Genomic DNA, 72,089 nt, shown 5'->3' with positions numbered 1-72,089 from the left:
TGAGGACAAGATCTGTTAAAAACATAAATTTCCCCTCTGTATATGGATTTTCCACACAGCCTCCACATTTTACATAGGCTATTTTTTAAGCTGAAATGTACATTATTTTCCCATGTATTTTTTTCCACTTTTCCCAAGCCCAGCTTTGCAGAGCCTATTTCTGCTAATTCCACACAGTCGTCTCCTGTTTTGGATGCTCCTTTGTATTCCCCCTACCTTTTCCCCACTCCCCATTAATCCATTGTGGAATTTTGTCATGTATGGGTTGAGACTAGACCTCTAACAAGCAACATATTTCTGGCACCATCAGCCGGGCTTGTGTATGGATCGGCCATAGGAAAAAAAAGTCCTTCTCTTTCGAAAGGCATGCAAAGCTTCTCGTTACTGTAGGAACATATGGAGTTCAGCTAGAAGCAATCACTGAGCCAGCCTTTGTGTTTTATAGCATTGACCTGGTGGCTGCACTGCCAGTGATATGCAGTAAGGCAAGAGAGAATCGAGGTACAAACACCAGCTTATGGCTGAAATGCAAAGCAAAATCAAATCCAGAAAAGCCTTGGGACCTACAGGGGCAAATATAAGAAGGACCAGAACTAGAAATCCAATGGTAACACCTCCCTCTGTCAGAGTTATCTGATGTCTGTATAGAGCCTTGTTGGAGGCAAGTTTCTTCATCTTGGGAGTCCGGTCTTAGGCACTCAGGGGGAAAATTCCATAGTTCTTGAGGAGTTTAGCTCTCAAGGGAGGTCGGTGTTGTGGAGAGGCAGGTGCTTTCTTTGGCAGCTTGGGCCAATTCCTTGGAGGGGCTCAGAGATTCGTCCTGGGATGTTGAATTTATCATGCTGTGGTAGGGGTGCCAGAGCAGTGAGGGGAGCACTGTGGTAAACAGTTCTCAGTGGTCAGGAGATGGGTTGCTTGGGCAGAGTCCACGTTGCCATCCCAATGTAGGAATGTTGGAGATGGACCTAAGCCACAGAGTTCAGCTCAGCCTCTGACTCCACTTCAGTCCCATTGTTATAACCACTATATTCCCTCCCATGGAACACGGCAGCCACACTTGTGTTCTCACTCTGTAGGAGTGTGTTCACATCCAGCAGTGCGTTATTGGCCAGCTGTTTCCTGTTCAGTGTAGCTTTCACCTACAAGGAGCAATCCATGGTGTCTGCATTTGCAGTGCAGTCAGGTCTCCTGGCTGCTCACAGCTGCAAGGACACATTTTGATGTCATCAGGAAAGCAGTTAACCCCCTCACTTCAATCCAAGCTGTGTGTCCAGTTCAAATCCCTCCCCTGTATCTAGGTGCTTAATACTGTAATAGCTAGCACGTTATTAGCAGTAACTTATTAACAGCAGTGGGACCAAGCCACAGAGTTTACATCCAGACCTTCTAGGGCTGGAGTGTTCCATTTAGCCCCTTCTTCAGCTGGAAGTTCTGAGCCAGACTGCCCCAAAAACCCATTGTGGTTGGTTCCAGCCCTAGCTACTACTTAACATCTCCATGAGGGAGGCAAGTATTAATATCCCCTACTTACAGATAGGTCAGCCATGACATACAGGCTAATTGCCTCTTTCTGTGGCCTTGGGCAAGTCAATGTCAGAGCCAGGATTAAAACTCAGGAGCTCCTGGTTCCCAGGCCTGTGCTTAGGGCACTAGACAACACTCCATAAATGTCACCATGCCCATCCCACTGCATTGGGAGGGCAGCCCACCATTTCTGGCCACTATATGTGTCCAGTCTGGATCTGAACTTTCCCAAAGTTGGCTGTGTTTGGCTCTGTTGTTTGAGCCCATCTTTAACATGATCTTAAGCGTGTCCGCCTGTGGAATGCAGCATTTATGCTACTGCAATATGCTGCTCCACAGGCGTGCCAAGGGGACAGGGATACAGACCTGCCACTGGCATCTTCACCCCCTGACAATGTAACAAATAGCTCAAGGACAAGTGAAAGCTGAAAGTAAAGCTTCTACTTCATTGTTTAACTAGATGGCTGCCAAGTAGCTTAGGGTCAGGGTATGATCTGCTTTAAAATCGCTTTAGTCTGGTGGGGAAACTCAATGGACTCTTAATTTTAAAGACGGAAGAAAAGGTAAGTCACTCAAGAAAGTTAAAACGCCAAATTTATGTAGGCCCTACTGAAAACACCAATATTTTGTATTGTACCTTATTCCCCTAATTGTGTGGGCATCATCAGATTATCCACAAGGAAGTCATGAGAGGGCCATGCTCTCAGAGGGGCTCAGGGCCTGTGGGCAGGTACCAGGGCTGCAAACTGTGTTCCAGGCAAACTGCTGAGTGTCCAAGGCCAGGACTATACCAGGGACCACCGCTGGCACAGCTGTATTGGTCAGGGGTGTGAAGAGGTGCAATTCCTGACCAATCTCGCTGAGCCGGCAGAGGCCACTGGTGTAGATGCAGCTATATTGGTAAAGCTGTGTTTTTACTGCTACGGATTGTTTGACTTGTGTGACTATACTGGAACTAAGCACAGCTTTGCCAGTATATCGGCGTCCATGCTAGCTGTATAGTAGACCTGCATTCCTACCTCAGAAAGGTGCTCCTAGTGTAGACAGGGCTAAGTGACCATAGCCAGTACAAGGGTGTGAGCTGTGAGGGCAATTGTGTGCACACACACGAGAACCCCCTTTTTGGACAAATAAATAAATAATAAGCAAATAATAATGGGCCCCAAACATTCACTTCAGACTTCATCAGACACACTGGCGTGGAGGGCAGAGAAAGGGGAGCCAATATTTGCCAAACACGTAGGAAGGACTTTTTAAACTTCCAAGAGGGTGTAACAAACAATAGTCCAGATTCCTGCTGGTGTTCATCTCCATAGGAATAAAGCGACACCGAATGACGCCTGCTGAGGATGTGAGCCAATGGGGATTAAAAGTGAACAACAAAAAGAAAATCTTTGGGGAAAGAATTCAGTGACCCCGTGATTAGTTAGCTGATCATCAGTTACTAGCAATAATATTTTGTCCGGAACATGACAGTGACTGTTCATCATCCCCTAGCTGCTGTCTTGGGATTATCACCGGCCAAGCTAAAGCTTTATTATGGTCATGCCTATGGGCCAACCAAGACTGAGGCTCCATTGTGCTGGGTGCTGTACAAACACAGAGTAGTAAAAGGTCCCTGCCCTAAAGAGCTCACAAGCTAAATAGACAAGACGGACCCAGGGTGAGGAAAGGGCTATGATACAACAGCAGCGTGAACAATATGCTGCCTTGCCATTGGGGTGGCAGTGATGTCCAGCAGTTAGAACATAGCACTGGCAGACAGAACTCCTGACCTCCATTCCTCACTCTGCTTACTGTGGGCAGCTCTCTGGCTTTGTCTTCACTAGGGAAAAAACGTGTGTTTTAACACACATTATCTAACACAAGTTGAACGCCGAGTATAGACAAGGCTGTAGTAGTTTTACCATGTGTTAATGAGTCAAAGTATACTCTAGGATCCCCATTAGGGTTTGCCTCAACCAGCTAACACTGGTTAAAAATACCCCTTCTCCCTTAGCGTTGACATAACCTCTGACCCCCCTGCCTTAGTTTTCCCATCTGTCAAATGGGTATAATGACCCTGCCCCCACAGGAAGTTGTGAACTTGGTCTATAAATGAGTATAAAGTGGCTCCTGAAGCTCAGCTGGAAAATGCTGTGAAAGGGCAGAGCATTCTTTTGTGGACTGAGTTCACAGTTTCACCTCCTTGCTTTGGGCTGTGGCTCAGGAATGTTGCTGAAATCCCTGACTGATTTTCTTCCTCCCGGTTTTGAACAGCCTTCAGAGCAGGGTTATTCAGACAGCCAGAGAAGCCCAGACTCAGATGCCACGGGACTAGAAAGTAAATCTATCCTGTCTGCTTCCTGTTTCCTTTGAGATTCCCTGTCCCCATCCAATATTGAATCAGACCCCACTCCCATGGTACAGCTGAAGCCCGTTAGCCAGTATCTCCTGCAGCCCAGCCCAGCTCATCTCTCCATCCTCCCAGTGACTGAACAGTTTGAGGGAGTCTCCTCTATATGGATGGGGTCGCTTTTAAGGCTTCATCCAAATCCCACTGAAATCAATGGGAGTCTTTCCATTGACTTCAATGGGTTTTGGATCAGGCCTTAGTGACTTAGGACAGTCCCAAGTAAGTCTCAGGTGGGTTACGGTGCCTGCTGGGAATGGATTCTGGAAATGTTCTTAGCTAGGGTAGCATTTGAGTCCTCAGTTTAATTAAATTCTCACACACATGCGCACACACACAGTAGGATTAGCCAGAGCTCTGTGACCTTTTTCACTGACTTCTCCTAAAAGTTAAATACAGGACTTGAGAGAGCGGCCCATGATGACTAATGCTTTGCCGAAAGCGAAGTGTAAATATATAAACCAGAATTAATCCTGCCATTGGTGTAGGAAGTTCTCCCCTTCTCATAAGCACAGATAAGGGCTTCATTGGGCTGGCTGCTCTCGCCTGGTCCCTAGAGAAACAGACTCCTTCATTCCAAACTGCACATCTGGAAGTTGGATCTATTAAAACAAAGCCTATTACATAACAATTGACATCTGGAGCCTGTTACCACTACATTTTTAGCAAAAATAGTTTGTGAGATGATCTCTCCGAAGAATGTGGCAAGGGGGCCCTGAGCCAAAGTCCTCTAAGAATGGCTGTAACTGCTTTTCATAAAACATTCCCTCCCCCACTTTTGTTCGAGGGTTATTGTTTTGTATCCATGCACGTACTGTACCTCTGTGCAAGCACTTCCAGGCAGACAGCTGCACTAGAGAGAGACTAATGCCGAGAAGCAAGAGGTGGAGAGTTATTACAAACCCTCAGGAAAGATTTCAAAGTAAAGGCAAGCGCAGTGATTGGAGTCAGGAGGAAGGATTCCAACCCTCAGCTCCGGGATTTGAATTCTGTACGTGTTTCATGCAACAATCAAGATCAGGAGAATAGATTTAATTAACCTGAATGAGTGGCACTCTACACTGGGGCTTCATTATTTTGGTGACTTTATTAGTGCAGGTGATTTTCATCACACAGGAATGGATACCGGACAAAGAAGAGGTCACTACCAAAAAGCAAATTTAGCTGGGAGTACTCAAATACCACAGTGATAGTCACTCTAGAAAACCCTCAGCTAGCTAGATATATTTTATGAACTATGGGGGATTGAGGAGTTCATAACATCAACGTTCATCAAATTCAACAGCTCAGGAGACACGGTGCATACCTTGCAGTGCACCGGAAGGTATCACTTTCTCCTTGTCCTCCAAACCACTGCCAATCAGTTTCCAATGCACTGAAAGCGTTGGAATGTGAAGGGATGTCGACTTCTTCTTCATCTACATCCCTTTGGTCAGGCAATTATTTAATTCCCCTTCAGGGAAAATGATTTGTAAAACTGGTAATTCATAAGGTTGTGGTGGATAAAATTGAGGTTCTGCTATAAGTAGATGGGTTTGTACCAGATCCATTTATTAGAAGCCTCCAAGCTTCCTCTCCTACTAATTTTGGTGACTTGGCTAAAATAGGACCTGAATTTGAACCACCTGGAGAGTAGGTGAAACTAAAATCTCACCAGTGACATTTTGAAAAACCATCCCCAGGTTGGCCTAGATCTGTGCACAGGTTACAATTACCTTTCAATGTACAAGACACAGATGGAAAGAATGGGCCAGGTTCTGAAGCTCCTGCTCTCTGCAGAGTACCTTAGGCGATGAGTTGTCCCATAAAGTCAAGTCAACTTCCTTCAACTAAATGCTTCAATTAGAAGTGCTCCTCATGGATACTTTGTACCCCCATCTCTGCTTTCTCTCTCCTTGCTTTGGATCTCCATTCGCCTTTGCTGTCTGTAATCTTGGCATCATCCCTGACTCTGAACTCTTCCCACAGCCCCTATATCTGCCAACCATCACCTCCTCAACACTGCCTAGGTTCTGGCTCTGCATCCTTCATCCCTTTGCCTTGACTATCACCTCTCCAAGTCTCTGTTGTCCAGACCCTGGCACATGCAGAATGCTGCTGCCCACCTTATTGCAAGGACAGGAAGCATTAGAGTAACAACACCATCCCCACTCCTGGACAACTCTGCTAGCTCCTCATTCATTTCATGATCCAGTTCAAAACTGTCCTCTCCTTGCGCTTGCTCCAGTCTGTTTCATGGACCTTCTCTGTATGTTCTCCTCCTCTCTGCTCATCAACCAGTGCCCTCTCTGTGTTTCCCACAGTCTCACCAGTGCTGGTACAAAAGCTTTCCTATCTGCCATTTAGATCAGCTTCTTATTTTCTGTCCCTTTGCAAATCTCCTCTCCAAATATACCTCCTCCCCCCTCTGCCACCTTGTTTCTGCTTCTCTAGCTCTCCCTCCCTTTGTTATGGGGCTATGACAGAATGCTTTCATTTTATTTGCCACAGGATCTCTTTATTACGCCATGGCTTTCTATAATTTATACCATACACGTGTCTGGTATTATTTAAGGTGACAGAAGTGTTTTGTCTGCAGCTGCCACCTCAGGCTGTGATCTCATCAGCTTTTAACCAGCTAAGCAAGGTGGATGGGAGATGGCTGAGGAGAAGCTGGAGCAGTGTTGGCCCAATAGCTTGCACTCTGGTATCTCTGAGTTAGTACAGAATCAGTGCCTGTCACAGGGTGCGTGGTCCCTTTGAGGCCAGCAGCCTGCTCAGGACAGGGGGTTAATTGAGCCGGGTAAGAGAGAGACCTGCAGCTGGTCATTTCTAGTCCCATCTGAGGTGGACTGGAAGTCCTGGTTCAAGGTGGAGTGTTGTCTGGGGAGAGGAGTTCTGCAGGCTCTGGCAGAGAGAGAGGAAGGCTGTCTGGGTAGGGAGGCCCAGGCAGTGACATCCAAAAGGGGCTTGCATTTGCTAGGCCTATGTGGAGAGGGCTCCATGCAGGGAGTGACTTAAACTGGTGCGAGGAAACCAGAGCAGCCCGGTAAAGGGGCTCGGGCCAGAGAGGACTGTGGGGAATGGACCTCTGGGTGAGAGGAGGAGAGGAAGGATGGCACCCGAGAGAAGGTAACAACTGGGGTTTCCCTGCATGTTTTTACCTATTTTGTTTTAAACCCTTTCTGTTGTCGTGTGTCTGGGGAGATGTGGGCCACCCTAGTAAAGGGTGGATATTTTAGTTGAGAAGTGTAGTGTGTGAGATTGACAGGGGGCTGGCTGGGGGGACTGGCTACTTGGGGGCACCAGGGAGGCAACCTGCCCCCTTACGGGTCAGGGAGAACTGTTAGTTCCCTCAGCATGTCAGCAAGCAGCCCTGGGGTGATTTAAGGGCGGCTATCTTTCATGCAAAATATAGAAGTGACGTCCTTTCAAGCTGTTAATGCTTGTAGCAAGAGCGAGGGCGCAAACCCTGGTGTTCTGGTCACATCCCGATTTCAACGTCTACCAACAATTCCCCCTGTACTTTGAATGGCATCATTTTCTTTTTAACTTCATGGCTGGGATTCTGGCTACCACAATGGCCCCGCAGCCAGCCCAACCCAAGCGCCCGCAGGGAGAAGTTTCTGTAGCACATGGGGATTCTGGGCTGCCCCAGGAGCAGCAGGGCACTGGAAGGGATGCACTGGCCACTTCGGCAGCCCAGAATTGGGTGAGTGCGAAGGAAGCTTTAAAGCCCCTTTCGCTTCCACTCCTGCTGGGCCGTGCTTCCTGGGGGTGCAGCACAGAATCCCAGCCCACGCGGTGCAGTATTGCTGCTGGCTGTTCTTTTCTGTTAAATAGGCTGTTGTATTCTGGCTAAGGCCCCGATGCAAGAAAGCACTTAAGTACATGGTTCACTTTTAAACATGTGAGTAGGCCTGTGGAAGTCAAGCTTAAATACTCTGCTGAATTGGAACCTGAATTTGCTCCAAGAGAGAGAACAAACTCCATAGACGATGAATATTGCTACAGAGGGAGAGTTCCTAAGCATCTGGTGATTGCTTGAGATAAACAGTGCTGTATAATGTAGGATATCCTATTTCTACTGGGAAGTTGCCATTCCAAAGGAAGTTGTCCCCTTTCATAGCCCTGGGTCCCCACCTCCCATGAAGGACGCATTTGGACAATTGCATAAGTGCTCACAGCATCAGGAGCAGAGCTGCAGAAGGACTCAGTGATGTCAAGGTGAAAAGCCAGTGTGACTTTTCTAGACCCCTCTTTTCTTGGGATCACCTCTCTCATCACCAAGAGAGATGGCTGCCGGGCCTCCAGAAACTCAGCGTGGTTACCTCATCCCTGAGGTAGGCTCAGACTGGGCCCTAAAACACTATTAGCCCTTAGCGTGTACTGAGCCACCACACCTCCTAATTCCTCCTTTCATAGAGAGCTGTGAGCAGGACCCTGGGAAAACCTGTGAGGGAAACATTCCAGATCACCCCAGAGAGTGGAGCTATCCATCAGAAACAATAAGGTTTAGCTCATAACTGGCAGGTGAGTCTTCTGTTACTTATTCCCATAGGAGATGCAAACATGAGCAACTGTTTGGCCATGAACGGCCATGCTTAGGGGGCCTTGTGCCTTTTTGGGTGACATCAGTTGGACTGATTCGACACTGACCCTGAGAAGACTCTTCGCCTATGGAGGATGGCAGAGCTCAGTCCACAGCTCTGCCACAATCTGGATTCCTCTTTGGACTCTTACATACATTGTTACCAAATTTCCTGCCTGCCACTGCCTCCCTTTCAGTACTCAGGGGAAGGCTAGCTCCATAACCGGCCCTCTAGCTGGTTCCCTGCGTGATGAGACTGCAAGATTTTGAATGTGCGTTTTAGGATCTTTATCGTGTACTGAACAACAGGAAGGACCTTTTCCTCCTCTTCCTGGGGCTTCCTAACCGTTCCAAGGGCAGTAATCACCCTCTTCCTCCTCGTCTCTGTGTCCCAGCAACAATCTGATGGGAAATCCCTGGAATAGAGCCCTTGCTCCTTAAACCTTACGCTCCAAACTAACACAGCAGGCCTCCATGCCACAGTGCCCTTCTGCTATGGAACTGTGATACCAACTAGGAGAAAAGTTAGTGCTGCAGAACAGCCAATAATGTTTTAATGGTAGCTGGACATGTTCTGTGCATAATTCTGTTCAAGGCCATCTGATAGAAGTTGCCCAGAATAGCGGCTGATTGTTTACTACAAACTCCTCCTTAAAAGTCAAAGCATGCAGCTCTCCAGGATACATGCAGCTCTGTCCTACCTATTCTCCATATCATGCACAGAGATTAATGTTGACCGGGTTCATTTCTGGCATTCAATCCCCAAGAGAGATGAGGTACATAAAAAGAAAACAGATCCCCTGTTGGTCTGGAATAGTAAATTAATTTCCATGTCAGTTTCAGTGAATATGTTACCATGGCCCCATGAAGTTCCGCTCTGTGGACAAGATTCTCTGGGGATGTGATTTCATCTCAGAATGATCACTTTCAGGGCTCAGAATCAGGCTGGAATGCGCTCTTCAAACTGATGTCTAAGTATTGGAATATAAGGAAAAGAGAGCTAAACCCAAGCCGTCTGCTGTCTGCAGACTAACTGCACACTCTGCGACAGAAAGCTGATCTCCCTGGCCTGATGGTTAGGGCCAGATTTTCAAAAACGCCTCCCTTTTTGTGTCCACAATTTGTGGGCACAGAGAACCAGGAGCATTTAATTGAGCCTCTTGTGGTTACAAAAAAGGAGGCCCAATTAAAGCTGGGCTGAGATATCAGGCTCTCAGTTTTGCAAGGATGATGTCCTATCATCCTATCAAGCTGGCCAGAGCTGTACAGCCAGGGAACTGTCAATTTTATAAGGGCTTGAAGCAAACAAAAGGTATATTACACTAACCTTAAAATAACGTAGTTCAGGTTGCCTTGTCAAGCACTCAAACATTAGGAAATGCTACAATAACGGTTGCCTATATAGGTTAATTGAGCCCCCTTTGTGCATATGTGCTATGGTACAGTCTTGAATTACATGATCACATGCTATTTTTCCACAGAACCCTGCCCCATTCAGTGCACAGACTGGATGGGGCTCACTGTTCAGTATTTTGTTTTATCCTCACTGTTCAGCGTGTGGCCCCAGGTCTTCTCTCCGGCACGCTATTCAAACCCTGCTCTGAAGACAGAATTATTAATTTCCTCTGGTGCTTTTCTATGGTGTCTGAGTGTGCCCCAAACACTAATTCATTTATCTTCACAGCACCCCTGAGAGGTAAGGGAGTGTTGTTATCCCCACCCTACAGATGGGAAACTGAGGCACGGAAACCTTACAGTCAAAACTATCCACTAATTTTGAGTGCCTAATCCGAGATATCTAGGACCTGATTTTCAGTGTACTTACCATTATATAGCACTTCATATATCAAGCACAGCTCGGTTACAGCTGTGAGTGCTCAGCACATCAGACCCCAGGCACCCAGAAAATCAGGCACCCAGAAAATGAGGTGCAAACAGTTAGAGGCCACCTGCAAAAAGTTAGGGTCAAATGACAACACAGTAATTGTGTGGCAGAGACAGAGAGAGACTCCAGTTCTCCAGCACCGCATTCAACTGTCTTAACCATGAGACCCTCCTTTCTCTTCCTGCAATCCCCTGCCTCATTCACCGCACACCTTCCAGCTTATGCAACAAATGAGGCAGGGATCTAACATATAATAACCTCTTTCCCTACACAGCCCTGATTCAGCCCCAGAGCAGATCATCCTGTGAACTGAATGAGGCAGGGATCTTATGGAAAAATACTAGGTGATCATGTAATTAAAGTATCAGAGGGGTAGCCGTGTTAGTCTGGATCTGTAAAAGCAGCAAAGAATCCTGTGGCACCTTATAGACTAACAGACGTTTTGCAGCATGAGCTTTATGTAATTAAAGACTTCATCACAATGCATATGCAAAAGGGGGCCAAATTAAGGTTGCACTGATGAGGAGCCCCCTGCACCCTGGCTCCTCATCAGATCTGTCCTCCCTCATCTCATCAATCTCTTTGCCCAGCCAGTTCCAGTCTCTCCTCACCCCAATTCACATTCCCAGTTTCCTCCTCGCCAGCTTCCATCTCTGTCTCCTCCTGCCCCCGCTCTCCCAGTCTCCTTGTCCCAATTGTCTCCCTACATCTTCCTTGCAGGTGTCTTTCTTGTCCCCTCTGCGTTCAAACTGGGCAGCTTCCTCCTCCACTATGCCTGAGCCCAGCTAGGCAGTCACTGGGAGCACAGCAGAGACAAGCTCCCTGCTCTTCATTCAGGTGCCCAGACCCAGCACAGCTGCAATTTTGGAGACAGACACAGTTCTCAGCCCGTGGCAGGAGCATGCCCAGTGTGGATGGAATCTTTGGGGATTTTCGCTATTAAAACCTAACATCTCCACTGAACATATGGGAACAGCAATTTTTTCAAAGGCTTATAAGTTGGCCAAATTATAAGGCCACGGAAGGCGAGTACAAGTGGGAGATGGAGCAAGGACAGACTTTCCAGAGCCTTGCTCAACCTTGATGTAAAATCGGTGCCTGCTTTCAGTTTAGTCTTTGGAGCCATTACCCTGGGACATGTTGTCCAGCTGCTGCCAGGCCGGAAAACAAAAGGGCTTTATTTTTCCTTTTTTTTAAATTAAAAAACCAATCATTAAAGGAGCAGATTCCAGGCCAGACAAGTGCTTTAATGATAGGAGCCGAGAACTCAGCCCGCTGGGGAGCAAAGCCTTTGAATTGCGTGTTTGGTTTGTTTTCCGTGTTCTTAAATGGCCTCTCTCTCCTGCATCACATTTCTGGCTCCCTTATTTATTTATTCTTATTCTTGTGCGTTCGGGAAACTGACATGTTGCTGCTGATTTTCTACCAATTATATCAAAGAAAGACTGGAAATAAATAGAAGAAGCTGGAGGAAAAACAGGCATTCGGATAAGTTTCAGTCCGCCATTATTTGCTATTTTTTCCTCTGCTTTTGTGCCACTCTTTTCTATTTGTCCAAGCATGAAAGTTAGTGGCTCTGAAGCTGCTGTACCGATGGCGAATTGTTACCCTGTGATCAATCGGGTCTCATGGGAGCAGCTCCTGGGATCTGAGGGTCCCTGCCCGTGTGACAAACGAGAAATATTTCTGTTTATAAGGGCTTCTCTCCTGCCTTTCTCTAGTTGGGATTATAATGTGCTCTCATGAGCTGTCTGAATGTCACCAGCGAGAGAAGGATGTTAGTAAGTGCTCAAATTGAAATGGAGAGTGCTTTATTATTAATCTAACTAATAATAGTACCAAGCTTTTACAGAATGTTGATGGATGAACAATCTTAAAATGCTTGACCAAGGTTACCCCCACTTTACAAATGGTGAAACTGAGGCACGGGGAAGCAAGGTGATGTACCCGACGTCACACAGCAGGCCAGCGCAGAGCCAGGAATAGCCTACGTCCCAGTCTAATGCCCAATCTACTGTGCCACAGCCAGGACTTCCCAGCTGTCACTAAACTGCCCCGCTGAACTGTACATTGGCAGCTGAGACCCGCCTGCTCCAGGAACACAAGCCCTAGTCCCTTGAGCCAAAGGGCAATGCCCTTAGACTGAGCCAAACAGGCCTTCTGGCACCCAGTAGGTTGGTTCTGGTTCTACCCAGCAGGAGGCAATTGTACACATTAGCCAGTTTGGATATTGTTATAGTGGTTCTCAGCCTCTTCCATAGTGTGACCACATGCTACGAAAGAGAATGGTTTGCTATGCTCCTTCCCATCCAGCCATAAAGAAAGGAAGGGTGGTTGACACCACTGGGCCGCCCAGAGAGGGTGGGGGGACAAGTGGGACAATTTGCCCTGGGCCCCACAGGGGCCCCCATGAGAGTTTTTCGGGGGCCCTGGAGCGGGGTCCTTCACTCACTCCAGGGGCCCTGGAAAACTGTTGCGTGGCCCGGGCCCCTGGAGTTTCTTCCTCTCCGGGTCTTCGGCAGCGGGGGGTCCTTCCGCTCCGGGACCCGCCGCTGAAGTGCACTGAACACCCGCGGCAGGGGGGTCCTTCCGCCCCGGGACCCACCACCGAAGTGCCGGATCTTCGTCAGCAATTCGGCGGCTGGGGGCCCCCGCCGCTGAAGACCCCAGGCCCCCTGAATCCTCTGGGTGGCCCTGCCGCTGGCCCTACGGGGTTGTGACACCCATGAGTTATTATTACTCTTGCAGACCTTTACAAGGTGCCTGTCACTCTAGTACATGGGAACAGTTTATATGGTTCTGATTAAGCACCACAATAATTCACAAGTACTCAAAGCAAATATACCACCACCTCCCACCATGTATTGAAACTAGAGATGGAGGGAAAACTCAGCAGTAGGTTAATGCCAGGGATTCTGGGGCCGACAGTTAGCAAAAAGTCTGGACGATGCTTTCTGAATAGGAATTGGTTTATGCGTATTTCTGCTGAAGATGAATTCCAGAATTGAGGGCCCACTGATGAAAATACCCCTTATGATTGCAGAAAGAAAGGCAGAAGAGCCCTTAGGAATATACAGCATAATAAGGTATTGAACTACAAGTTAAGGAATCTAGTGAGAAAGACAAATAGTACAAATGTTCATTTGTGAATATAAGCCCTGAGTTCTCCTTGCTCTCTGTTGTGTGGGGTCATCGTATCCCTTATTTGTGAATATCTGCATGAACACTTGACAGCAGGAGAATATTTGCAACTTCTGAAAGAACGCACATTTTAGCTCAAATGTTTATTCATGCCAAAATCCAAACCAGAAACTCACATTTCTTCTGCATTTGGTATTCTGGTTAGAAAAATTCTGTCATCCACTCAGGAAATAGAAAAAATACCATGTGGCTTTGGTGACCAAACACACACCATGAACAACTTTCAAACAACCCATAGGTTATGAATTAGTTAGTAAATACTTATGAATAAAGACAATCACAGAAATCAGGATCACTTTGTGAGTGAGTCAGTGGCCATAAAATGGGCTAAATTCATAAGGAATCTTTTGATCAATTTTACCTCTAATCCCCAGAGTCCCTGTGTGTTCCACTCTGGGAAAGGGATCCGGGGATCATAGTGGACCACAAGCTAAATGTGAGTCAACAGTGTAACGCTGTTGCAAAAAAAAGCAAACATCATTCTGGAATGTATTAGCAAGAGTGTTGTAAGCAAGACACAAGAAGTAATTCTTCCGCTCTATTCTGTGCTGATTAGGCCTCAACTGGAGTATTGTGTCCAGTTCTGGGCGCCACATTTCAGGAAGGATGTGGACAAATTGGAGAAAATCCAGAGAAGAGCGACAAAAATGATTAAAGGTCTAGAAAACATGACCTATGAGGGAAGATTGAAAAAATTGGGTTTGTTTAGTCTGGAAAAGAGAAGACTGAGAGGGGACATGATAACAGTTTTTAAGTATGTAAAAGGTTGTTATAAGGAGGAGGGAGAAAAATTGTTATTCTTAAGCTCTGAGGATAGGACAAGAAGTAATGGGCTTAAATTGCAGCAAGGGAGGTTTAGGCTGGACATTAAGAAAAACTTCCTAACTTTCAGGGTGATTAAGCACTGGAATAAATTGCCTAGGAATGTTGTGGAATCTCCATCATTGGAGATTTTTAAGAACAGGTTAGACAAACACCTGTCAGTAATGGTCTAGATAATACTTAGTCCTACCATGAGGCAGGGATTGGACTAGATGACCTCTTGAGGTCCCTTCCAGTCCTATGATTCAATTATTCTAAAACCCTAATCCCCACAGTATCATGATCTTTGGAATCAGAGACCTCCTTAAACATGAGGCATTTATTAAAGAAAATGGGGACAATGACAGACACAAACAAACAGGTTTCTACATAGCTTGAGGTCCAGCTTTGCCTTTCCTTGTTTACCAGGGGCCAAACTCCATCTGGAATGCTATACAGTGCACAGAGTCATCTAGTAGGTGAAGAACATACTTCAAGTAAACATATCTTTAACCAAGATTCCCCTCTGACCCATGCTGAGAGCAAGCTGTCTCTGTACCCATCATCCACAAAATCCTCCCTGTCAGATACTGGGGACAGAGCTGTCTGTCCCCTTTGTCCCTCATTGTCAATGTTAGTACATTAGTACATGCCTTTACAACCTGAAGAGTGGCAGATGAGGACCATGTTCTTCACCTTGTTAACACACTCATAGCCAAATATCTGTGTCAAACACCATTCATTCTTAACTCATGCTTCCACCAGGGATTGCTGCTGGTGAACTTCCGAGAGGAAGAGAATCTAGAGATCTACACGCCCAAGGCAGCCTCAACATCCTCAGTTCAGTCTAATTAGTGTCTCCTGCCCCACCTCTTTCTCAGAAAATCTTTCCATTTATAACCAAACAGGTTCTTTTGATTTAACAAGACTAGTCAGAATTCTACAGCTCTTGTGGTCAAATTCATCCTCTCCATTGAAGTAAGGGGATGAATTTGGCCCTCAGTGCAATCATCTTTCCTAGTGGCTAAGTACAGAAGTTGAAGAATACAGGCCATCTCCCAAGCCCCAAAAGAAAGAGGCAGGTGTCAAATGCACCTTGCTCAGAGTGAATCCACAGCAGTGCAAATACGAGAACATGGTCCAGCTTTGTAATGTGTAAAAGAGACACTCAGACAAGAAGGGGTCGCCACAAATATTCCACTGCACGAACTCTTTTATTTCGCTGCCCCAGATGGCTTCCTGCTCTGCCTGGCATGCTGGAGGTGGCCCTGATCCCATTGACCCTAACCCCCGGGGTCACACGAGTGTCCCATATAAGGGCAGGGTCTACAGTAGTTCTCATCTGTGGGGGGGGATGGTTCCATACTGAGCTGTATTAGCTAATGATTTCCTCCAAGCCAATGATCTGACCCATGGAGCCCCTCTCCCTGCCTGGCACTAGAGGAGATTTAGAGCTTTGTTTCATGCAACAATGGCAGGGCAGTCCCAGCCTGGTACTTCATGCTCCCTCCTTGGACCTTAGACTCACTGACAGTCTAAAATTGCTCCTATTTGCCAACGCCTCTGTAGTAATTAGTATCACTGGGCAAACTTCCACTGATTTCCTTGGGATTTTTGCCCGAGTACGGAGCTCCGGATCTGATTCATTATAAATAATAACAGTCGTGCTTTGCTCTTGCATTGCACTCCCCATCTGTCGGTCTCAAAGCACTTTAAAAAACTAGGCAGGTGTCACCCGCATTTTACAGAGGGGGGAACTGAGGCACAGAGCGGTGACGTGACTTGCCAGACATGGTCAGCCAATGGCAGAGCTGGGGATAGACCCTCGGGGTATGTCCACACTGCAGCGGGACGCCAGCCTCCGGACCCAGGTAGACAGAAATGCGCTAGCGGGGCTCGAGCAAGCGCCTTAAAAGTAGCAGCGTGGATGTGGCAGCTTGGGCGGCAGCTCAGCCTCTCAAGCCCAACCGACTGCCTGCGTCTGAGCTCAGGTGACTAACCCAAGCCCCTGCTGGGGCTGCAAGCTCTACAATGCTATTTTCAGTCCGCTAGCTCGAGGCGCGCTTCCCGCTGCCGTGTAGCCACACCCTAGAGTTCCTGACTCCCAGCCTGGGACTGGGGCCTGTGGGTGGAAAACACAATTTGACAATGGCAAGTAACTGGTTAACTGGATGCTGCCCCCTAAAATACGCCTGCAGTAAAGTAATGGGTGGAACCACTTCAGTGTTGTTCTACGGCTATAACAATTTTGGCCAGGGCTGTAGAAGACAGACTTCTGCTCAGGTGAGCAGGAAGGGGTGGGCTCGACGAATGGACAATAGGTAACCCCCCATTACCCTGCACTGCCCTGTGCAGTTGTGTGAGCCAGACTTTTCAGAAGGGCTCAGCCCCCACAACAAGGTGAGCTCAGTACACTGGGTGCATGCTGGGAGCCGAGCTCCTGTGGCTGTCCAGGCATAGAGGTCACAATGGGAGCTGCTTCGGGCTAGATTCTTTTGACAAATCTGACCCCATTTGAGGGTGCTGCTGAGCACCTGAAAATCTGCTGGCTCCCAATGCAAAGCGAGTGTGAAATGCCACCAGATCAGAATGGGGATCAGGATCAGAGCAGCATTTACATTCCCTGAGCCCAGGTGTACACAGTGAGTCAATCACGGAGTTATTCTTGGGGAACCTGGCATGCATCTCCATATCCTCCTCAGAGTCTGTCTGTCTTTCATCTAATGCACCCACGGCTGTAGTATCTGAGATCCACGTGGACACGGTTGCAATGAGAAACATGCAAAGAGGAGAAAGAAGAAACAAAGAATGAATGTAACACTCCCCTGTCCAGCTGTCCCCTAACCTGTGACAGTGAAACTGAGCTAGGCGTGCCCATCCCCACAAATCTCATGTAGTATGTGCCTTAAGCACACCTGAAAAGTGAGACTAAATCCTAACCGGGGATCAAGGCATTAATCTCTTTTCCCTCACTGCCTGCTCCAAAACAAAAAGTGTTTCAGCCACCTCTGACCCAGACAGGCTGCTACTGGGTGCAAAGGCTGAAATTCCAGAGAGAATTGCCAAAAACAAATCCCCATGACCGGCTTCCAGAAAAACAGGAAACTGATTTCCTCTCCAATCCATCAGCGCAACACAGCTTCATTTCCTGAAGAGCTTGGTGGGGAAGCCCCTGCCATCTCCTCCTCCTCCTCCTCCTCTTCCCTGGAAAGTTTTCTCTCCTTCGCACCCACCCCCTGCACTGCCACATGTATGCAGACAAGGCCTAGGCTCCCAGAAGGGGCCAGAAGTAGGAGAGGGCTAAGGATGCGGTTCTCCTCCTAGGGAAGGGAAGGGGTGTGAAAGCCGCCCTCAAAGGGAGACAATTTTCAGCCACTCAACCAGCAGTAACATTCCACTTTACATCTAACCCCTGGTTTAAGCTGCCAGCAAACAAAGACCTGGAAACCACAACAAAGATTGGAAAAGCCCTGCTTGTTTTGGCATTGGCAAGGGATGGAAAAAATAGCCGTTCGGTGGAAAGCAGGCCAGGTCTGGCTCTGTCATGGAAACACCTTTCTTGAGAGCCCAGCACCAGCTGGGGGTACAGCAAAGTGAGGAAGCCCAGGGAATGATGCAGGATGAGGAGGGGACTGTGGGGCTGCGACAGGTGACTCAGTCCCATGCATAAATAACCATTCCCACTGGTTTCAAGGAAATGGGTAATTCATCTTCACACCTCCCCTTGTGAAGAAGGCAGGGGCCCTGCCCATTTCACATGTGAGGGAACCACGGCAGAAGGTTTTGAGGCCCATGTTTTCAAGAGGGCTGTGTCATACTGGGTGTCTCTGTTTTCGGATGCCTAACTTGGGTCTGATTTTCAGAGGTGCTGAGCCCCCTTCGCTTCCATTCAGGGCCGTTGATGCTCAGTGCCTCTGCAAATCAGGCTCCAGGTGCTTTACCTTGAGAACTTGACAATGGAGACACCCAAACTTTGGAAAGGGTTGATCCTAGGGCTGGGTTTTTCAGAGAAGCAAAGCACCCATCACTCCAGTGCAAGTCAGTGGGGAAATCCTAGCCTATATTCTCCTAGACAACCAGAACTTTGAGCCCTTGAGTTCCCATAGATGTAGATGCCATTCCTCCTCCTCCTCCCTTGACCCTGTCCGTTGTTGTGTGGGCATCTCGTCGCTTGGTTGGCAAGGGTTCTGGGGATCGTGTCTCTGTCGCCCTCCAGCGGAGGCATTATTGCCCATGGGCTTAGTGACCTCCATCTCAGGATGCAAGCAATTGGCTAGTTGGAGAAGTATCCAGACTCCTGTCTGTTCAGCAACATCAAGATAACATTAAAAGGGTGATACGGTGGCTGTCTCCTGCCCCATCGGGTCTTCTCCTTATTGGTTGGGTAGCTCTGTTTAAAGTTCCCTATACAATCCTATGGGGAATAATAGCATAGGTCACCTCTAGGACTGTCTGTGTCTCAGGGCAAGTGAGCTAAAGACTAGATCTGTGACCCAAAGAAGAAGAGAAGTGGGGAATCAGGGGGCCTTTTCCCCCCACTGCACGGAAGTCAAGGGGAGTCACAAGTATCCCTCAAGAGGAAGATGAGATCTCAGCAGAGCAGAAGCAAAGAGTGGGGCTGTGGGTTTGTACAGTGAATATCAGATCCACTAGCTGATACCAGAAGTTGGGCCCAGAGCCGCAAAGATACTTAGGGTCCTAACTTCCATTGGAGCCTAACTACCTTTGCCGATCAGGACAGTCAGTGTCTCTTGCTCCCTTCCCTTCATTATTTCGACAGAGGGCCCTCCTCTATGATCAGCTGTTCTGGGAAGATGAACAGTTCCTCCTGCCAAACCTTCGGAGAGACAGACATGCCTATTTTCAGCCTGGAAAGCCAGGTGCTCTTTACTGACAGTCACTTAGGAAGAGAGAGAAGCACATTATTGGGAACTCACCCCTTTGAAGCCTAAGGCTCTGGGAAGGGTGAACTGCTCCATGGGCGCGCACATGCAGACTCTTGAACAACATGCTGGTGGTTCTCTAGGCGCCTCCAAAGAGGAGCTCTTCCTAGCCATCTTGTGGAACGAAATGGGCTGCTGCTTTTTGCTCATTAGGTCCCATTTGCATTGCCTTTGCTCAAAGGATATCAACAACATCCAGAGCTACAATAGTAAGTGGGGGGGGGGGGAAATCCAGGGGTTTTGGAAGGGGCATAAACCCTTAGGCTTCAGGGCATAAGCAAACCCCTATAATGGGCTAGGAAGCCCCTTTCCTTGTGGACAAGTTAGTCAATTACTGTCTAATGCAAGGTTTCTTGCATCTTCCTCTGAAGCAGCTGGTACCGGCCACTGTCAGAGACAGGAGACTGGATTAGATTGGACCATGGGTCTGAATCATAGAATCCTAGGACTGAAAGGGACCTTGAGAGGTCATCTAGTCCAGTCTCCTGCACTCATGGCAGGACTATTATCTAGACCAGTGGTTCCCAAACTTGTTCCGCTGCTTGTGCAGGGAAAGCCCCTGGCGGGCTGGGCCACTTTGTTTACCTGCCACATCCGCAGGTTCAGCTAATCGCAGCTCCCAGTGGCCGCGGTTCGCTGCTCCAGGCCAATGGGAGCTGCTGGAAGTGGCACAGGCCGAGGGACGTACTGGCTGCGGCTTCCAGCAGCTCCCATTGGCCTGGAGCAGCGAACCGCGGCCAGTGGGAGCCGCAATCGGCCGAACCTGCGGACGCGGCACGTAAACAAACCGGCCCGGCCCACCAGGGGCTTTCCCTGCACAAGCAGCGGACCAAGTTTGGGAACCACTGATCTAGAGCATCCCTGACAGATGTTTTTCTAACCTACTCTTAAAAATCTTCAATGATGGCAATTCCACAACTTCCCTTGGTAATTTATACCAGTGCTTAACCACCCTGACAGTTAGGAAGTTTTTCCTAACGTCCAACCTAAACTGCCCTTGCTGCAATTTAAGCCCATTGCTTCTTGTCCTATCCTCGGAGTTTAAGGAGAACAATTTTTCTCCCTCCTCCTTATAACAACCTTTTACATACTTAAAAACTGTTATCATGTCCCTTTCTGTCTTCTCTTTTCCAGACTAAACAAACCCAGTTTTTTCAATCTTCCCTCATAGGTCATGTTTTCTAGACCTTTAATAATTTTTTGTTGTTCTTCCCTGGACTTTCTCCAATTTGTCCACATCTTTCCTAAAATGTGGCACCCAGAACTGGACCCAATACTCCAGTTGAGGTCTAATCAGTGCGGAGTAGAGCGGAAGAATTACTTCTCATTCTTGCTTACAACACTCCTGCTAATACATCCCAGAATGATGTTTGCTTTTTTTTACAACAGTGTTACACTGTAGACTCATACTTACCTTGTGATCCACTATGACCTCCAGATACCAGTCTGCAGTACTCCTCCCTAGGCAGTCATTTCTCATTTTGTATGATTGTTCCTTTCTAAGTAGAGTACTTTGCATTTGTCCTTATTGAATTTAATCATCTTTACTCCAGACCATTTCTCCAGTTTGTTCAGATCATTTTGAATTTTAATCTGATCCTCCAAAGCACTTACAACCCCTCCCAGCTTGGTATCATCCGCAAACTTTATAAGTGCACTCTCTATGCCATTATCTAAATTGTGAGAGCTAGTTAGAGCTATTCAGGCAGCTGGCATGTCCTTCTGTGCTATTAGCAACACAGAAAACGCCCGAACAAAGGTACATTCAGGTATTTACTGACAGAAGCAATCGGCTTATCACTGCTACAGTTTCTATCAGACCATTTAGCCCCTGAACATGATACTGCATTTCTGACTATCATGCAGTAGGTCATGGAGCAAACTTGAGGAACATACCGATGTATTTTGCAGAACATTTGGCAGCATTCTCTACAGCAGAAATCTCATGGCAAATGTTAAAATCCATGTAGGACTGCTTAGATACTACACTGATGAAAGCCTCAAGATATAAATAGACCAAATGATCTCTCCTGGCTTCTCAAGGCTGTTCATCTGACTGTGTTTGAAACGCTTCAATGGGAAGTGGATCCCAGTAAGGAAAAACATACTGATTGAAACATTCTCTAGAGAGTCAGGACCTGTAGCCTTGATACATCACTGAACTACGGGACAAATGTATAAGGAAAATGAACTGAGGAATGACATCCAGTAATAGTTAATAACCAAGCGCTCTGTAGGACAGGAGAATTCAAGTCTGGAATAAGATGTTTTCTCTTAAGCTGTTCACTTGATGATGTGGAACTGGTTAGATTCTACTAAAAAAAAATTGTCGAAAGCTTGTCTGCATTTTGAAACTAACACACTTCAGCCACATTCATGTCCCTGACTGTTTTTTGTTTTCCATGAACATTTGTGAGCTTGCAATTTACAAATGCAGATAGCTACTGCTGAAGGATAGCAACTTTTAAGCTTGTGAATGTGAATAATCATGAATTGCAAAGTGAACACAAGCTTTTGCATCTGAAATCCATTTCTAAAAATTACTCGCATCCTATCACAAAATAGAAACAAAGACAGGTGTCATATTACAATTCATAACTAAGCGACCTGGCTCAAGTTTCAAACAGCAAGCTGCAGCATCCACTAAGGGTTTTGAAGACTTTTGTTGAATAACGCATGAATTTGGGAGAATGATGCTCTATTTGTAGACATTCTGCAACCAGGAAAAACAGGCAAAACTTGGTAGACACATTAGTTGATATTAACTCTGTGCACCTCAGTCCCAAGATTTAATGTAACCTTAACTGAGGCAGAAACATCAAAGCCTCGTGTGTGTATATATATAAGACCCCATTACAAATCATGATACTTAGCCCTTCAAACTCAGTCTGAAATGTATGGTCTTTACTTTAGATTGCAAGCTCCTTGAGAGAGATAACCTGCCAGATTATGAATCAGGTTTAAAACAAATAAAAGGAAGTTCTTCTTCATGCAGCGCACAGTCAACTTGTGGAACTCCTTACCTGAGGATGTTGTGAAGGCTAGGACTATAACAATGTTTAAAAGGGAACTGGATAAATTCATGGTGGCTAAATCCATAAATGGCTATTAGCCAGGATGGGTAAGAATGGTGTCCCTCGCCTCTGTTCGTCAGAGGATGGAGATGGATGGCAGGAGAGAGATCACTTGATCATTGCCTGTTAGGTTCACTCCCTCTGGGGCACCTGGCATTGGCCACTGTCGGTAGACAGATACTGGACTAGATGGACCTTTGGTCTGACCTGGTACGGCCGTTCTTATGTTCTTATGAATCCTTTACTCACATTGCTGAGCAGTTACTCACAAGAGTAGTTCCACTGAAGTTAATGGGATAGATTGCCATACCCTACTATATAATAGAGTCCCACTGATTTTTTTTTTACATAAATAATCCCATTCACTACCTTACACTGTGAGTAGTCTTAGTATCGTCAATGGGATTATAGTGCTTTACACCACAAGAAGGCTCACTGAAATCAATGGAGTCAGCCAGGTACTACTCAGTATGAGTCAGGGTATCATCACCTGGCCCTATGAAACCCGAGCACAGTGATCAGAACAGAAGGGCTGGGGTAGTCTTTCTATTACAGCTGAATGTTATTTGCAGTCTTGTTGTGGCGTTGGTGGTGCTGGGATATGAGAGAGACAAGGTGGGTGAGGTAATATCTTTCACTGAACCAACTTCTGTTGGTGAAAGAGACGAGCTTTCCAGCTCCACAGAGCTCTTCTTCAGGGCTGGGAAAGGTACTCAGAGCATCACAGCTAAATACAGGGTGAACCAGGTTAAACAGAAAGAGTTAACACATGTTGAACTATTAATTTCCCACTTACCTTGGAATGGTTTCTTGGGACACGTGTTAACTCTGCACACTTAACAATCTGTTCCCCCACCTTGTAGTTAGCTTTGATGGTCTGAGGACCTTTCCCAGTCCTGAAGAAGAGCTCTGTGGAGTTCAAAGGATTGTCTCTCTCATCTGTGCTCCAATAAAAAAATATTACCTCACCCACCTTGTCCAACTTAATGTTAAACCAGTTACCGGGAGGCAGGGGGCAACAGGAACATTTAGCACAAACCACCACTGGCTGGTAGAGCTAGTTTTGAGGTTAATAGGCCACTCATCCCACAAGGAGCAGGAGTTCGCTCCTCCTCCTCCAGCCTAACTTTGAGGCTGGAATCCCTTCTGTGGGAGCCTCAGCTCTAAGCGCTGTGTAACAGCTCTGGGGCTATAGGGCCACTTCTTGCTTTTCCTTTCCCAGCTATTTCCATACACAGTCAAACCTAGCCTTACCCCCTAATGGACTTTTGCTTTAGAATGAAAGAAAACAAGGATAAAGAACAAAAGCAAAGTCTCCAGGAGAGAGTACAGTGTGTGGGACTCTTCGGCTACGAGCTCATAGAACTAACTGGCTATGTTCTCTGTAGAGTCCTTGGGTATGGAAAGGTACATGTGAGGGGGTGTATACATCCCACACTGGGAAGGAATTAATGGATGCCTGTGGGCTCAATCAACCCTCTCCTGCCACACCTGCAATAGAGGTGCAAGCCTGGAGGGAGGGAGCTAAAAGGGCTGAACCCAGTGTGACGTTATGCCCCATAGCCTTCATAGAAATATTGTTATGATATGAATATGGCATAACTACAATATGTTTTATGTAATATGGGTCATGTGAGGTATCATAGGAAAGGTTATGATTTACTGAATGTGATTATCCAATTTGTATGCATGTATCATTTCTGTAGTTAGAAATATTGACTGTGTAATTACAACTGTGCTTGCACCTGGGGAATGCCTGCCAGACAGTAGGCAGTCAGCCTGGATGGGCCATTAGGAAGGACAATAGGACTTTGAAGATACTAATCTTCCTCCTTCCGGGGAGAAGTTTCTTGGGATGCTGCTTTGATGCTGCAAGGTCATGTGATCATGTCACCTGGTACTGGATATCATTTTGGACTTCTGGTATTTTTCCACTGGAAGGGGGGGGGGGGTTAAACAAAGGATTCCCACCATATGCAAATCCTATTTAAGGCTGGGGAAAGAGTTAATCTAGGCTCTTCTCCACTGCCTCCCTTCCTAAGAAGGAAAACTGCTGAAAACACCTGAAGAAACAAAGGAACTAAAATGAGGGAGGCAGGAGCTGAACCCAGGTGAGAAAGGTCAGTTTGTGACGGGTGTGCCTGGAGAGTTAAGCAGCAAGCAGTGCAGTTTACCTTCAAGAAACTCTGCAACTTGCCTAAAACAACATTTAGGGTGAGAAATTACTGTTTGTAGCCATTTTCTTTAATGTATTATGCCTAGTTTGTGTGGTTTGTTTTATTTGCTCAGTAATCTGTTTGCTATCCCTTATAATCACTTAGAATTTGCCCTGTGTAGTTGTTAAACTTGTTTTTGTTTATTCTAAAACCCAGTTTGTGCAATTCATAACTGTGGAGGAAGGTACAAAGCTGTGTATATCTTCCTCAACACTGAGGGGGGGGGGAATTTCATGAGCGTACACTGTGTAGATCTCTATGCAGCGCAAGGCAATACAAATTGGGGTTTACACTCTAGAGGGTGTGTGCCCTTGAGTGCTGGGTAATCCCTGAGCTGAGTCTTCCCACACAGAGCTGATTGTAGACACTGTGTGATTCTACAGCTGGGTGTGTCCCTACCTGTGTGTGTGCTGGAAGGGACTTGAGAGCCTGTCACAGCAGCACAGAGTAAGGGGAACCCAGGCTGGTGGGACAGGTGGGCTCAGTGGTGCTGAGCAGAGCGCTGGCTCTCATTCAGGGAGAGAAGGCTGGCTGAAACTAGGGAGCTGCATTGGACTACTGGCAGACAAAGCCTCCCTGAAGGAAGGCAGGCAGACCTGCAACTGGGAGCTGAAGGGAGTTTTGAAGGAAAGCTGGGGGAAATGCATTGGCCCAGGGTCCTTTGTGCTGGTGGAGAGGCCTGCAGGGAGCAGGAAGACTCTTTCAGGGGCTGCTCTGCCGGGGGACTAAAGAAAACTCCCTGAAGCAAAACCAGCTGGGTGGTGGAAAGTGTTAAGATGCTCTGCAATGAGCTGTGAGAGAGAACAGGGCTGATACACAGTAAGCCTGAGACAAAGCTGTGGGAAAGGCCTCAGACAGGTGGTGGTAGCAGGTGGTCCAGGGAGGCAGCAAGGGGTGTGTGTAGTCAGGCCTTGGCTGCTTATTATAGGGTCCCTGGACCAGAACTGTGAGGCCAGAGAGGCCCTGGACTCCCCTACTAGCCCACTAAGGAAGAGGGGCAGGAAACCCCTGGACCCCAGGGCTACAGACTATTGAAATTCCCTGACACACAGGGGTAGAGACTAGCAAATTGGGAGTCTGGCTGAAGACCCAATGTGAGGCTGGGGGACTGTTGTTTGTTGGACCCTTGGTTTACTGTGGAAGGGATGGGACTCTACGACCTGGCCAGAGGGCTGGGCCACCAGAAGAAGTGGACCACCAACAGGTCTAAATGGCTGTTTGGCAGAGGCAACCAAGGGAAAGGGCCTGCAATGCCACACCTGTCCATGAGGGGGCGCTCTGGGGGTGAGTCATCCTATTACATTCAGTACAGCGAAAACAAAGGCAAGGCAGTTTCAAGCCCTATACATCACTCATGCATTCTTGCTCCTTTCCTCCTTCACCCCCCACCCTTCTTTCTTCAGCAAAAAGGAAATTCCACCAAAGCCCTAATCCTCCCAGGAGAGGATGGGATTGTGAATAATCAGCGAGGGACAAAGGGGACATTCTAAGGAGAGACCGGCTGAACCAGCATGTGATCGACCAGCTGCTAACCTGATACATTTACTGGGGTCTCTGAGACCAAAGAGATCAGGACTGCTGGGGAGGATTGAATGGGGGAGAACGACCAGAAAAAAAAGCTGCTTTCTCCTCACTCCTCCCCTTCCCTCTAATGCAGCGATTCTCAAACTTCATTCCACCCCAACCCCTTTCTGACAACCAGAATTATTCCATGACCCCGGGACGGGGTACTGAAGTCTCAGTCTGCCCGAGTCCCACCCCCTGGGCAGTGGGGGTCAAAGCCAAAACCCAAGGGCTTCAGCCCCAGGCAGGAGGCCTGTAACCTGAGCCCCAGGGCTGAAGCCTGGGGGCTTTGGCCCCGGGCGGTGGGGCTTGGGCTTCAGCCCTGGGCTACAGTTTGAAAACTGCTGCTGAAATGGATCTTCAGTGACCCCTTACATACCCCCCTAAATCCATATGTTTATATGCCAGTGGTCTGATCTCTTTCTACAAGATACAAGTAATTCTACTGAAGCTAACGGCATGGGAATGAAACCCTTAGCAGGTGCAGGCACTGCCATCCCACTGACAGAACTATCTCTGAGACTGTTCTATGAGGGCCAGAACGAAGCCCCCGTCGCAATCAGATAGTCCCTACTTATGGAGCCACTTCCGCAGATCCTGCCCTGTAGCTTGGAGGGTACATGTGGGGATAGGCTCTCTCCTGTTTTTCCGAGCAGCCTCACAACCCAGCTGTGATTTCTCAGAGCGCCTTGCCATGTCTCTGAGCCAAAGCACAAAAGCCCAGCAGCTGGTATCGCAGGATGGAATTTATTGAATAGGCGTTATCTCTTTTCATGTCCGCTCGATTGTTCTCCGGCGTTGGGGGGTTGGATGGCAATCTGTGGGAATCGGTGTATGTGGCACGCTGGCAACCAGAAAATACTGTGCTGTACTGGGCTACCTAATCATCCAGAGATGAAACACCCTTTAGGGAAAATGCATCTATGCTGATCCAGAGAACTGCTCAAGCTTCTCTCACGCGCTGACAAGGCTTCCAGTCTATTAAGGGAAGAAGACCAGCCATCCCAGTCTCCTTTCCACTGCATAGGCCTCAGGAATAAAAGGGTGGCAAAGTCATCAGGTGGGACTGGCATTAAGGCCAGATCCTATAGCCTGGCTGAGCTGATCTCACCCCAGGACCATGGCAGGGAGGGGAGTCTGGCCACACCCTCCATTCACTCCAGACAGACTCCCTGCATTGGGGCCGGAGCATAGGATCCACCTAGGCAGCTATACCAAAGATTCCCAGTGTGGGGGAGGGGGCAGGACTAGTTAAACTGGCTCTAAGCCTGGAGCATCATGTAGCAGTCGGATCAGGGCTGACAGTGCAGCCCATCGGGGTATCCTCTGAGGCTCCTTCATTTCTCCCCTGAGGACATCTTATGCTGACTTTTCTTCTTGGGCTGTTTTCTATGCAACTCCCTTGTCTTCACTGGCATTGCTCCTGGCTTACACCGGCAGAGGTGAGATCAGAATCTGCCCCACCTGTGCACATGGCCCCACCCAGCAGCTGGCATGATCCAGCCTGAGATGAGTGCATGGGCCACCCGCCTTAGTGCTCTTCCTTGGTCTGCAGGCCAGTTCCAAGCAAGGCCATAGATTAAAAAGAGGGAGCTGCTGGCAGGGCGTCCTGTGACCTTAATATTCTCCCCCTCCACTTCTAACTCCTGACTCTGCAAAGGGACTGAGGTCTCTCTTCCCCCTCTCCCTTTCTTCTCCATTGTCTGAGCTGCAGGCTCTGGCCAATGCTGCAGTGAAGCAGGGAGGATTGAGGGGGCCGGGGATCTATTATTGGAATGATGCCATGATTAAGCCCCAAGAAGCTGAAGCCTCCTCAGAAAGGCACCTCTCATAAAGAGAGGTCAGGCTGCATAGCAGCTGATTCCCATATCTCCAGCAAGGATCATAACCATCCCTGATGATGATTTATTACAGGGAAGAGCTGCCTGGCAGACGGGGGAAAAAAAATAAATGGCCTAAATATTAGAAGAGAAATACAGAGCCCGGCACTTATTCTAGACAGATGCTGCAGACAGTTGGATGCAGTTGCAAGAAGCTGGCTTTGCAAAGACAGCCTTCTCCTCCCGAGCAGCCATCTGCCTGCTTTCCAGCCCAGGCTCGGCATTTTAAATAAATATTTAAAACAAATATAAATAAAGCTCTCGCACAGGGATGAGAGGGGAAAAGCACTTTCGCTTCTCCTGGATGCTTTTAAAGCTTCTACATGTGGCATTGAGCCTTAGCCAACAATTAATGTGCCCAGAGCTTCCCTAAGCAGCATCAGTAAATTGGAGAGAAGTTAGTCGTTCACCTAACTGATGCCAAGACCCTCTCCCACTGTAGCATGTGCTGCTACTTCCCCTCAACCACAATCATCCCATGCCCCAAAACCCACAATTTCGCCAGCCCCCCGCCCCAGACTGAACTGAACCTCCCCCACACCAACAGCCACTGTTCTGTGTACAGCACCTAGCACCATGGAGCTCGGATCTCAGCTGGCACTACTATAATAAACATGATTCATAATATACCCTAGAACAAGAAATCTGGTACCCCATTCTAACAGCCCTTTTCCCTTATAAGTGATGTCAGTCCTCGCCAAACCGAGCAGCCCTACTCTGCCTATAAAAGAAATCTCCATTTCCCCTAGCCTCCCAATCCCCTGTATCCTATAACAGAATCTCCCCTATTCCCTCAAACCACAGCCCTATGGTTTGAAAGGCAAATGGCCAGGGGATGAAGAGAAGGAAATCGGACTTACTGTAGGTTGTTTTTTTTAAAGAGGCTCTTTATTGCTCTCTGCATCTCTAGCCATGCTTAGAAAACCCATTTTTCATTCCAGCACGCAGCAGGACAACTTACTTTTTAAAGCAATCTCTTCATTTTAATGAGTCCCAGAGGGCTTAGGGTTATTACACACACACACGGTTAGGGTTTGGGGTTTTTTTTCTTCTTGATTGTGTCATTTATTTATGTATTTATTTACTTGCTGTATAGGATATTACCTAATCCCGTCAATTTTCCATTGCTGTCACATCCCCAATTGCATGTCCAGGACACGATGGAAAATATGTTTAGTTTTTTTTCCTGGCAAAGGATTTTTTTTGAAGTCCAGTGACCGTCCTGGTTTTCCTTCTCCTTATTTTCCATCCTGACCCCGTGCAATAGAGTAGTTGGCGGGCACTGAGCCTGCTTCCCAGTGATTGGGCCAGGGGTTGGGCCCATGGCATAGCTAGATTCTTTTGAGGAATAAACTGCAGTACTTCAAAATGTGTCTTAAAAAGGAAAGCTATTGTCTCCTGGTTATTGGCTGCATGTCTCAGACTGTCAAGACTCACTGCAGCTGGGAAGGGGCAATATGACCTAGTGGTTAGTGATTGGAAGCCAGGAACGACGTTTTCCCCCCCTCCTTTTTAATGAGATTATCCCAGGTAATTAAGTTTGTCTCATTCTTTCTGTATGATCAAAGAGGCAAACACGTCCGTCACACTCACATTCAGGCTTCCTCTCTTCAGCCTTTCAGAAAAAATAAAAAAACACTCTAGTATTTTTCCTGTTTCAGAGTAGCAGCCATGTTAGTCTGTATCCACTTCTCTTGTGCTGTCAATGGGCAGTTCTGATTCAACACAGAAGGTCAGATCCTCAGCTCGTGTGAATCGAGATAGCTCTAGTCGCTTCACCAGTTTACACCAGCTCAGGATCTGGCGCTGATGGCGTAATATGGGCCTCTGTTGCCACATTTTTCTATCTATGACGCTCCTGTGGCCCCCATGACCATCTGAGCATCTCAGTCTTTAACGTAGTTGTGCTCATCCCTCTGAGGCTGGGCAGAGTGGTTCTCCCCAGTTTACGTGAAGCAACGACAGGCTATGAGACTTGACCAAGGTCTGGCAGGAAGCCTGTAGCAGAGGACAGGCTTGACCCTAGCGCTCTCCTCCCAACCCCAAGCAGGCACCCTAACCACTGGACCATCCTTCCTCTCCTTTTTAAGGACATTGACTTTGAATTTTTGCTGTCAAACAATTTCACTCACTAGCTACCACTTTTAAATAGTTGTTGAGACTATAATGTAGCATCCATACTTCTCAGTTCCAGGCGGCATGTGAAGAGGGGCCTAAACCTGCACTCACTGATGTCAGTGGGGTTTTGTCATTGGACTGCAATAGGCGTAGGGTCGGGCTCCGAGAAGGCGTTGTTGTTTGTTTACCCACGCTAATTCTGAAATTATCTGGTGCTCTGGCTGAGAGAAAAGTACCTGCAATCTGCTCTTCAGCTGAAATTCACAAGCTAATGCTACTGAAAATTACTAATAAGAATACATGGCCAGATTGATATAAGTCATAATTCATGCCTCATGGGAGCATTCAGCTGGGAATCCACTTATGGTGCTCTGCTGTAAGACTCCTAATCAATGCCCTACCATGGCATTTAGGTAGATTTAAAAAAAACAACAACCTGGTATTAAAAATAATCAAAATGAAACAAAACCCATTCTATTATTATTATTTATTATGAGTGCCATTTTATGGCAAGTCTGATTTATTTTTTTCCTTCAAACAGTTGCGACGTTTGATCAGCCCTGGTCATTTCGTTCAAAAGTAAACAGAAGAGGGAAAAGCTGCTAAAAACAAAATCCAATACCTTGTTTTGGTTTTTCCATTTCACTTTCCCCCACCTTTTCTCCTTTCTTATAGGGGCCACTGAGTATGGGCTCCCCCACACCCCAGCCTTTGGGTGTAATATAGGGAATGTCTTTATCTCTGAACTTGGCAAAGTAATGGACTGAACAAGTAAGCGGCCCATTTATTTTGCTTTTTGGTGGCATCATGCGAAGAACCCATGCAATTAGGAATTTGTAAGCAAATAACTGCCAGATAAATGGCCAGAACTGTTCATCTGCTTGTTCATGACATACAATTGCAGTAATTGTTTGTACCAGTCAGGTGCAGAATTTGCTCACCTGCTACGTTTGAAAATCTGGCCCACACAAAGCTTAGACTTCCAGAACTGTAGCTTCGTATTTGGAAGCTGCATTGGCCCATCTAGTACAATGGGTACCCTGATCATTTGCACTAACTCAATACAAATAATCTACTATTGTCCTTGTCCTGTGATTTATCTGCTACCGCTCTGTGTGTCAACCAATTTATCTGTAGACTAGAAGTCACTTGGAAAGCCTTTCATGGCCACGTTGTCCAAAATACTTTATAATACAGGTCAGTAATTGAAGAAAAATGTAGCAATTGTTATATATTTGCTGCTGAATGAAAATCCACCTACAGCCTTGGATGTTAGGTCCTGTTCTGTCTGCTGTTTTATCTGCTCCACCTACTATCTAAGGCATTTTAGGGCACCCATCATATTGAATGTAGGTGCCCATCTCCCAGTTCATGTTGTCCTTTAACCATCTTGCCTTCACACATCCACATCCCCGCTTTGCTCCGAATGGCCCATTCGTTCATATGAGCTATTCACCTGATCTATCACCAGGTTTTTCTGACTTCAGAAATGCACTGATTCCATTTGTAAAAAACACTTGTAAATCTGTAGGGTGGAAGTCAAGATGCTTTTACAGCCTCTGATGAAGGGAGGTATCAGTGGCTTAAAGTCATGCCAGGGACCCTATCTTCTGACCACCAATTGCTTGGTACCTCTGCAGGATAACCTCAGTTCCAGCCTGGTAAATTACCAGTACTTTCTGGGCACATTGGTTTGATGGCAGCAGAGTCCCCAGGAACTGGATTCTTTTTAGATGCAAAGATTTAAATCTGATAGTATCTACTCCTGCTAAGGCAACTTCCTTCCCAGCTCCTCACCACACTCAGGAAAGCTTTAGGACAATCAAATCTTTGAATAAACCCCCTCAAATCTTGTGGGCTTTCCTTGTATTTCCTTTTCCATCAGAGCTGATTATACTAGATATGTATTAACAGACCCCGAGCCAGATTCTGATCTCAGTCACCCTGCCTTGATTCAGGAGTTACTCCAGAGACGTCAATGGAATTACATCAGTGTAAAACCAGTGGAAGGGCTGAGAATCTGGCCCATTCTTTTCTTTTCATTTGTCTGTGTCGCTCTTGAAACTCAGTCCCTCATGTCCTAGTGCATCCACTAGCCATTCAGACACAGGGCAAGCACAAGCACTGTCTGACATTCCTACTGAGGTTACCCCATCACAGTGCAAAGTGTGGGCTTCCCATCAGATTGTTCAGGGAGGTTTTCACTTTCAGACAATACCAGAATCTCTAATTTCTTCCCTTGAGCCAAACAAAATCCCAGTCACATCGGCCAACTGAGGGCTTAGGTTTTCATTCACAGGCCCCACTTTGATTCTCCAGCTGAGAATGTGGAGAAGGGAGGATGCAGGTGGAGGGCTTGTGTCTGGTTACATGCGAAATTCAGACAATTTCTCCACTGCTGATTGAAAAGCAAGGGAGGAACAGAATCACTTAAAGGGGAAGAATTGTCTGGGTGTTTAGCAGCTGAATGAAACCTCTGTGGCATTGCGAGACCTTGCCCCTTTCCTTCACTGAGTGAGTTATGCAGTGGGCTGTACTGGGAGATGGTTCTCCTCCTCCCACAGAAGTCAGGGGCAGAGAGAAGGAGAAGTAAGAATGGGGAGGGGGGAGAGGAGGGGACAAGCAAGAGGCAGCTTTGTGAGCTGCAGCAGCACCTGTTTTTCTAAACTCCAAGTGGAGAGTTTAATCCTTTTTTTTTTTTTTCCCCAGTCGATTGGGAACTGGGAGAGTCCATCAAGAGGAGGATGGGGAGGGGAGACAAAACACATTCCATTGCTGTGTCTGGGTTACAGGAGTCACTGATGCTCAACAGAGAGTTTGCAACTGAAAAAAAAAGGCGGAGGGGGGAGGGAGATGAGAGAGAGAAAAAAGAACAACAATGTCAGAAAGAAGAGACTGGGCTTTGGGTCTGTTTGGTGTGGGGTGTGTGTTTGTTTTGTTTAGTTATTGAGGGTTAAAAATTAGGCCTGGTTTGTAGACGTGGGTAGGAAGAGTAAGGACCGATCTTTACATTTCATTGCAATTGACAAAAGGCAAGAGTCAGGGCTCTGTGGATGGGGAATTTGTCACCCAATCCTTCCCTGCCTGCAGAATCGTGCAGGAGCCCTACAGCAAAACACTGTGCTGGGGAGCTGCCCTGCTTGTTGTACAAGGAACTTTAAAAATAAACGGTGTGCAAAGCATCCAGCATTGAGGTCCTTGCTCAGTTAGCAGCTGTGGCAGAGTGGGGAAGGCTCACGGGGTGGAATGCTTCTACCACAAACCACCAGTTCGCAGTGGGCCATCTGTAGCATCTACCTCTACTGTACCCAGGAGGCTCATCTAAATACATACACTGTACCACTTTACTGATCTAGTTCAATGGTCCAACCCACCTAAGGATGGATGCACCTTAGGGTGATCAGATGTCCAGATTTTTATAGGAACAGTCCCAATTTTGGGGGCTTTTTCTTATATAGGCACCTATTAACCCCAACCCCCTGTCTCAATTTTTCACACTTGCTATCTGGTCACCCTAATGCTCTTACATTGGTATAAGTGGTTTTAGCCCTGGTCTATGCTACAAATTTAGATCGAATTTAGCAGCATTAGATCGATTTAACACTGTATCCATCCACACGACGAAGCTATTTCTGTTGACTTAAAGGGCTCTTAAAATCAATTTCTGTTCTCCTCCCCGATGAGGGGATTAGCGCTGAAATTGACCCTGCTGGGTCGAATTTGGGGTAGTGTGGATGCAATTTGACGGTATTGGCCTCCGGGAGCTATCCCAGAGTGCTCCATTGTGACCGCTCTGGACCGCACTCTCAACTCAGATGCACTGGCCAGGTAAACAGGAAAAGCCCCGTGAACTTTTGAATTTCAGTTCCTGTTTGGCCAGCATAGCGAGCTCATCCGCACAGGTGACCATGCAGAGCTCATCAGCACAGGTGACCATGGAGTCCCAGAATCGCAAAAGAGCTCCAGCATGGACCGAATGGGAGGTACTGCATCTGATCGCTGTATGGGGAGACGAATCTGTGCTAGCTGAACTCCCTTCCAAAAGATGAAATGCCAGAATATTTGAAAAAAATCTCCAAGGGCATGAAGGACAGAGGTTAAACAGGGACCCACACCTGTGCTGCGTGAAGCCTACCAGAGAGGCAAACGGCCACTCTGGGTCAGAGCCCCAGACATGCCGCTTCTATGATGAGCTGCATGTCGTTCTAGGGGGTGACCCTACAACTCCTCCACCCCTGTGCTTCCCTCCTCCCCCACCCCTCCCGGGCTACCTTGGCAGTTATTAATTAGTCACACAAATGGGAGGATAACGAATGCATGCATTTGAAACAACAATGACTTTATTGCCTCTGCAAGCGGAGATCAAAAGGGGGAGAGGAGGGCGGCTGGCTTACAGGGAAGTAGAGTGAACCAAGGGGGCGGGTTTTCATCATGGAGAAACAAACAGAATTTTCATACCGTAGCCTGGCCAGTCATTAAACTGTTTTTCAAAGCTTCTCTGATGCACAGTGTGCCCTGCTGTGCTCTTCTAACTGCCCTTGTGTCTGGCTGCGCGTAATCAGTGGCCAGGCAATTTGCCTCAACTTCCCACTCAGCCATAAACATCTCCCCCTTACTCTCACAGATATTGTGGAGCACACAGCAAGAGTAATAACAATGGGAATATTGTTTTTGCTGAGGTCTAACCGAGTCAGTAAACTGCGCCTGTGAGCTTTTAAACATCCAAAGGCACATTCTACCACCATTATGCACTTGCTCAGCCTATAGTTGAAATGCTTCTTACTACTGTCCAGACTTCATGAGCCATGGGAGCAAGGGGTAGGCTGGGGTAGGTGCGACCATGTGGTGCTGCCAACGGAGAGAGCAGCCTGAGGCAGAGGCCTCCAGCTGGCATGATATTCCAGGCAGGACTGAATCTCCATTAGACAAAACTTTAAAGAAGAGAATGACCTGGAGTCATTCCCTTTTTTATCCAGGTGCCCCCGACCGACCTCACCGAGGCCGGCCAGGAGCACCTAGCCGCCGTCGTCGTCCCATAACAGTCGTATTGTACCATCTGCTGTCCACAAGGCAAGGAAAGGGGATGCTGCTGTGTAGTACTGCATCTGCCAGCAGCAGCCAGGAGACATACAGTGACAGTGAGCTGAGCAGGCTCCATGCTTGTCATGGTATGTCGTCTGCATGGGTAACCCAGGAAAAATGTGAGAAACAATTTTTTGCCGTTGCTTTCACAGAGGGAGGGAAGGAGAGAGGGGAGCCTGACGACATGTACCCAAAACCACCCGTGACAATGTTTTTTGCCCCATCAGGCATTGGGTGCTCAACCCAGAATTCCAATCAGTGGCAGAGACTGCAGGAACTGTGGGATAGCTACCACAGTGCAACGCTCCGAAAGTCAACGCTAGCCTCGGTACGTGGATGCACAAGGCCGACTTAATGCACTTAGTGGGGACACACACAATCGACTGTATCAAATCAATTTTTAAAAATTGATTTTTATTAAATCGACTTAATTTCGTAGTGTAGACATACCCTTAGACTGGTATAGTCATGGGTATGGGAATGGCGGGTAAGCTCTGAGTATAAGGCCGCAGGAGAGGTTGTACCAATAGAACTGTATCAGTAAAAGGCCTTGTCTACTCTACAAAACATTGCTGGTATAGCTATATCTGCAAGGACTGTGGGGGAAATAAATACACACACACCCTAGCCGATATAGATAGTCTGGCAACCCCCCCACCTCTTGGAGCGTAGACGCAACTATTTTGACAGAAGAGTATTTCTGTCAGCACAGCAGATGTCATTGAGGAAGGTGTCATTCAGAGCTCCTTCTGCCTCCTTATACTACATCTCCACTAGGGGGCTCTGCTGGTATACCTATACCAGCAAAAGCTGTGTAGTGTAGACATGGCCAAAACCCCACTCCCTAACTGAGAATTCTATGGTAGGAAAACTGTGTTGGCCAGGTCTAAGGCTGTACAGCTGCTTGTAGAATGAAGCAGACGCGCCATTTCAAAGGAGTAGGTGTGCCATTAATACTGATTAAAGATGCCAAAACACATTGCATTGAATCTCTCTCCTGGCTGATGTTCCCTCTAAATGGATATGCAGTTTCTCATGAGAGTGCTTGTGAAGGAGATTGCAGTGGCTCAGGAATACCCCATCCTGAGCCATCTGGAGCAGGGAACGTGACAAAGGTGGCAGCATGCCATAAGGGATTAGAGATGGCCGGCCTCATCTGTCCCATACTCTTCCCCCTGCCTCCGAAGGCTGGTTCGCTTAGAGTGAGCTTACACCTCCAGGATATAACGTTGTCCTTGGGCCCCAGAGAGCAGCTGTTCATGTATAGGGAGAAAGGCAGGGCTTATTGTGTTACTCAGACCAGTGTAAGAGCCCCTAATCCCCTGAATTGGTGATGTCAGGGCCCGCTTGGTGTATACTCTCCACTGTGGTCTGATCGGTGAAAGGGAAGTCAAGCATCCCAGACCCCAATAATGCCTTCTTCACATGAGCAGTCCTAACCACTGTCCCATTCAGACCCAGGCTCCTCTGAAGCAAAGCCTGACAGCTGCTTGTCTCTCCTTTAGAAGCCAAGCTGAGGCCATTGACCTATCGTCACTTGTGACTCTTAGATCAGCTTCTGGAGGCCTAAAATTGAAACGTCAAACAAATGTGTGGCTGAGGGCAGTTCCTTCTATTGATGAGATGCCCAGTGGCTCTGAGGGAAGAAGGGAATTTCTGGATATCTTTGTGATGTTGCACTCCATATGTTTTATAAAAATATGTTTATAATTGTGAATATAATGTAACTGGAATATGCTTTATGCAAAAGATATCTTGTAAGGTATCATTACAAAGCTTATGATCTACTGAGTGTGTTCATCCTGTTTGTATGAATGTATTTTTGTATCTGAAGCTAGAAATATGAAGTATTAACCTTGAAGTCCTATTGTAACAATGCAAAGTGTGGGCCATTAATGGTGGCTTGGAATCTTGATGGCTCCCATTGACTAGGACAATTGGTTGTGAATGGCTTTGTTTACCTGCAAGCCTTCCTGTGTACTGTCGGTCAGCTCCTAGGTAATGAAGAAGGAGGTCTTACAGTGACATGTGATCATGTCACCTGAACTGGAATCCATCTTAAACCTGGTGCTTTTCCATTTAGAAGGAGAGGTGGGGATCCAGAGAGACAAAAGATTCCCGCCTTGTGCCAAAGCTATAACAGGGGGTGGAACAGAACAAAGGGGGCTGCCAGTCATGAGAAATCCCCTCGTTACCACCTGAGATGGAACTAACAAAGACTGTACCAAGGGAAAGGATTGGGCCAAGACCAGGAAGGAGTCTAGTCTGTGAAAGAAGCTTATTGGAAAATCTCTGAGAGTGAGATGTTACCTGTATTAGTTTCTTAATGTATTGGGCTTAGACTTGCGTGTTTTTGTTTTATTTTGCTTGGTAACTTACTTTGTACTGTCAGTAAATACTTGGAACCACTTAAATCCTACTTTTTATACTTTATAAAATCACTTTTGTTTGTTAGTATACCCAGAGTAACTGATTAATACCTGGGGGAGCAAACAGCTGTGCATATCTCTCTATCAGTGTTATAGAGGGCAGACAATTTATGAGTTTACCCTGTATAAGGTTTATACGGAGTAAAATGGGTTTATTTGGGGTTTGGATCTCATTGGGAACGGGGTGTGTGGTTGCTAGAGACGGAAGTACTTGCTAAACTGTTTTCAGTTAAGTCTGCAGCTTTGGGGGCGTGGTTCAGACCCTGGGTCTGTGTTGCAGCAGGCTCAACAAGGCAGGGTTCTGAAGTCCCAAGCTGGCTAAGAAAATGGTCTCAGAGGTAATTTCAGCACATCCAGTGACAGTCACAAGGAGATCTCTCTGACTGAACCCATCACAATCTGAAGTGGGGAGGTGGTGTGTGGGTTTTTTTTGTTTTTTTTTTCCTTTTAGCAGCTCCTGGCCAACAGCTGTGCACCACTCCTCCAACATCTGGAACCTCTTGGATGGAGCAGCTGGAGTACTTCAACATACTCTGAACTATGCCTTCCCCCACCACCAAACTACAGCATTCTGGGTTAAGAGGTGACTGAAATAAGAAATGGATGAGCATGCAGCACACACGGGTACAGACACTGAATGGCAGCACTGGGGGTTAAGAGGGGAATGTTACTCCAGTGATAAGACATGGAGGAGCGTGCAGACAGATCCCATTTTAGACAGCTAAACAGCTCAAAAAGATTTTTCCTCTCCTCTTTCTGGCCCATTGGGCTCTCCTTATCTTTTCCACATGCCAGTGCTCTGGCATCAGCATGCTGGGTTGGACTGGAACACTGCTCAGCCAGAAAGCGCCTCTTTGAAGGCTTTGTGCAGAAGCAGCCTGCTGGAATTCCCAGTGGAATGAACCTTATTCCAGAATGCAGATGACAGGGATGAGTGAGGCAAACCAGTAGAGACGAGACTAAGTTTCCATTCCCAAGCTCCATTCCAATTGTGCACTCCTCCTTTTATGGCTTCCTTTCTTTCTTGTATATTGGCAGAGGGTGGCTGCCATATGTTGGACAAAGGGAGACTATGACTGTGTGTGACGAGCATTTGTGTACTTCAGGGCTTGAGAGCAGCACGAGATCTGTATAATACAAAGCATGGGGCGGGGACGGTGGGCCAGAGCGCTCATACTATTTATGGCATCCCCCTGGAGTGCTGCAGCAATTCTATGATGGTTCTGAGCTAATTGCACTTCAGGAACTGCAAGCCCCCTCTAGCGATTCCCCAGACAATCTAAATATTGGGGAGAAGGGGTCCTCTCCACCAACCTCTGGGCCTCCTCTGTTTTTCATTGGCAGCAGAGCTCTGTAAGTATCTAGTCATGTGAACAAAGTACAACATTCTGATAGACTTCTGCATAAGCCTAGGAAAATCCTCTGGTTCTAGGCAACAACTGGAAGAATGTTCCATCCCAGAATAACAGGCATAGTGTCATGCAGCACAAGCCTGCTGTGTGTGAGTGACGGGGGTGGGGCTAGCCAGCAGGCAGGGACTCTGGTTTCAAAAGCACCCCAATCCTATTGACTCTCTATGGGGGAGGAGCATTTAACTCTCTTAGGTGCCTTTGGAAATCCAAGCCTGAAGTCTGTAGCATCAAACTTGTGTCCCTTTGGCATGTGTCTGTGCAGGAGGCCACTGGTCTTTTGTTGCTCCATAGGAAACGTATTTCCTTGCCAAGGTTACAACTTGGTCAGATATCCATCCAAAGGACCATTGCTGTGCCCTGTGCAATGCGTGCTTTGATTTGCCCCATGGCAAATGTATTCTTTGGACTACACTGGTGCTCTTAAGAGCCCAGAGAGCATGAGGCTTGGAAGCAGGTTCCTCAGCCGAATGCTGTAGAGACAGGAGTGTTGCTGGCGTAAGACCTGATGCCCTGGGGGTACTGGAGGGAGTGCGTCTTCGATTCAGCTCCCCAGCACAGCCCTGCTAGCACTTGGCAGGGGTAGTGGGACATGGCCATACTCCTTTTCCCCACACTCAACCATGCTTCTCCGAGGACAGGAAGCATCTCCAGCAGGATTGGCCGACCTGTCTCCTTGTGCTCCACAGGGCTATGCAGACCTACCATGGGTGCTCCCTGTACCCAGGGGCGGCTCTAGGCATTTTGCCGCCCCAAGTACGGCAGGCAGGCTGCCTGCAGGAGGTCCTCCGAAGCCGCGGGACCAGCGGACCCTCCGCAGGCAAGCCGCCGAAGGCAGCCTGCCTGCCGCCCTCGTGGTGCTGGCAGAGCGCCCCCCCGCGGCTTGCCACCCCAAGCACGCACTTGGCGTGCTGGGGCCTGGAGCCGCCCCTGCCTGTACCTGCTCCTATGTCAGCCACACTCTGCCCTTTAACAGGGATCCCTGTAACCAGATGCTGTCATGCAGTTTAGGCCTACAGGGGAAGAGGTGGGCACAAAACCTTAAATGAATCCAAATGAGCCAGAAACTGCTGAGTCTAGTTTCATTAGCCAAGCAGGCTGAGATGTAGGAAATTATTGTGGTGCTGCTCTCAGTGGTCCAGGAGAGAACTCTCAGAGCAATGATTCTTACTGTGTCAGTTTCATGAGCTCTATTACACAGACCTCATTTGTCCTTGGGGTTAAACCCAGTCCTGCCCCAGTGGCTCAATAGGATATTTTTCCATTGGCTTCAACGGAAGCCAGATCAGAGCCATGAACGCCCAGGGTGAAATCCTGGCCTCACTGGTGTCAATGGCAAAACTCCTGCTGACTTCAGTGGGGCTAGGATTTCACCCCAAGAGGTCAGACAAACTATGTGCATCCACCATAGCCAGCACACAGGCACAGAACTGTGGAGTTCAGGGATGCAACACTCCAGCCTCAAACCTTACATGTGTCACATGTCGCCAGTGGCTCAAAGCTCCTTCATTGCACTGTTTCTTCTTTGAACATTTCTCTGAACTTGTGTGAACAAACTGGATTGTGTCCTATGAATAAGCCAAAGTGTCATTTGTATGCCACGGGGATCAGATGTGGGAGCAGCAGGAGAGCAACTAAGAGGAGCGCGTAAGAGAAGAGTATGGTTTAAAAGCACGTGACTAAATTTGGCCCACCCTGGACAGAACCATGCACATTGCTATCAAGAAAAAGGTCTGCATGAATCAGTTGCTCTGCAACCAACACTAACAAGCCTCAGGGAGCGTGGCTTGTTACGAAACCACAGAGCTACGGCAGGCCGAGCTGGCAGGACAATGGCTATCTACACTAACTAGTGCAAGCACCTCCTCTCTGTCTTCCCCGATACTGGTGCTTTCCAAGGAAACTTTTTGGCTACTTTAACTTTGGCTGGGGCTTGGGACTGGCTTTGGAAGCTTTCAAACCACCCAGGGAGGGTGGAAAGAAGACGCCCTTTTCTTTGATTCACAGATGAGATCGTTTTTATTTTATTTTTATTTGCAATGTAAAACTAGCTGAGCCGCTGTGAAAGCATCCGGTCGCACAGGAGCAGGGTTGGCCTCGCGCAGCTGGGCTCAGCTGTTGGTAGAATTAGGCTACTAATTGCCTCAGTCTGTGGCAGCCAGTTTGCAATCATGACAGGGACTTGTGTCTTTCTGCCATGAGACGGCTGTTCTTAACATTTTGCTGATGGGATCTGCCAGATGACAGGATTTGGCAGGGGATGGGAGAGGAGAGGAGACTAGGGGATCCTTTGTGGTGCCTTGAAATGAAGCTCTAAACACTACCTTTTTGGGCTCCTAAATAAGGACCAGATTTTCAGAAGTGCTCTGCCACTGTCCTGCTGCGTGACCTCGAGCAAGTCACTTCCCCTCTCTGTGCCTTGGGTTTGTCTCCCAGCCTTTGTCTGTCTTTTCTAGCTAGGTTATAAATTCTCTCTACCCACTGGTCAGGGACAGCAGATGGGGACAGATCTTCCCCACAGAATCGAGGGGCCTGGTTTCTGATCTCATGCTGGGGTAAATCAGGGGTATCTTAGTTACGGCCAATGAAATTACACAGAGGTAAAACTGGTGTCAAGTGAGACCGGAATCAGGCCCTAGAGGTTTTCCTGAGTTCTCCTCCGTGCACGTGCAATGCGTTAATAAACCACGTCGGCTTGAGTTGTTTACACACAGATGGGAGGGCTGATTCTCCTTTTGTGTATGCTGGCTTTACGCCAGGCTATGGAGTGTCTTCTGATTTATACAACTGTAAGTAAGAGGCAACTTTGGCCTTCAGAGCCTGGCTGAGAGAAAATCGGATTTTCTCCAAGCCTTCTAGGGGCGGCTAATGCCTTGATTAGCCCTGGGCAGCTTTCCCTTGCACGTTCTCTCTGTCTCCTGCTACTGCAGTGGTGATTCTCTTGGCTACACCTGTCTTGATAAGTTCAGAGGAATTTACAGTGCCCCAAGGGGCTCAGAAATACCATGGTCTGGGCGTCGCTGCTGATCTCTCCTGGCTGGCTGGCAAAGCAGAGACCCACACCAGGTCATGTGGCATTGGAGTTGAATATTTGGTCAGCTCTGAGTTCTCTGTCTGCAGAGGCAGGAAACGCAAAAAACAGGCTCCACTGTACTTGCCAGTACAGTATGGAGCGACTGCCATGTCTGTAAGGAGAACCAATGGGGCCAAATGTTAAACACCCCCTATGACCAAGGCCGTCTCTGGGACTGGAGAAAAGGGAAGAGGGTCTCTGGGAAAGTTCTGCATGAATTCTGGGAATTGTTGTCCCCAGATGAGGCTTCTAGTTCAAATGAGTCATAGACCAAAGGGCCTGCCTGTCTGTAGTCATTAAGGATACCACAGCATTTTCCACAAGAGTAGGGTGTTAGCTGTGGCATCCTGGCCACATTTCACCTCATCTAATTTATATCCAGGCTCCTTCATTCTCTCAATTGTTTCACGGATGTTTCTATACCTGACATCTCAACCTGCTATGTAGTGCTGCTGTGCATTGTTATGTAGCTGCTATGTTTCAACCCAGAGGTGGCTGCACTTTAGCAGTGGGGTGTGATCCCTGTGTGCACAGAATGCATAGTGCCATGATCTATGAGGATGAAAGGTGCTAAGTAAATAGAAGTCTTTAAAGATAAGCCTGGATCCAAAAGCATTAGGCAGGGAAGAAAGAGTGGTGTCCTGCAGTTGGGGTGTGTGCATGGGGCCATTGGGAGCGAGGTGCTGGCAGGTTGTAGGCTACAGCCTCTCTCAAAGGAAGGGGAAATAAGAAACGAGGCTCCCAAGTCTCATCCGCCAGAGGAGGATTTTGTGACACGAGAAAGTGTTTATTTCACTGGATGGAAATGGACAAACAAAGGCCCAGCCAAGGCACTAGAACAAAATCCCTCCAGCTCTGCCAGCTCTGATTCCTACACTGCTTCCCTCCCACTCACCTGACCTGAGCGCCCTTCCAGCTACCCCCAAGGCATTTGCAAGGAGGTAATGAGTAACAGGGATGGTCAGGCTCAAGGCTGTGCACCATTAAAACGCTGGGCCTGAAGCTGGAAGTGGGAATTTTCTCCAGCTTGACAATGGCATAACGGAGAATAGAGTTTGGTCCCAAGTAAAGGGGAAAAAAATAGAATAATGGAATTTGACCATATCACTGCGCCACTGGCCTGACTGCTGGCCCTGACACGCATCAGTGATGGGACGTGTCTGATTTCTCTCTGGCCCCATGTCTCACAAGCCGTGTGCTCTAAGCCATGTGGCGTGCTTGCACAGCTCAAGACACTTCATAGACACTCATGGATGAAGTCGCATAACTCCCAGGCAGCGAAAGGAGGCAAGATAGGCCAAAGCAGGGTGAAATTTACCTGCCCCCCACAAAGCCTGAGAGGAATAGGGAGGAGTAACTAATAAGGGTGCGTCTACACTGCAGGCTGAAGTGTAACTGAAGCTGGGGTAGATATGTGTGCTAGTTTTATCCCCACTGGCATCGCAAAACAGCACATCAGTCCTGGGCCACTGGACCAATTTTAGACTTCTCCCGTGCCCAAAGAGCGCCCCCTGTAACGCAGGCAAGGAGGACACCAAAGTCAATTACAGCAGCTGATCTTGCATGGCATTGCAGCATGGGACGCGTGACTTCCTGACTCTGATTGTGAACCCACTGGAACATTGTGAGTTTTAAAATCTCTCCTGAACCTGAACATTACCGGGTTTGTGTTCTGCTAAGGGGAGAGATTGTAAACAGAGGGCAGAGAGTGGGAAGAGGAAAGTGCAAGGACCCAGCAGGCCGACGGCTGGAACCAGGCATGAAAAACTAATAGAAAATGGGGAAAGGAGGGGAGAGAAATACAGAAAACAAACACCAGTGAGCCACACTGCTCTCTGGCGTCAATCTGGAGTGAGTCCATTGATTTCATGGGGCTAAATCCTCTGCTGGGGTAAATAGGCAAAGCTCCACTGAAGTCAAGGGAGCTGGGCACACTGACACCAGAAGAGTTGTGGCCCACTCTGTAGTTATTGGTGTAATAGAACAGAATCTGATCCATTGCACATACCAGCAGCCGCTCCAGCCAGCCTCGCTTTGCCAGCCTCTATCCCTAGTGCCACGCCCAGTGGTGCCTTATGCCAGAACCGCTTTGTTCCTCTGTCTCTCTGATGGGGGTGGGGTGGGAAACATGGGTGTTGTGATTTGTTTTGCTACTGTATGTTCCACCCTTCATTCCGTTCCACAGGGATACGCTTGCCCTCCCACGCATTACAGGGCTGGGAGAGGAAGCCTGAGTCCTGGAAGCGCCTGATGATAGATAGGAGGCCAACAGGGTTTTCAAGATGGAAGCCATCCAGGACAAACACAAGGGCCAAGCATGTGTGGTCTCCACAAATTAAAACTCTCAATTGGTTTAAAAGTGCTTTTTATGGGAAAAAAGAGGGAATACTGACCAAACCGAGCACAGTGAAGTAGGCCCCAGCACTGAGGAGAGAGGACTTTGCCATTTAGTTAAGTTGTCCATCAGTTATAATAGGATAAGTAGCCAAGAAAAATCTTTCCTGACATGTTCTCTGCCGATTTCCCTCCTGCTTCCCCCTCAACACCCTCCAGCGATATCTCCCCTGTCAACACACACACTTGTTCTAAGGTCCACTAGCAAAAGGGAAAAGTCTCCAAAAGTAGCAGGTGTCCTTAAGACCTGTCAAAATACATCACTGCTGTCTTTGGAGCACTGCTGGCCCTCAGCCTGACCCCTGGGGATCCAACAGCGCCAGCCTGGTCCCCACAGCACTGAGGTAATTAGGGCTTAGGAATGAGCAGAGGGCAGGGGCAGGAATTTCTAATGTCTGAACTAGTTAGAAATGCCTTCCCTTCCCAGACCTTCCCCAGACAACTCCCCCCACCTCTTATTCTCCTGTGTACATATCAAGCACTGGGGTACTCGGTCTTGGTACGCTCTTGAAATATAGCCACAGGGTTGAGGACTGTGCAGAGAGGACCCAAAATAACAGCACCAAACAAACCACACCTCTTCCCTTTACAATACTAGATTGGATCCAGGTGTGTCCCACAGGGGCCCAGTGAATTTCAGTCCATGGCAGCTGTGGTCCTTCTGTGCGACCTCTGAGACACTCAGACAGGTTAGCCTTGGAGAATCACCCCACCAAGAAAGGTCTGAATGATATTATCAGCAAGAGACATGAATCCAAGGGCGCAGGCCAGGGGATGGCCCTGTTGCACGCTCTGCTGCATCTCAAAGGGGGTGGCTATTGAACGGAGGAACTCATTGGAATGTACTGGGTTGAAAGGGGTAACATCATAGGCCAAATTCTTCTGTTAGCCTTGTGCCATTCATGTCAAGGAGGAGTAACTGAGCGGGGGACATGGGCCACCTGTTCAAAGGAGTGACAGATGTTAATGATTCAAATGCTTCCAATCAAGGAAGTCGCAAACTTTCCCTTGTCAAGGGAGAGACTATTGTCCTGATCGTTATGTCTTTGTGGTGCATGGTGAATGCGGGGGAGCCTGTCTGCTCTGCAATGGCTGGTGGGAGGCTTTGCGCTCTCAGGAGGGAGAGAGAGGGAAAAGCATGTAGTAAACCAGAGCAAAACTGCTTCTGAGGGAGAGGGAGGAGGAGGAGTGGAAATCTCCCAAAGTCATCAGCAAAACCGCTATTGTGGGGTAGCAGTTATTTCAGACTCCCAGATTTAGAAGCCTAGAGCATGCCGAGAAAGGCCCCTCTATTAAAACGGTACATCTACACTAGTTCATTGCTGGCCAGGAAGCCAAAGGGATCAGAAGGGGACTAAATTCTCATCTCTCTGAGACCCAGGGACTTTGGTGTAAGTTACTGGAGGTTTTCCAAAATGTGGATGTTTTATGTCTCTGGGATATTTTTTCCCCATTTGGTTCCATTCTGTGCTCGTGTCATGTTTATTATATCAGTGTTTCTCAATGATCGGTCCGTGGGCTGGCATTGGTCCCTGAGATCTCCCTGACACAGTTTAGGAAGGCAGGAAGCCACTCCCTGGTATCAAAAAGGTTGAGAAACATTGTATTATGTCATCAGATTCTGGATTACTTTTTGACAAACATCCGCTGCCTCTGCTTCAAGACTACAGTATCGCCACCACATCCTCCCAGCTGGGAGTAAATCCTAATTGATCGTTGTGTAGACGGGCCACTACCACATGTTCTCTTCTCCAAGCCAAAAACTGTAGCAAAGAGCCGTAGAAGGGAGTTTGCAATAGTTCTATGTGACGCACAGGGAAGCGGATCTGTTAGTTTTACCAAATAAAAGTGCACCAATGGCTTCATTTAGGATAAAATTCTGTGCTCAGAGATAGAGTTAAGCCACACATGATCTGAAGGATGAATAACTTGAGCAGAAATTGCTTATGAATATTATTCAGCAGCCTATTAGGTCCCAGAGTTTCCTCTGATTGAAAGCTATTTTCTTCAATCTAATATTATGTTAGCAGATAGTTCAGGCATATACTTTTGCTCAGCACTTCAATAAGATTTTTAAGAGTCCTTTGCCTAAAATATCTCATAGATCATAGGCAAGCATAAAGAGTTGTGTAATATTCCTACAGAGACTGATTTTCAACAAAGCTTAAAGCATGGAGGTACTGGGACGGCATACACAGACTAGATAATTGTGTTTGCAAATACCCAGCTTTGGCCATTTGTATGTGCAGTTACCATTTTTTTGCAATCACAATCACCCAAATGGCCTGTGAAAAGGGTAAGTGCACATACAGGGCCAGTGTTTCTCAACCTTTTCAGGCTGATGACCCTTTATTCAAAATAAAAAATTGCCATCCTTTTACATTTGCTATAAGAGTAAAACATTATCAGTGATGACAATGCTAAGCTGAGAGGGGGTGGGGGGGGGTTGAGAGGCTGGCGGAGAATACTTGACCTCAAAGGGTAAGAGTAACAGGGTGTGTGGGAGTGAGATTTTCTTTGCTTTGGATTGTAATAAAAATGTCAACACCTCAAGACCTCCCTGGCTGACTTCTGTGCCCCCTCTTGTCAGGCCAAATCTGCTCTCACTTGCATCTGTACAATATCATTGCCTGTCCATCTTTACTGAATGTGCATTTTTACCAAACCAACCATCCATGCCCTCTCTGTTCAATAGAAGTAGTGTTTTGTTTATGCCTCCTGTTTTATAGGCTAGCTCAGGAACTGAGTCTGATGCTGTAACCAGAATGCCTACCCTTTGTGGTTGACTCCCTCCATACCCCTACTGACCTGTCCCACTCCAGCCTCCTCACAGCACTGCGTACCGGTAGGAATAACAACCCCTCTCATTTCTGACCTTGTATTCAGCCCACAACTCCTGATTCTGCTTCCTTATGGCCAGTCAATTTTTTTTCTCTCCCTAATTAACAGGATGCCAGATGATTGATCAATAGCTAGATTAAACAGATTGAGCGATCTATCAGAATTGTATGGCAAATTATTGATAGAGTGAGAAAATTGTCAATTAAAAGCACCTTTTGTTGCCTAGACTTGCACAAAATTGCACGGGAAGATAGTGGATCAAATTCTGTTTTCCTTTACGCTGGTGTAAATTTGGAACATCCCCACTTAAATTAACAGTGTTCCTCTGGAACTGGAACAGAATTGGGTCCATTCACCTAAAGCACACCAGAAAAACCTCCTATTTATTCTCGCAGCCTAAAGCCATGTCCCTTTCAGCCTGCCAGCTCAGAGTTCCAGCAAGGTCTGCCTGGGAAGTCCCAGATCATGTTCTTGCATACTTGCTTGACTTGTCAGCTTATGTTAAACAGTGTCTTTTCCTGATTCCAAACCTACATGCACATTTAATAATGATATCACCTTCTAATCCCAGTCCATTGATTTTTCTTCCCAAATATATAATCTTCCTCCTTGTGTCTGGCTCCCAGTGGCCAAATTCCACCATCCTTTACATGGTTGTATCCCCAGTGTGACTCCATTGACTTTGATAGTTACTCCAGATTTACACCAGAATAACAGACAGGAGAATTTGGCCTATAATGTAGAGAATGGCTGAGTATAGTCTACGAAAAGAATCTAATTCTGTGCATATGCTCACAAAACTGAGCAGGAAAAAATGAAATCAAATTCTGGAAAACGATTCACAAGCAGGAGAATAATAAGAATAACTTTTAGAACTCAGGGTTTCTTCTTGCCAAGAGATAGGGGAACAGATGGAAATATTCCTGGTACCTTTTAAAACATCCATTACATCCCCAAATAACTCTAGCCCTGCACACCTCCAGATCGTACTTACCCCCATAAATTCTTTGATTGGGCAAGTTGGTTAAGATCTCTGCCTCAGTTTCTCTATCTGTAATTTGGGGATAATATTTCCTCATTTTTGCAAAGCTTGTGCCCCTTGGATGAAAGTTCCCATGTAAGTGTAGGTTAGTAATATCAATACGGAAAAATTCATTTTAATTGATTTTTTCTTTTCTGTCTGTTTAGAGATGAGCTCAAACTACAAACTTCAGAACCAGAACGAAACTCCTGTAAAGGTCAGTGGGTTTGGGTCGAGGGATTTGGGCTTCTCTCTGCTATTAGACCTGTGTGTACACAAACTAGTCACTCGCTGATACCCCTTTCAAGAGCACTGCCTTGGAGAATGGCAGAAATGCAGGGAAATGTCAATGTGCTGGGTAATGGTGCAGACAGAGGAACGCTTATTGTACACATGGGGGTTTCAGTGGTACGTGTTCCCAACCTGTTCTAAACATCTCCAAAGCACAGACCTCCGTCCCTTGAGTTAAAGGAGGAGCTCAATTAGCTTATAGCAGTAGTAGGCTCTCATCCTCCATGTGGACCAGTCATTAGACGGGGGACACAACACACTTAGTCAATGTGTGACACAAGCAAGTGCAGCTTCTCTTCAGTGAACTCCCACCCGCTTTTAGCAGTGGGGAATTTGGCACTGGGAGAGGAAGATATGGGAGACTGAGAAAGAGGAAAAGAGATTGGAAGAGAAAAGGAAAGAATAGAAGATAGGGATCAAGAAGCTGAATGAATGAGGGTGAGCGAGAGAGAATGGACCTTACAGAAGTAATTTCTGATGCTAGATACTAATGTTTTACATAATAGTTTACATGCCTGTAGTATTTTTTTTTATCCCAAAGGATCCTAAAGCACTTTATAAATATAACATGCAAACTACTCCCAGGGACTGATGCACCCACTAGTCATACTTCTGGGGTGACTAGTAAGCATTACAGCTTACAATTTAGAAAGCTACTTAGTATCTGCAGCACCAGGAGATAATGCCAGGGTGAGCTATAGCAAATGAGAGTCATCTTAGTTTGATGGTAAATACCAATGAGCAGGATTTGTCAAAAAAAACCTTCAACATGTAGACTTTTTTCCAAAAAAACTTTTACAAAACAATTGTTACCATTTTTCAAGTGGCTGGAGCTTTTTGAACATTTAAAATTTCAGGAAAAATATTTGCAAAAAAGATCTGGATTTTTCCTGTGAATTTTTTTTTCTGCCAGTCCTCTCCAGAGCTCTCCTGCCCACCTAGTCCAGCCAACCCCTGAGAACACCCTCACACACGCCTCTTACAACAGCTGAGACCAATGACAGGATTGAAAAACCTCCTTTAATTTTTGTTACTTGCTTTAAAAAAAAATCTATAACTGTTTCAAGTCACCTCTGATGATCAGAAATTTGAACAAAGGGATAGAATAAGGTCAAAATATCTGTCAGGTCCTAGAGGACTGATAGAAGGAGGGTTGTGAGAGACAGCAGGTCCTATCCTCACTAAATGACTGTGGTAGAAAATGATTGACTGGCACAGGCTTTCTGCAGATGCAATACCCCTAGGTGAGTATTGTATATGTGTCTAGACTAGAGGGCATGTTGGAAACAAATGGTACCTCTTAGTCTTTCGGACATAATGTTGTAACTGCTTGGCCTAGACCTCCTTTGACAGATGTGAGAGAGATCTGGTTTATTTTTATGACTGTTATGTGTGCCTCTGTTCATCTGAGCTCACCCCATGTCAGAGAATGGCTTTGGATACCAGTATTTAACTGACAATACAGATGTCAGAGTGTCACATGGTTCCTGGCCCCTTTATGAAGAGACAGGCCAAGTCCCACCTGTGATGCAATTAGTTCATCTCCCCACATTGGGAAGAGTGAAGAAGGTCCTATTACCAGTGGTCATGTGACTCACTCGGGCTTCTACCATATTTAGTTCAGAGGGGCCTGAGTGGAAAGGAAGAGTGGGGCAGCAGATAGCTACAGAAACTGTAGAGAGCAAGAAGTTTCCTGTAGGAGATCCTGAGATAGCAGGGAAGAAAAGGACTCCAGTTAGGGAAGGCTTGGAGTGACCTGCCAAGGCAGAGAGGAGGCCATACTCTGGGCAAGAAGCCCTGGGAGTTTTGACTTGATAGACAGCAGGAAAACAGACCTTTAGGGTGGCCGGGCTGGGCTCACCTGGAGACTGGAGTAGGCTCTTTTTGGTTTATCTTGTTCTTGGATTCTCAGCAGGGAAAAAGCCCAGAGAGTCACCATTCTGATAAGAGTGAAAAGAACTGCGAGTTAAGCCCAGGAGGGGTAGAAGACCTTTTGTTTATGTGAACTAACTTGGGACTATTGTTGAAGATGGTATTTAGCTTGGACTTTGAGTATCCTGAAAGAGGACTGAACTCCTGAGAGTGCCCAGCCCAAGAGCTGAGCCACATGATTCCCTCTGAGAGACTGGTGAAGGGAAACTGATGCAGGGCCACCCTATGCCATGACGAGGTGCTCTGGAGGTGGCAGCACTCTTGCATGGGGCGTCTGAAATTTGTCTTTGACCAAGCTGCACATATCCCTTAGCTTGGGACAGGCGGGACGGACGGGACCTTCAGGGGGGAAATGCCAAAAACTTTGGAACTATTCAAAAGCACAGCCCTGATGAACAGAGGTGGAGGAGCAGAATGTGCAGAAAGCTGATAGAGCCCTGGTCCCGGCGTAGTGGTGCCTGGGATAGGTTGGGCTTAGAAGGAAATGGTAAGCTTTCGGTAAGGCTATAGGTGTAGTCCTTTTCGGTTTGAACCCAGTCCTCTGATTGCGCTGTCCCTTTGGATAAATAAATAACACTTGGTTTTGAAGAGGCTGCTCAGAGTCACTGTGTCACCTACTGGTCCGGAAAGAATCCATGCAGGTGACCAAACACAGTCGAGCCTGCAAAATAATCATGGCTGCCATAGCTTAAAAGTGGAGTGAGCTGTGGGATCCCATCCTAGGAGAAGTGAAGGTACAAGGCCAGTCACTTGAAAAGGTACCCACAGAAAGACTGAGAGATCAAAGGTACAACTAGTCCTGAACCGTAACAACCTGTCTACAACTCTAGGCACTGTAAAAACTGCTCCGAACCTGCAGCAGGAATATATCCTGCCATAGATTGACACCATACGTACAATGGCAACAACTAAAAACTGTGGCAAATTCACGCAGTCTGTGCAAATTGGCACCACATGCTGCAGAGCAACTACAGTGCAGTGTGTCATTCTGTGGCACCCCTGCAAAATCCTGTTTCAACCCCCATTTGAATCACACTGCAGAGACCCAACCTTTGGGGGGGAACCAGTCACTTGGCCAGAATTACTAACACCCAAGGGCCTTTGTGCTACGCCCACTAGTTAAGCCTCAAATCTCTCATGAGGTAGATGTGATTTAAATCTCTTATGCAGATAGGGAAACTGAGGCAGTGAGAGGTTAAATGATGTGCCCAGGGGCACACAGTGACTAGCTGGCAACAGAATCCAGAAGTCCCAACTCTTGTTTGTTTGTTTTATACTTTAAACACTAGAGCATTAGGATCCGTGTTTGGTGCTGGCCTGATTCTCGGGAAACTGAAGCTCTCTGTTTATCCACCGAACTGGTACTGCCTGGGCGTCAGCAGTTAACTTCGCTGATACTGCCCCATAATAGGGGTACCACCTCCAGGAGCAGGAATGGAGCTTGCTTCTCCATGGTCCATTCATTGCTTGGCCTCTCTGTGGAGACTGGCAACGAAGGGTCCAATTAGTAGCGATTGCAGTGGTGGTTTTCATATGCCGACAGTTCGTCAGCGTTTGTGACGCCTCAGTGCATCCGTACTGGAGGGCAATGTGTAGGCTGCCATGGGATGAGTTATCTTCCTGTTAATTCAATAATTAGAAAAGCGAGGCTGGACCTAGTTGCCCTTATGAATAGCTTATAGTACCTGTTTCTCTTCTCAGTCATGCCCATGAGAAGAGTCATCGCCCATAAGGAGTGAATGGCTTTGCGATTCTTGGCCCGGAATGGGATTAGGAGCATGGCAAACTGATGCACTCGTCTTCTGAGTGGAGTGGCCAGGGCATCCTACTAATGGAAACTCTCTCTCCCCTACGTGAAGGGACCACAAGAGCAACTCGGCTTGCAGGAGTGATTGTAGGCTCTATGAAGGCTGGGGGATTTGGCAGCCCACGCTTAGTCTGAGACCCTTCTGGCATCTGCAAGGATGGTGGTGAGAAGAGACAGCAATGAGCCGCTCGGCTGGAATGGGTGGTCAGGAAAGCAGCCTGTCTGTGCTCTGGAGAGGACTGGAGCTTAGCTTGGGCACAGGTTGAGTGCAGCGGGATGGGACAGCTGTGCTCACATCACACTTCTTGGGCTCTGACAGCCCCATGGGTAAATAAACAGCTCCAGCTTCCTGCCAGTACTTTAACCTTTACAGTCAGAATTTTGTATTCAAGGTAAGCAAACACACGGCATTCCTGCTCTTTAATGTCTGACTGCAGGGAAAACTTGGCACAGGAGTGAACAGCAGCTGGGACTGAGCCAAACACTGCTCCAGCCTATATCCGGAATAACTCTACTGAAGGCAATTCATTAATGCAACTTCATTGAAATGGCTGACATTACACTGGTGTAAGTGAGATCAGCACTTGGCCCACTGGGTTCAATGCATACAGCTCCCTTTATACACAGGACTTTGTATTACAGCTCCCTGTGATTCCTAGGGCCTTTACGCTGTGAGCCTGGTGTCCCTCTCGCGTACAGCCGTTTCAGATCCGTGTAACTCCATTGCCAATGTCTCTCTTGCCAGTGGAGTTACACTGCTTACTTCTATCAGACTAGCGTGAGCGAGGGGAGAATCTGGCCCTTCATGTTCCATAGCACTTCTCTGTGAAGCACAAACTCTCACTTGCCACCCTTGGAGCAAGGGTGCCGCACAAATACAGTTGTAATAACATTTACCAAGCCTTCGGAAAGCCAGGTCGTTCTGCAGCCCTCTGGTTTAGTCTGGCACCTCTATATTTTAAAATCCCTCAGTTCACTGGCCTTCCTATTTCTGTGGGTGAAACATGCTGATTTTCTGTCTCTTGTGGCAGACTCATGACCTAGGAGAAAGCCTCATTAATGAATATTTTGGGTGAAGCCATGCAGGTATTAATACACTCCAGACCCAGCAGGGATGAGGATCGTCCATGCGGCTGAGGGCATGCTCTTGGTCTTGCTTCATTGAGACTCCCTGATTTTAAGTTTAGCTTGATCAATTAAAGCCTGAGGTTTTGAGTTTCCTTTTTTCCTCACACAGATGGTGAAACCCGGATATTTCAGATAAATGCTAGGGGTGGTGCTCTATCAGCATCTCCATTTCTACAGTCTGAACGGAGGTTGGGAACTTTTACGTGGTGAGTTCTACCAAGACAGAAAGCAAAGATTAAAAATAATCTTTTTCCAGGGTAAGGCTGATTTCTGTTATGCCAGCATAAATCCAGAGTAATTCTACTGCCTTGAAAATAACTCTAGATTTATGTCAATGTAGCTATGTCCCTAGAGCTGTGTGAAAAACCGGAAACTACATGAAACTTACAAAGCTCAACTGGTTTTGGGTTTCATTATAAAATCAAATCTTAGACCAGGCTCATCAAAAGATTCTTTAAGGTTCATGAACCTTTCAGTCAAACCTTGGCCAAGATTCAAGCCAGTCGTGGGTTGATTTATAGTTTTGTGTTGAAATGATGTGAAATCCGTGGTTTTATTTGCTCTTAATGCTGAAACTTGATGGGTTTTAGCTGAGTTTGGCTTCAAGATTTTGATTTCATCTGAACATGAAACTCAAAACCAGATTCATGGGAGCCTATGCAAATGAAATATAAAGGAAAACCCATCTGCAGTGAGGATGCTGACTTTTTTTCCCATCAGGTCTATAGCTTATCAGCCCTCTGAGTACCAAAACAAACAGGCCCTGATAATATCCCTGCATGAGTGTTGGCCCATGTGTCCTATCATTCCACTCCAAGTTTGAAGAACCTGGGCAAAAAATCAGGTGCAATTCACTTGGACATAAGGGCACTTAAGGATCATTTGAATCAGCTAGTTGTTGTTTGAATCAGCTAAGTACTATTATTATTATTATGCTCTGATAATGCCCGCTAAACTCTAAAGAGGCAGAAGATGGTGGCATTCCTCTGATATTCCACTGGCACATTGGTACTTCAGAGATGACATTGTTCCTGCTAGATGCATTTTGCCTGTCATACTGGGTATCACAAGCAGTTGCAAAGTGATTGACAATATGGTTTGGCAACACGGATGCCACAGAGCATAGATCCACCCCAAAAATGCTGATGTCGAACTGGAGATGCCCCACTGCTCTCTTTCACAACAGTGAAATAATGCAAAACTTTTCCTTAATCATGAGCATGCGGAAAAGCAGTCCTGGGCCCATAGTCTGTACTAGGTCAGCTTGTCTGAGCAGCTAGTTTCCCTTCCTAACCAATCTGTGATCTTGGACAAGTCACTTCACCTCTCAGTGCTTCAGTTTCCCTATCTGTACAATGGGGATAAGGATACTGACATCCTTTGTAACGTGCTTTTAGTCCTACTGATAAGTACTGTATAGGAGCTAGGTAGTAGGAATAGTAGGAAGTCCTTTTTCCACTACTTTAGAAAAAGCCCCATCCTGGAACAGGGCCTCTGGCTCAGTTCACAACATGAATGTCATCCATAATGGGGCCAATTCAACTCTAGAATGCACGGGCCCAACTCTGCTGAGGTCACCACTGCTCCTGTTCACAGAAGGGTTGAATTTGGCCCACTGGTTTATGTGATGAGTGGCAGGTCTTGTCAGCAGGAAATAGGAAGTGTTTTGTATGGAGGAAGCCTCATCCCCACTCCAAACAGAAAACGGCAGTGACCCCCGTTCAGAGTTGCACACAGGGCCAGTGCAACCATTTAGGCGACCTAGGCGGTCCCCTAGGGCACTAGGATTTGGGGGGCGGCATTTTCTTCAGCAGTGAACGCAGCAGCCGGATCTTCGGCCACCCTGGTCGCTGCCGGCATTTAGGTGGAGGGAGCTGGAGCAGGGGGGCGCGGGGAGGGCTGCCTGCAGCAAGTAAGCGGGGGGGCGGCATGCAGGAGAACTCCCCGCCCCAGCTTACCCCTGCCCCGCCTCCTCCCTGAGCATGCCGTGGCTGCTTCACTTCTCCTGCCTCCCTGGCTTGCGGCACCTAAGCTGATTGGCGCCGCAAGCCTGGGAGGCGGGAGAAGTGAAGCAGCAATGGCGTGCTCGGGGAGGAGGCAGGGTAGGGGTGAGCTGCTTCACTTCTCCCGCCTCCCAGGCTTGCGGCGCCAATCAGCGTAGGCGCCACAAGCCTGGGAGGCGGGAGAAGTGAAGCAGTGATGGTGTGCTCGGGGTGGAGGCGGAGCGGGGGTGCCTCAGAGCAGAGGGGGGGAGCTGCTGCGGGGCGGGGGCGCCTCAGGGTGGGGGCTCGGGGACGGGGGGGCGCAAGGTGGAAGTTTCGCATAGGGCGCGAAACATCCTTGCACCAGGCCTGGCTGCACACTTTTCCCCTTTACAGAGGCGTTTTCTCAGAGGTTTGTGGAGACAAGCAATGCAGCCTCCACTCTGACGCACTCCAAGCTACCTCTTCAAATAATGTAATGCTGGATGGTGGCTTTGCTTTTGACGGATGGTGGCTTTGCTTTTGACAGATGGCTGGATTAGCTGGTTCCCTGCGGAGAGCTACATGGTACATTAGATTTTCTGTTGGCTGGTTATATCTCTTCTGCTAGTTGGCTGGATAAAGGAATGCCATGAGGTTAAAAATCATATATATCTAAAAAGCCTAACCTGTGTAGTTTTCTTTGCTAATTAACTGTCTGTTTACTTGTTCTTTGCTCAGATGTTTATTTACTTGGGCTACTTATTCACTGGTTGGTTATTTAGTTGGGGGTTTAGTCCTTTTACAGTTTTATTATTACTTATATCATGGTGGTGCCTATGAACATCACCCAAGATCAGGACCCCATTGTGCCAAGCATAGTACAAACCCAGTCAGAAGCAGCCCTTGCCCCCAAAGAACTTACACCCTAAACAGACAAGACAGACAGAAAGTGGGGAGAAGGAAGTGCTGTTTATCCCCACTTTGCAGACGAGGGATGAAGTGACTTGCCCAACACTACACAGGAAGTCTATAGCAGAGTTAGGAACTGAACCCAGAGCTCCTATGCTTGAATTGCAAAACTGTCCTTCATTCTTCCTGACTCTGTGATGGGCTATTTATTGGAATGATTTGTTCATTGGTTGGTTAATTAGTCTGCTAGCTGGTCCATTTACAGTTTGCTTGACTCTTTATTTGAACAGCACAGTTATTATATCCTGGCTGATTAACTAATGTCTCAGCCGTAGCACTAGGTGAATTGCTGCTAATATCCATTTGCTTCAGTCGTGTTCTCTTTCTGCAAACATTTCAGTGATTGAGGTTGATTGGCAAAATGATGCTTATCCAATCAGAGAACAGAAACAGTATCATGTAACTTAACTGACCAATCACAACTAACCAACACAGTTCAAATTTTAAGTTCCTGCCATTAATCTATAGAGTAAACAAGTCAAAAAGATACTCATGGAAAATCTATTTAAGGCAATTGCCATCTGCCAGCAGATATGCCCCAAATAGAAAAAGACCAATTTGTCAGATAAATAACTCCTAGTGAATTATTTGCTCAGCTCTAGTTAAGTGCTTGATTATGTGGGTCTTTGGTTAATTGACTTATTGAGCGGCTGGTGCAGATTTTTTGGCTGCTCATTCGCTCACCGCACATTTTTGCTATTAACTCAGCTGTTGGATGGAACAAGGAGTCTATTGTCTGTTTTTTGCTGGCTAGCCTGGTGTTTGGTTGGATATTGGCCCTTGGGCTAATTGAATACATCTGCTGGCTGGCTGTTTGGGCTGCTTGGTTCACTGGCTCTGTTTTGTTGCCTGCTTGATATGTTGGTGGCCCTGTTTTGTCACTCAGTGGTCCGATGGTTGGTTGGTTGGTCCAGAGTACGGTCACTAACCAGTTTCCTGGTTTTATCCCAACTCACCGACATTAGGCAGCCAATGTCTCATCAGTAACCTTCAACTTTATATAGGACAATGGCTCATCCTCCCACGTCTCCTCTTCTCCCCCTGGCAAGCTGAATTCAGTACACTGTCTCTGGGATGTCAGACTGTCACTGAAGTTTGGCCCAATCTCTGGAAATCCCTTCCCAGTTGTAGCTGTACCCTGCAACCCTGGCACTGATCCACCCTGACTTTCTATTTCTCTACTGAGTTCTTCAACCTCTCTTCCACTGGGAAATGTGGCGTGAGCACTCTAGGTTTAGACACAGGTGTGCTGCTGGCTCAGCATTGGGCTTGAACTCAAGCACTGGAGAGTGGGAAGAAGAGGGAGAGGGAAAAAAACCTGGCAGGAAATGGTCTTTGGAAATCTAATAAGTCGTTCAATTGATTGTGACTGGCCTCTTGCTGCTCCTTGTTTGCTTCTGGCCAAGGCCTAACTTTGCTGCTTTAGGAAGCGTATTTTTCAACAGCATTAAACTGTCTCTCTTAGGGCTTGGCTACACTTACAAATTTGCAGCGCTGCAGCAGGGTGTGAAAACAAGCCCCAGCGCTGGGAGCGCGGCTCCCAGCGCTGTCCGTTATTCCCCACAGGGAGGTGGAGTACGGACAGCGCTGGGAGAGCTCTCTCCCAGCGCTGGCGCTTTGACTACACTTAGCGCTTCAAAGCGCTGCCACGGCAGCGCTTTGAAGTGTAAGTGTTAGTGTTGAGCAGCCAAGAAATGACCATGGTATGGGAAGAGGTGTCTTAGAAAGTGGAGATTGAAACCATAGTAGGTGACCTTATGTTTTGCATGCGTGCCTGTGTGTATTCTGCAAGCCCTCTCCATAACGGCTTTGCTGAAGCACCTGAAAGCCATTAACACTCTCCTCCCACAAGGCAGGAATGGCCTGGCAGTTCTCTGGTTGACAAGGGAGGTGTTGACTGTAGCTGATGCTGACTGACAGGACCCCAGGGAGATGCTCAAATTAGCTTGTTTACATCTCGCCTGTTCTTTCTTTTCATCTGGCTCGTGTTGTAAAACATTCTCAAAGAAAACACATCAGAGCGTCTGTCCCATTCAGTTTCCTGTTTATCTGAAGGGGGAGCCTTGCCCAGCTGGACAAGGCAGGGCATGCTCGACATAGATGCTGATGGTGTCTCTGTTCAGGCAGGCCGTGGGTGATCACTTTGTAGGCTTCCCCACACTGCCTCGTGTATGCATCTCCACCCGTCACTGGGTGAATCACCTCTCGGGCTCAGAGGAAAGCTTGGCCTCCATCCTGACACTACCAGCGATGGTGCCAGTTACTGCCAGATGTTTCTCCTTTTGCCTTCTGGTTAAAACACTGGGATTATACCCACTACCGGGATTGGCCTAAAAGGCTACAACCCAAGGGACTGGAAGAGAAGGCCATACATCTTCCAATCCACCCCGTCTCTCCCCCTGGCAGACAGAGCTGAAGGGGAGGCACATTACTGAGCAGTACCACAGCATGGGGCCCTGCCATACAGCTATCCACTCCATGATCATAGAATATCAGGGTTGGAAGGGACCTCAGGAGGTCATCTAGTCCAACCCCCTGCTCAAAGCAGGACCAATCCCCAGACAGATTTTTACCCCAGTTCCCTAAATGACCCCCTCAAGGATTAAATTCACAACCCTAGGTTTAGCAGGCCAATGCTCAAACCACTAAGCCCGAGAGATGATTTGCCAAGTGACAGATGGAGATACATGGATAAGGTGATAAGAAACGTGCTAACTGCAACCCCATCCCGGTAGAAAGATCTTTCCACTCAGCCCCATAACACTCAGCTGTGCACAGAGACCTGGTGGCCTGGCTGCTGTTGTGCATCGTTGCATTAGTATTTATTGTCCAGGGATTTCACATTAGAAAGCACTGTGCACTCAGGGCAGAGCCCATGTGTTTTGTTTAAGCTATTGAATGTTACATGGCACTGCTTGGTCCAGGGGGGCCATAGCAATTTAATAGGCTGATCTCTCACTGGAAGTGTAGGGGCAGAGGTACATTCCTGTGTAACCAGAAATGGCTATCGACCAATCAGCACAGTTAATTTATGGTTTAATGTTTTTTCCCATTACTGGAGTAATTTTTCGGTGCATTGTGCCTAACTGGTGCAGAACAGCACACCCGGGCATTGGCCCTCAAGCAGGCCCTCGTGTAGGGATGCACATGTGTGCAGCATGGCGCTATGAAATGAAATAGTGGACCTTGGACCAAGTGGAACCGACACCACACGCTTTGGATACAAAGAGCTGACGCTTCAGCCAAGCTGCAAGCAGAAGCAGATGGCAAGGGCTACCTGCCTGCAGAGAGGACTGTGCAAGCTTTTCAGGACCCTGTCTGTGAACCTGGGTCAGTGCTGAGTGACCTCTTCCTTCCAACAGGCTCATGCTTCCCCCCTTTGCCATGTTCTGCCTTCTAGTGGAGCAGGAGAAACAGTAGCTTGCAGACCCCCACCATGATCTCCAGTGACATCAACGATTAGCTAGCTGGCCACCGTCCACTTCTTGGGCTGTGCATGGGGGGGCTGGGCAGCCCATCTCTAGTCTTGGGACCTGACAAAGAGGGCCCATCCACCCCACAAATCTCCTAGAAGGACCTTCTAGGAAGCTGGCGGCAGAGTGCTCAGTTCTGCAACCGTAGGGTTCAAACAGACTCCACCATGCCCCACTAGTGCCATGCCAACGTACCTTGCACATGGACCTGAACACATGGCAGTCCAGGGCCCCAGACTGAGCTTAAACCGAGCACAAGCCTCAGTGGAGCCCCTTGGCCAGGGAAACTCCGCTTCTGTGTCGTCCCTAGAACTAGTGCCTCCTGCTCAGGGCCGAGACACAGAGTCGGGAAGTTTGCCTTGCTGCTAAACAAGCTGTCTTTGTTCTATGGACAAATACAGGACTCTAGTCAACAGTGCCCTCAGTGCAGCACCTTTGCTGAGTGCTAACATCATACAATTAAAAAACCCGCTTTGTCCCCCTTGTTGTGTCTGGAAATTGCTGCAAGTCATGAGTGTTCTTCTCTGGAGGGAGAAGGATCGAACCTACATGCCCAGTGATTTCCCAGCTCCTCCCAGGTATATGGGAGCTTCCATCATTTTCCAATCTTAGTTGATGGAATGTAAAGAGCATTAGCAGAGCCCTGAACCTTGCTGACCCCAAGACTGCCTGTAGGAGACTGTACCCCTGGGCCACCTTCGTCCCTCTTCCGTGCTCCTACGGGGAGTTAACCTATGTGAGTCCTTCAGTTCCAAATTTGGTTTAGAGGGAGGCCCAAGGCCAAGCTAGCACAGAGCCTGAATTAACTCTTGCTGTTATGAATGGGTTAGCCTGCCAGGTTAAGGTCATTGCCAGGGCAGAAGTGGGTTGGAAAGAGACTTGCATGGGATCTGCCTGCACAATACCTATCCTGAGAGTTTCTCTGCTATTCCCTTTATTCTGCCTTGGAGGTTTGATCATCAGACTGAAGAAACCAAGACACTTCTAAGAAGGCTTCAAGGAGGTGAGGTTCTTTGTTTACTTTCAGTGACAAGGACCATCCCCAGGGATCACTTCAGGCCCTAATGGCTTGCCTAAGCAACTTCCTGGAATGGTGGCATTTCAGTATAAACCACTGGTTTTTCTGGAGGAGGAGGAGGAGGGCTTCCCACTTCAGCCGCTCACTTCCCAACTCCCCAGCAGCGCGGGAGAGCAGTGGCATTTCCGGGACAAGGCAGTAGTTAGGAGCGGCAGAGGACTTGGAAATAGGCATTGGGCACAGCTCCTGTCACACTCCTTCCCACTGCAGTTGTGTTTCCTTTTAGAGACGGCCCGGAACCAATCTGCCACCCAGATCCAGCCAGCCCCAAACACTGGGTCTGAACTAAGATCAAGCCTTTGCAAATGGCCCTCTCTCATATTGGGCCAAATCAGCCCCTTTCCCCCCAGGTTGAGTGTGCCTGGCCAAGGGTTTGGTGGGAATTGTTGAAGCACAAGCCCATCTCTGTTTCAAACTCTGAACTGGGAGCCCTTTGGTGTTGGGTGTGTGTGATCCTTCTCCACTGAACCCGGGGTTGCTCCCATTGACATCAGTGGAAGCAGGGCTTGGCCCACTGAACCCATGCCTCGTACATTCTGCCTCTGGAAAGGCTGTTCTGTTAACCCCTTCCTCCCTGTGTTCCGTTATAGCCTCTGTGCTACAGTTTCCTGGGGCTGGATCCTTTTAGGGTGATGTACCACACCCCGGGACACACAGAATCATAGAAATGTAGGTTTGGAAGAAACCTTAGAACGTCCTCTAGTTTAGCCTCTTGAGCTGAGGCAAGGCCAAGTAAACCTAGACCATCCCTGACAGTTTTGTCCAAGCTGTTCCTTAAAACCTCCAATGATGAAGGTTCCACAACCTCCTGAGAAGCCTATTCCAGTGATTAACTATCCTTATAATTAGAAACTTTTTCCTAATGTCTAACCTAAATCTCCCTTGCTGCAGATTAAATTTACTTCTTGTCCTACTTCAGTGGACGTGGAGAACAACTGATCCCCATCCTCTGTATAACAGCGCTTAAAATATTTGAAGACTGTTATCAAGGCTCTCCACAATCTTTTTTTCTCAAGACAAAATGCCTAGGTTTTTTTTTTTAACCTTTCTTCATAGTCCAGGTTTCTGAACCTTTTATCATTTTTGTTGCTCTCTTCTGGATGCTCCCTCCAATTTGTCCACATCTTTCTTAAAGTGTGGAATCCAGAACTGGACACAATACTCCAGTTGAGGCTTCAAAAGTACAGAGTAGAGCAGGACAATTACCTCTGTGTCTTACAGACAACACTCCTGTTAATACACCCCAGAATGATAATAGCCTTTTTGTTGCAACTTTATCACATAGCTGACACATATTCAATTTGTGATCCACTATAACCCCCAGATTCTGTCCAGCAGTACTACTGCTTTGCCAGTTAGTCCCCATTTTTAAGTTGTGCATTTGATTTTTCCTTTTAAGTGTAGCACTGGTCTTTATTGAATTTCATCTTGTTGATTTCACACCAATTCTCCAAGTTGTCAAGGTTGTTTTGAATTCTAATCCTGCTCTCCAAAGTGCTTGCAACCCCTCCCAGTTTGGTGTCATCTGCAAATTTTATAAGCATACTCTCATTCCATTAGCCAAGTCATTAATGAAAATGTTGAAAAGTACCAGACCCAGCACTGACCTCTGCGGGACCCCATTAGATATATCCTCCCAGCTTGACAGTGATCCATTGATAACTACTCTTTGAGTATGGTCTTTCAACCAGTTGTGCACCCACCTTATAGTAGTTTCATCTAGAGTACATTTCCTTAATTTACTTACAAGAACGTCATGTGGGACTGTGTCAAAAGCCTTACTAAAATCAAGATATATCATGTCTACCGCTTCCTCCCAGCCACTATGTCAGTAACCCTGTCAGAGAAGTAAATTAGGTTGGTTTGGCATGATTTGTTCTTGACAAATCCATACTGGCTATTCCTTATAACCCTGATTGATTGTTTAGTAATTTGTTCCAGTATCTTTCCAGGTATCAAATTTAGGTTGACTGGTCTATAGTTCCCCGGGTCCTCTCTGTTTCCCTTTGTAAAGATAGGTACTGTTTGCCCTTCTCAAGTCCTCTGGGACCTTACCCATCCTCTCTGAGTTCTCAAAGATCATTGCTAATGGTTCTGTAATTGCTTCAGCTAGTCCCTTAAGTACCCTAGGGTGAATTTCATCAGGCCCTGCCGACTTGAAAACAACTACCTTATCTAAATATTCTTAACCCTGTCTTTTTTTATTTCGTGTTTGTGTTCCTTACTCCCTTGTTGTTAATATTAACAGTGTTAAGTCTCTAGACACAATTTACCTTTTTAGTGAAGATTGATGCAACATAGGCATTAAACACGTCAGCCTTCCTGATGCCATCAGTTATTCATAGAATTTCAGGGTTGGAAGGGACCTCAGGAGGTCATCTAGTCCAACCCCCTGCTCAAAGCAGGACCAAAACCAACTAAATTATCCCAGCCAGGGCTTTGTCAAGCCTGACCTTAAAAACCTCTAAGGAAGGAGATTCCACCACCTCCCTAGGTAACCCATTCCAGTTCTTCACCACCCTACTAGTGAAAAAGTTTTTCCTAATGTCCAACCTAAACCTCCCCCTCTGCAACTTGAGACCATTACTCCTTGTTCTGTCATCTTCTACCACTGAGAACAGTCTAGATCCATCCTCTTTGGAACCCCCTTTCAGGTAGTTGAAAGCAGCTATCAAATCCCCCCTCATTCTTCTCTTCTGCAGGCTAAGCAATCTCAGTTCCCTCAGCCTCTCCTCATAAGTCATGTGCTCCAGCCCCCTAATCATTTTTGTTGCCCTCTGCTGGACTCTCTCCAATTTATCCACATCCTTCTTGTAGTGTGGGGCCCAAAACTGGACACAGTACTCCAAATGAGGCCTCACCAGTGCTGAATAGAGGGGAATGATCACATCCCTCGATCTGCTGAAAATGCCCCTACTTATACAACCCAAAATGCCATTAGCCTTCTTGGCAACAAGGGCAAACTGTTGACTCATATTCAGCTTTTCGTCCACCGTAACCCCTAGGTCCTTTTCTGCAGAACTGCTGCCCAGCCATTCGGTCCCTAGTCTGTAGCAGTGCATGGGATTCTTCCATCCTAAGTGCAGGACTCTGCACTTGTCCTTGTTGAACCTCATCATATTTCTTTTGGCCCAATCCTCTAATTTGTCTAGGTCCCTCTGTATCCTATCCCTACCCTCCAGCGTATCAACCACTCCTCCCAGTTTAGTGTCATCTGCAAACTTGCTAAGGGTGCAGTCCACACCATCCTCCAGATCGTTAATGAAGATATTGAACAAAACCGGCCCCAGCACCGACCCTTGGGGCACTCCACTTGATACCGGCTGCCAACTAGACATGGAACCATTGATCACTACCCGTTGAGCCCAACCATCTAGCCAGTTTTCTATCCACCTTACCGTCCATTCATCCAGCCCATACTTCTTTAACTTGCTGGCAAGAATACTGTGGGAGACTGTATCAAAAGCTTTGCTAAAGTCCAGAAATAGCACATCCACTGCTTTCCCCTCATCCACAGAGCCAGTTATCTCATCATAGAAGGCAATTAGGTTAGTCAGGCATGACTTGCCCTTGGTGAATCCATGCTGACTGTTCCTGATCACTTTCCCCTCCTTTAAGTGGTTCAGAATTGATTCCTTGAGGACCTGTTCCATGATTTTTCCAGGGACTGAGGTGAGACTGACTGGCCTGTAGTTCCCTGGATCTTCCTTCTTCCCTTTTTTAAAGATGGGCACTACATTAGCTTTTTTCCAGTAATCCGGGACCTCCCCCGATCGCCATGATTTTTCAAAGATAATGGCCAATGGCTCTGCAATCTCATCGGCCAACTCCTTTAGCACCCTCGGATGCAGTGCATCCGGCCCCATGGACTTGTGCTCGTCCAGCTTTTCTAAATAGTCCCGAACTACTTCTTTCTCCACAGAGAGCTGGTCATCTCCTCCCCATACCGTGCAGCAGAGTGCAGCTGTCTGGGAGCTGACCTTGTCTGTGAAGACAGAGGCAAAAAAAGCACTGAATACACTAGCTTTCTCCACATCCTCTGTCACTAGGTTCCCTCCCTCATTCAGCAAGGGGCCCGCACTTTCCTTGACTTTCTTCTTGTTGCTAACATACCTGAAGAAACCCTTCTTGTTACTCCTAACATCTCTGGCTAGCTGCAACTCCAAGTGTGATTTGGCCTTCCTAATTTCACTCCTGCATGCCTGAGCAATACTTTTATACTCCTCCCTGGTTATTTGTCCAATCTTTCACTTCTTGTAAGCTGTTTTTTTGTGTTTAAGACAAGCAAGGATTTCACTGTTAGCTCTCCTTCTCTGCTAACTAGTGGGCCTATACTTTTCCTCCTTCTTTCACTTGCCCCTAATGTATTTATAGAACCTCTTTTTATTGCCTTTTATGTCTCTTCCTAGGTGTTACTCATTTTGTGCCTCAAGCTTTCTGACTTTGTCCCTATGTGCCTGTGCTACTCTTGTGTACTCATCCTTAGCAATTCATCCATGTTTCCACTTTTTGTAGGGCTCCTTTTTGATCAGGTCATTAAAGACTGACAGAGCAATATTGGCCTCTTACTATCTTTCCTTCATATCTGGAGGCATCTAAAGTAGAGCTCTGCGTGAATACAAAAAGGTGTATTCGCATCTGATCCGCAATCCGCAAAAATTGTGGATATCTGCACCCAGGGGATACTGATAGCCACAGATTTTCAGGGCTCTAAATAGCTCCACAGGTCACTGTGCAGCAGTGACGCAGGGCTGTGTCAAGCCCCCAACTAGTCCCACTGCTCCCAGAGACCTCCTGCTCTGCCACCTGCTCTGCCCCTGCTGTACCTCCTTCCCCACCCCTACGCAATTGCAGCAGTTCTAATGCACGCAGCCATTGCCGCCACCTCATTTAAAGAACAATCCCACCTTCAAAATGGTGCTTGGCTCACTCCCTTCTGGGAAATTGTAGTTTACCTTCTCCCTTTGAGCAAGCTAGGGACTACAACTCCCAGAACGCCCAGCATGCTGCTGCATGATTCAGAGAGACAGCCGCTCCGTTCAGGTGAGCATGTGCTGCAGAGCTCTGTGCGGATATAAAATTTGTATCCGCATCCGCGCTGTGATCCACAAAAATGGTCTGCAGATACCCACGGATTTGCAGGGATCTAATCTTAAGCACCAGGCACCTGGAGCACTAGGCACCACAAGAGCAGTTATATGATAATCCATCTGAGGTGGCAGAGTTCTTCCATGAAGGGGTAGGAGGCTCCATGTTTCTCCAGTGGACACACTCTTCTATTGGGTGATTAAGGTTTGGAACCAGCAAAGAACCCCCAGCACTACAGCAACAACTCACACCACCTTCTCTATGGTCAGGACAGGAACTCCTCCCCCTCCTAGTACCTTCTTTCTAAATGCAGGACCACTCCCAGAGTCTGCTTCCTTGCAGAGATGAAATGAGCTGTTTCTAGAATAGGCCAATGGTGTCTAGTACTGACCCAGTGTGGAGAAAGGTGACTCCACTGGGGAGATCACTCCATGGCAACATGATGCACTTGAGACAGAATACCTGATTGAGGTCCGTGTCAGCCGTGGATCTCTCCAAATATGCAATGGCCTCAATCTTCTGGCCAAATATGATGAATGAGGACTTAAAACTCTGCGTCCCCCTAGGAGCCTGGGTTCCCACTGGGATTAGAGGTTTACATTCCTGAGCAGAGAGTGCTTGGGCCAGAGCATTTGAGGCTAGCTGATTTCTATCCTAAGCTGCTCAGAAATGTTCTTCTAAGTGCATCATGCCAGGTTCTGCACCTGAAAGGAGGACGGGGGGGTTGCTGTGTAAATATCCTGCTCATATTTGTATTTAGCTCTTTCTTTCTTCCCTTGTGCACTTTTGTATCTTGTTCTGCAGCCGTCCATCTAGCGTAGGTTATCAGGAAGCTCTCCTGGGGCATGAAATGGGATGGGGGCTGGCGGGGACGTCACGCCACCAAACTTCACCAAAGGTCACTGAAAGGTAAGAGAACAGAACAGACTGAATTCTATGCATTGTTGCCATTGTATGAAGTTTCTCCTGTAGTGGAAAATGCCTGCAGGGGTATCGCATTGGAATCCTGTGGAAAAACAAGGGACTTTGCGACTGAAGGTGAAATGGGGGCGGGAGGGAGTTTGGGGAAGAAGCGGGGGGAAATATTGTAGTGACTGGAGGGTTCCCAATTATTGGGTTTTCAGCTCCAGAGAAAATGGAAAGTGAGGGAGAGAGGGAACAAGAGACAGGAATGGAAAATGAGAAAACATGGAAAACTGAATCAAAGAGCAGGGTCTGGAATTATTTGCCTCCTACATCCATTGTTCTAGGATTTCACTGAGGATGATCCTGGGTCTGCAGACCTCTCCTGCAGGACATTAGATGGCCCTAACCTGACTTTCAGAGTCTTTGTTGCATCATCCCTATGACACTGAGATGGGCCAATGGAACATTTTATCATGAGGTAGCACTATTGTGATGTGAGAATTGGTCTGTCCAGACCATGAAATGTGGCACCTTTGGAAAAGACCCCTGTGTGGGAGCTGGGCCTGTGTATGTTCATCCTGGGGTTACTGTAGTTGAGATTGGGATCCCTCCACTCCAGGAGCAACCCCTCTACTGGGGAGACCGAAAGGATCAGCTTGTAAGAGTGGAGCTATTGCCACTGCTGCTGGAAGTTACCCTGTGTCCCTCTGCATACCGGACAAGAGAGAGCAGTAGTAGTTAATCTGTAGCTGCAGTTACAAGGCAAGTAATTTCCGGATACCTGAGGCTTCCAGCTTTTGGCATTTCTTTGCCTTGGTAATGGTAAATATTAGTTTATTCTGGGAACCAGAAGGCCTGGGTGTAACATTTTGCTGGAATGTTTTGTAAATGATGATGTCCATGGTTGCCAGGGCTGTGCCTGAATACAAATGCCAAGCACCACAACTAATGTGGGTTTCAGTGCTCTCTAGGCCAGATCCTAGCATGTGCCCGAGCACCACTTAGCACAGCTGCAGCTCAAAACTGACTTGTAGGGCCCTGGAGCTGAATCAGCCCCCACCACAGTGTTCTGACTACTATGCCCACTCCAGGCAACACCCCTGACATGGCCAATACACCAGGTCTGTGCAGACTTGTGTTGTAGTCTCCAGCTGACCATTTACAGACACTTGGGGGGGAGGGGCAAAAATAGAGGCAAATTCTGTCTGTCTGTCTCTCTCTCTCAAAGAAATAGAAAGTGACTCTACCATCTGAACTCCATGGAAATGAATGGGAACCATGCATACATAACTGGGAACAAAATTGGGCCCCACATGTCAGATTTCTGAATCCAAATATCTTGTCCCGTGTGCACCCTTAGCACAGATAATCACATTATATGTCCAATTAGAAAGATTAGGAACAAAGAGACACCTTTGGGTGGCCTTTAATTTTAATACACACAGCATGATCTGCTATGAAACCGACCAACTTCTTGTAATAGCATGATGGGTGTAGCGTAATAATTCAACTAGCAAACAATGGAGAGTGACAATCACGGACAGTACTTAGCAATGTCCTTTTAAATATGTGGGTTGCCTGGGAGGCAGGTGATTTGTCTGCAGTGCCATCTGGTGGTAGGTCGCTTGCAGCCTAGACACGTTTTTTCCTGTTGTCTTCTTGATCTCTTCTTCATGCAATGCAGCTCATGGGCAAGGGACAGAGGAGTCAAATTGGCCCTCTTTCTTCCACATGCAAGCGTGCTGGCTGTGATTCAGAAATTCTGCCTTCTGCATTGCCATCGGTCGTACCGAAAGCCTGTGAGCGGATTCCATGGATCAAGATCTCCTGGCATTTTTGTCAAGACTCCATTTACAGCCGTGGGAATGGCTATAAATCTGTCCCCTGAATAGGCTCCAGAAGCAGCAGTGCAGTTTCTTGGCTAGGGCACTGGACTGGGAGTTAGGAGACCTGGCTTCTCTTCCTGATTTGCCACTAACTTGCTAGGTGACTTAAGACAAGTCCCTTCTCTCTGAACCTCTCTTTTCCCCTCCCACGTTTTGACTGTTTAGATTGTATGCTCTTCAGGACTGGGACTGTCTCTCAGTGGGTGTCTGTACTGCCCTGAGCGTAATAGGGCTTGGATCTTGGTTGGAGCTGCAGGGAATACTAATAACGAATGCACTGGGTCAGGAGCTACTCAGCCGGCTGGGTGCCATAGGGGCTGGGCAGAGAGGATGGGGCTATGTTTTCCTGTTCATACAGTCTCATTAATTTGTTCTCCCCTGCTGTGGGCTTCCACCCTTTCCAAGCAGCAAAGGCACGCACACTCCCTGGTCCTCTCCCAGGCCTTGTCCCCTCACAGAGTTCATTGCTCTTTTTAGCCATGACCTCTTGACAAAGGTAATGACTGGGAGCAGGGAAGGGAACCTTTTCTATTTTCCAGGCACAGGAGGTGCCAACATAACTTCCTCTCTCACAGTAACAACTTCAGGAAACAGCTGAGCACGTGGTGATGCAGCAAGTATTGAAATGGAGTGTGTGTGGGGGGGTGATACTTGGTGTCTCATCAGCCTGTAGTGTTAGTAGTTTGGCTCTGAAGTGCTGAGACTATGGGGCATATCTTACTCCTCTGTCCTGACTTTGTTTTTATGTATCTAGGCTTCTGCATCTATTTTGATTTTAGAAGACATGGGTAACTGACAGTCATATAAATTACTTTACAAGTTTATATGCTAGATTAGTTTGCACAATCTAACCAGGGACTCCAGCAGTGAGAGTGGATTGACATAGAGCTGGATACGTTTATGACAAGCAATAATTTTTGTGGTTTTGCAGGCTAAGGGAAGGGTGATCAAATGTCATGTTTCAGGACATGAGTTGATCATTCCCAGGTTCAGGAAACAACCCCCACCACCCCCACCCCCTGCTCCCATCTTCCCCCATACAGACCTGCACAACTGACTGCATGGAGTAAAGGGTTTCACCTTCCTTAGCAGAATTGGGTGTATTGGCTACAATCAAAGGGAAGATGAGAGACTTAGTGGCCCTATTAAGCTCTGCTCTGTGATGGTAAATCCTGTGTCCCAGTAGAGTGTTTACCTCCATAGATGCTGAGAAGTTGCTGTTTCATGTCAGAACGTGACTGTCCCATTTAGAAGTGGAAGGGCCCAATTCTTCTCTCGGATGTGCACCGCTGGGCCTGGCTTTTTGCTGCCCCGCAGCATGAGTTGTTCCTGACCCTGATGCAAAGCAGGCACAGAGCACCACTGCCACTCTGATTTGTTATCCTTGTGCAGCCACTTTGCCCTGGCGGAAATGATTGCAGCATTCTGGGCAAGGCAGTAGAGAATCAGGCCCACTGTCTTCAGGGGAGTTACTCCTAAGTGTCAGTGAGCAGAGCATCAGCCCCTTCAGGCCGTTTCTCTGCAGCCTCCAATGCTGCATAAGACGAGACGGCAGATGAGACAGAACCTTGTCACCTCTGCTCTCAGAGGGTGAGGATACGTATTTGTTGTTAGCCAAGTATTTCAGGTGTTTACTTTCTGGATCTCTCTATCTCAGATACTTTTCTGGCCCCCATTACTGTCATATCTGAGCACCTGTCAATGTTTACTATGTTCAGCCTTAAAACGCCCCTCTGAACTAGGGCAGTGCTCTTATCCCCATTTCACAGACGGCAAATTGAGCCTCCATGTCCACTCTGGAGTAAAAGACCCACGCATGGTTGCAGCTGCCTGGGTCAGCTGACTCAGGCTTGTGGCACTAAAAATTGCTGTTTAGACATTCAGGCTCAGGCTGGATCCTGGGCTTTGGGACCCTCCCCACATGCCCCAGTCAGCTGACCTGGGCCAGCCACAGGTGTTTAGTTGCTGTGTTGACATACCCTAAGTGACAGACTTACAAGACATCTGTGGTAGAGCAGGGACTTGAAGGCAGGTCTGTGAAATCCTAGGCTTGTGCCCTAACCACTGGGCCATCTTTCGTCTCGTACTGCTTAAATCATTACCCAGGCCAGTCCAAGAATGCCTATGTCGTAAGGATCTCACTGAACCCTCCTCCACCTCTTTGCAAACTGGTAGCACCTTGAGCTCTGTTTATGACTCCCATTATCTTGTTGGCTCAAGATTACAGCCTGCTTGATGGAAGCCAGAACCCAGGCCTTTGCCAGGAAATTCTCAAATGCACCTTGAACTCCATTGTCTCCAGGTGTGTCTGTGTAAGCTGGTGCCATTTGCACCATGGTAGGGCATAGCAGGGGAGGGGAAGATCATAGACCTCCCATTGCTGCTTCTCCTTAGACTCCACCGGGATGCTTTCTTTAGATGTTTCACTGGACTGTTCCAGGCCAGCAGCACCTGTAACCAGTTAGCTGCAGTGGCACGGGGCTGGTCTGAATTAAGTACTGAGCATCTTTGTCAAGTTCAGAGCCATCCAGAAGGAAAGCTGGAGGGAGGCATGTGGCAGGAGGAGGAGGAAGAAACTCCACTACTTGTTTGGAGCCTAACTGGGTTCTCAGACTGATGCCAGTCTGCAGGAGGAACTCAGCCCTGCTCATCTGTAGACACAAATATTGATAACCCCTTGCAATGAAATAGCAGCATCTTTTAGCCACAGGTCTCAGAGCAACTTCCAAAAGGAGAAGTGAGTATTAATACCCTTACTATTATATAGCAAGGAAGCATTGTGTTGGATCAAACCTTTGAGCGGGTTGGTTTGGATTGTGTCCACTTCCCTGTTTGTGTTCACTCTCTGCGAATAGATGTGTTTACCAGCAGGGATACTGGTGCAGATGTCAAATTTAGGGCCAGTCCTCCCCTGGGGTAAATGAGTGGAGCTCTATTCAAGTTGGTGGAGCTATGCTGATTGACACCAGCTGAAAACCTGGCTCTTTCAATGGATAGGGGAAAGAAAACTTGGAGTAAAACTTTCCAGCATTCACTCCTGGCCCTAAGGGTATATCTACACTGCAGTGGCACAGCTAGGGTGCAGCAGCTGTGCTGCTGGAATGTAGACGCTTCCTACATTGACGGAAAGGGTTTCTACATTGACGTACAT

The 72,089-nt window shown here is 47.4% G+C and overlaps 1 long non-coding RNA gene across 1 annotated transcript; it reads left to right on the top strand.

The window, feature by feature from the left end:
- The first annotated feature begins 47,284 nt into the window (after window positions 1-47,284).
- Window positions 47,285-53,768, top strand: LOC123347177. Its single transcript, XR_006573067.1, has 3 exons — window positions 47,285-47,399; window positions 48,584-48,633; window positions 53,684-53,768. It is a non-coding gene; the product is annotated as an uncharacterized LOC123347177 (long non-coding RNA).
- The last annotated feature ends 18,321 nt before the right edge of the window (window positions 53,769-72,089 follow it).

This window comes from Mauremys mutica, chromosome 13, assembly GCF_020497125.1.
Source record: "Mauremys mutica isolate MM-2020 ecotype Southern chromosome 13, ASM2049712v1, whole genome shotgun sequence".
NCBI classification, from domain to species: Eukaryota; Metazoa; Chordata; order Testudines; family Geoemydidae; genus Mauremys; species Mauremys mutica.
The sequence above is the reverse complement of the archived record's forward strand: the minus strand, read 5'-3'. Positions and strand labels throughout refer to the sequence as shown.